Source organism: Haliotis rubra, unplaced genomic scaffold, assembly GCF_003918875.1.
Source record: "Haliotis rubra isolate DU_JTF1 unplaced genomic scaffold, ASM391887v1 Scf17, whole genome shotgun sequence".
Lineage (NCBI taxonomy): Eukaryota > Metazoa > Mollusca > Gastropoda > Lepetellida > Haliotidae > Haliotis > Haliotis rubra.
In genome coordinates this window covers 1,917,586-1,971,209 of record NW_025765669.1, presented here as the reverse complement: position 1 = coordinate 1,971,209, position 53,624 = coordinate 1,917,586, and the positions used below count along the sequence as shown (strand labels likewise).

The window sequence follows — 53,624 nt, the reverse complement described above, 5'->3', positions numbered from 1 at the left end:
GATGTGATCTGGTTTTCTGAATCAGTTACTTCTTTGATGACAAAGTACCCCAACGAGTAGATAGTTGTCCATAATATCAATGACTAGATTTTCATAATATGGTTGGGAAACTGAGTGTAAGCACACATGCATACACATACACATTCATAGACATTTAAAAATGCGCACACACACAAACACACACACACACACACACACATGCATAACTCATTAAGACCCATGGTAGGATCGGCCTTCAGCAACCCATGCTTGTTGTAAAATGTAAAAATTGACTAATGAGATCAGGTGTCAGACTCGCAGTCTTGGTTGACACAAGTTATCGTATCCCAATTATGTTAATCGATGTTCATGTTGTTGATCACTGGATCGTCTGGTCCAGACTCGATTGATTACACAGACCGCCACAATATAGCTTGAATATTGTTGAGTGCAGCGTCAAACAAAATCAATCATACTGTTGATCACTGGATTGTCAGATTCAGACTCGAGTATTTACAGACCTCCACCATATAGCTGGAATATTGCTAAATGCGGTGTTAAACAACAAACAAACAGCATATACAGATCAACAACAACATGCTTTGAGACAGAGAAATCACTATGTTATTCAGGGCTTATTTTCCATTCATTATTCAGTAATATATGCGATCATATGTTGATATGCACTGATGAGCATATCGTTTATGCATCTTTCACATTTATTACAGACAGACACACATGCACTCAGACATACACACGAACAGACACACCCATACCCTCACCACCCAAAATGTGGAACATATGTTATTCAGGGCTTATTTTCCATTTATTATTCAGTAATACATGTAATGATATGTGATATGCACTGATGAGCATATCGTTTATGCATCTTTCACATTTATTGCAGGATAGGTTCACAGTCGATTTCCTTACAAAATGTATCAGCTGTTGATCATTTTATAATATACTGATGTGATCATGTGACCTATTTTTCACTCCAAGTGTGTAAAATAATATTGCAGCATGCCAAGTGAAGCGTTATCTGGATTGATGTAAAGAATTAGTAATGTGAACATGTAAAAATGTATTTGATATTTTTTATAATGATAATGTCCTTCATATGAACAGCAGGGGTATGTTACAACATTATTGGAGAACAGTGATGCAGAACATTTTATAGTCCAGATCAAAACAAATGAAACAATCCAGACCAGAATATTGGCATTGTCACACCATTCAAGATTTTATATTACCTGATATTGTGCTTGTGTTCCCTTGTCATTTTATAGATAAGTGCATTTTTAATAAATATCTTTGATAATTGATTCATTGTTTATTTATTGAATACAATAGCGTTCTGCAAGTTGCAGATGAATATTTATTGAACTATTGTAACAGTAGAGAAAAGGTATGTCCACCTTTAATTCACCTCCTTATCAACGTGATAACAGAATGTGATACGGAATCTGATACGTGAAAAATACTGTCACGTCAAAATAAAGCAATAAAACCCTGTCTATTATAAGAAATGTCTACTTCGATTCCAAATACCCCTGGTTATGTCTGCACTATCACCAGGGCGATTGGGTAGCCTATAGGTTAACGCCACATGGTTACAATGCGTGAAGCCCATTTCTGGTAATAGCAGCGTAAAGCCATGCTCATTCACTCACTGCTCTGGCACCGCGCCCGTAGGTTAATACAAAATTAGGAACTTCTTAGACCTGCATCACTTCGGACACTATGGAATAATCACCAAGCTTATACTTCGATACAACCGTACCTGCGACACACCAAACTTGGAGACAGCAATGTGTGACTGTATGGTGTTTCTATGGACGCTATTCTATACTCATATGTCAACATGCCATAATATTCTAGAGCGCATAAATACAATCGAATAAATGGAATGGAACTGATAGGGTTCTTTGTGCTCAGTATAATATTTCGTTATAAAAAGCACGGCTGGCAGGCAGACACATGTGCATCATGTAATCACACTGCGGAACAGGTACATAATCGTAGCGCCGGGAGTGTTTATAGTCGTCAATACCGCTACAGGGTGCTGTTGTACAAAGCAACCACAGCGCTAAGCCAGTCGTAAGTCTATGTTAAGGTATGGGAGTAACGATCACCTTAACGCTAAGATTGATTTGTACAACGGCACCGAGGTATCTAGGAAATATCTGAAATGGAAGTCAACCGTTACACGTCAAAAGCAAAGTTGTGAGTGAATAAAATACATTATATGGACCTACAGCTTGCCAGTAGAAAATGATAGTGAGATCACTAATGATTTGTGCTCTGATGTTTTTAAGTTGTATCATTATAATATTTCGATTATATATTTACAACATGAAACAGGTCTGTAGTCACTACTATCAAACCAGACCCGTGAAGGTCCGGGGGCGGTGGGGTAGCCTAGTGGTTAAAGCGTTGGCTCGTCACGCCGAAGACCCGGGTTCGAATCCCCACATGGGTACAATGTGTGAAGCCCATTTCTGGTGTCCCCCGCCGTGATATTGCTGGAATATTGCTAAAAGTGGCGTAAAACCAAACTCAGTCAGTCAGTCGTGAAGGTCCGGGCTAGAATTGGTCTTCAGTAACCCATGCTTGCCGTAAGAGGCGACTGACAGGATCGGGTGGTCAGACTCCCTGACTTGGTTGACACATGTCATCGTATCCCAGTTGTGTACATTGATGCTCATGCTGTAGATCGCTGGATTGATTGGCCGACACTCGATTATTTACAGACTGCCGCCATATTTTATAACAACATTACCAAGGAACAATATATACGCGAAAAGACAATAAAAATGTTTTATTGCTCCTCAAATGCTGAATGCATGTTTCGTTCGTCAGACAGCAGTGTGAAGTAAGGCTATACATGACAATGACGTCATCTGTCGAGTGAGTTTATAAATAGTTTTCTGCCGTGTAATTTCCAGGCCAACGTATTCCTCGAGAAAACATTACATGAAACACACTCCCTTGTCTGGCCCATACTCGATCACTGACAAGCTGCGGTCATACATATTTCTGAATGAGACGTAAATAACAACAAAGACACGACTGCATTTCAGCCAATACAATTACAGCGTATGCTGACTATACAGAGAAAAATACTATTTTTGTAAATACATAGAATTCCATGTATATTAATAATGTTAATTAAATTAATTAAAGTCATGGTGCTGCGCACATAAGGTTCGTTTATTGATTTATCGCTATCAGTTATGCGGCAAGAAATATAAATACAATTTGTCATTTGAATATGCAAATATACCGTTTATGAACATAGAATGTTGTCCTATAAACGTAACACGACACGGATAGTGTGTCCAAAGTTAACGCCATTATGTTAAGTCTAAATACCTTATAACTATCAACGAACTATAGTTATCTAGAACCAAATATAAATACGTAATAAATAGTAACATTTGACATAAAATACACAATGCCATTTTAGAAAGTGGTCAAATGTAACATATGTTATATTTGGGAAATATAATATTATATAATATAAGATGTTTAGAGGTCGACTGTCCTCACAGACCATTCGAAATCGGTTGCGGGCTGCCAATCTCCATTCTCGACGTCCCTATCGTGGGCCAATATTGACGCCGTTTCATCAACGTCAACGTCTGCTGTGGGCCCAACGTCACCTCCGATGGACCCAGAGACTGGAATCGAGTCGTCTTTAGCGATGAATCCAGGTTTACCCTCAGATTCGCGGACGGCAGGCATAGAGTCTGGAGACGACGTCGTGAACGGTATGCCCAATGTTGTGTACAGGAAGTCGACAGATTCGGGGGCGGAAGTTGCATGGTGTGGGGTGCTTTCTGTGGGAACAACCGTTCCCGACTTCTGGTCATCCGTGGAAACCTCACAGCTGCTGCTTACCGCGACCAGGTGCTCACCCCTGAACTCGTTCCTTTCATGGCGGCTCATGGCCCAGGTCCACAGTTCCAGCATGATAATGCTCGGCCGCATACCGCGACGTTGACACGAAATTTCCTTCAAAATACATATGTTACATGTGACATAAGATCTCCAATTACATTTTACAGAACATGTGACGTTTACCATGCTCGGCTTTATCTTTGTATCGATCATGCAGATATAATTGAACACAGTGTTTTAAATTTAGTCTATGCATTTATATTTTGGTTGTTGTAAAGAGTATATATTTAATGCATAGTAAAATATATGTTGATATTCTTATGTCTTCATCATTTTAGTTTCCCAACTGTCACTATCTTTTTGGAGACAGTATATCAGTTCTATAAACCAAGACCCCCTACATGTATTTATATAACTAAAACCAGGGTGTGCGGTACATGTAACAAATTAATGCTTGATATTTTGAAATCATACCATTTCTGAAAGCCGTAACAATATCTTCTGTGTTGTTTTCCATGATTCGTGTCATATACAGAATACCCTACACACCTTAAATGTTGGTTTGTTGTTTATCGCAGCACTCATCAATATTCCAGCTATATGACGGCGGTCAGTGAATGATAGAGTTTAGATCAAACAATCCAGTGATCAACAGCATAAGCATCGATCTACACAACTGGGATACGACATTTGTCAACCAAATCAGCTAGTCTAACCACCTGATCCCGTTAGTCGCCTCTTACGACAAGCAGGGGTTGCTGAAGACCAATTCTAATCCGGATCTTTACGGGTTCATAAATGCACATTTATGAGAATCAAACAATGTTATAAAGAATCAAGTAGGTTAGATATCAACAAGAAGGCCAGTTTAAGTTTATTTCAAACAATTCTCTTTTCTACGTGCCATGTTTATATATATACAGCAGCAACTATACAAAACAAAATATAGAGTATATTAAGAATTACATAAATGTTTGATCTCATTGTAGTGTCTCAGTTCATTAGTGGTACGTATACAAGTGTCTGAAACCACTAAGACATTTATTCCTCAAATAATATTTGAAGCAAATGCTAAAAAACTTTCTCAGTTTGGTTGATTAAGAAAGAAGTCATCCAGAAATGTAATAATGTCTTTGATTTTGCTTGGGTCCCACTGCGCTATTTTCACAATGTAAGACATATTTTGCTCTGTTCTCCAACGAACATGATCGGAGAGGTTCCTGATCCTTTGAAGCACTTTGACATCGTTGAAAAAGCTTTGATGATTTGCCGTAGGATGAAAACCGTTTGGGATTTCAATCATTTTGTTTCTCAGAAACCTGTCAATATATATCACTTGGGCAACGTCTCCTTTTTCTGCCACTGCTAACAACGACAGTAATGCTCCTTCAGTGAAGGAACCCCAAGGTTCTTGTATTGTGTTCACTGCAGCAAGCAAACGTTCAAGATGGAAGTAGTCATTAGGCTCAGTGTGAGGGTGTAGGCTTTTAATATTGCCTAGATGGTCAGATCCAGGTCTTACTTTGTTGGAATGTTCTTTAGCTGCAGACTCAGCAGTCACATTGGTGTCTTCTTGAAGTAATGTGATTGGTATTTGGTTTTCATGGTTTTGAGATGGATTTGCCACCAGGTTTCCGCCATTGGAGCCATTCGCATCCTCTTGGTGTATGAAAGCTCTTTTTGAATTGGTCGGGTGCAAATCTTTACCGTCGGTGATGTCGTGAGAGGAGATCTTAACCTTCCCCTGAAGAGTGATGTCTGACGGGGACACAAGGATAAAGTCATCGACTTCTTCGCAGCTGTAACTGCCTTCATCAGTGTCAGGTTCAGATGTGCCAGGGTTTGAAGAAAAGCTGTCTTTAAGCCACTCCCAGAGGCCGATATCAGGCAATGCCTGACAAAATAAGAAGATGCTATTTTAGGCAGTATTTGAGGACGGCCATCGAGGTATTTTTCGATAATATCGAGATCAAGAAAGTACTAATGCTTATAATGGTGTATGACGTTATAACGAAATGTGACGTTATGTAATATATAGAAAGTATATTGTTGTATTTATGAAAGAATACTTACCACGCCAATTGTAGGTCGGTATGAAGATGATGAACGGTCTTCCTGAATACCTGCTGATAGAAAGGTAAGCATGATTAATGTCCTTTCTTGATGTGATCATTTGCTACAGAGATTGTAACATGGCTTTGTGCATATCAATACGTACCATCTTCTGTTGTCACTAGACAGACCCTGTTAGTCAACAGCCTGCTGTGCATTTAAGAAGTGATGGATATATGGATGGAGTAGAACACATATGGTATGCAGACTGTGTAAAGCACTTACTTGATTTCGTCCCTTTGGGAACTGACGTTTCGGATCCATCACATGGCGTTCCCGTGCCACCAATCTTAAGGACAGAATTCGAATTGTCCTCTGTCAGCTGTGAGGGCATATTTGGGTCATTTCCATCTGGGCAGCCCAGTTTGATGTCCACACCCTGACTTGTCACTGGAAGAGGATTTTGTCATACTTGTTTCCGAAGCTTATCATGTCATATGTGTTTTGTTTGTTTGTTGTTTAACGCCGCACTCAGCAATATTCCATCTCTATGTGACAGCAGTTTGTAAATAATCAAGTCTGGACTAGACAATCCGGTGATCAACAACATGAACATCGTTCTACGCAATTGCAATACGATGTCATGTGTCAACCTAGTCAGCGAGCCTCACCACCCGATCCCGTTAGTCGCCTCTCTCGACAAGCATTGGCTGCTAAAGAATATGATATATGCATATCAACACATTTCGACGGTGGATTTTAAATTACAAATTGTCGCTTTTTAATCTACCCCGGCACCGAACTGGTATGTTGACAATCAGTTACTTACAGCTAATTTCAATGGTGCCAACTGAAGCCTTTCGACCAGAATGGTTTCCTTTTTCTGTATCTGAAACCAGAACATATTCATGTCTCAAGTCGTTGTTTAATGTTAAGTGTGTGAGTAATTTATATTTTACGATATTTATTAATCAGTATTCTGGGTGAGTGATGTAGGAGATAAACATACTGTGTTGGAAAATCAGACGTATATAACGTGATTATATCTCTGAATGACTTTCATTACCCAATCACAATCCAGTATTCGCAGAAGTCATGGTAGAATTTGGGCTAATGTGTTAAAGAGTTACATCAATGACATCTTAATATAGGAGGAATGCACGTTTGGTGAGACACCAGTAACCCTGGAACATCTTAAACATGGTCTGCAAATCAAGATGCCTGTAATACCTTAATATAACTGGGATACAGTTCAAAACGGTGTTAATCTCTAGTCACTCACTCACTTTACTATAAAACATATTTCATGATTAAACCAAATCGCGAGATTAATATGGTCCTTACCATTGTCACATATTCTGGTTTCTTTGGCACCCGAGGAGTTGATGTAAAAATCTGTGGAAGAAAGTTTCGGTTTAGATACGTATACCGTTTTCAAGCATGAAACGTGGCAATTGTACAATAAAGAAGTTGATCATCCATAAAGACTTGTCATTCCTAGCCATATTCTTGTCATAATATTCTCACTGCATGGTTTTACAACACGCACTAAAACATACCAACAAAGCCCTGTTCCCGATCTTAGTGCTGAGGTGATCGTGATTCTCATACTTTAACATAGACTTAGGGTAGTCTTAGTGAAGGATACCTTAGTGTAACGGTGCCCAGGTCGATGCATTTTGACTGCTACATAAAAGTGAGTTTGGATTGTTTACAAAATATTTAATTATTATTGACTGTGTAAATAATGATACAACCATTGATTATGATGGTAATACCTTGAACAATGGCTTACATTTGAGGATTGTATGTTTGAAAGAATTACATAAATTTCCTCAGATCCTCTATGAGATCTCCAGGGAGCAGATATCTGGATGACACTTGTAGGAGGAAGGAAAGAAATGAACGTTCTTACTGCATGTTGCGGCATGAGTCGTGTTGATACCCCCGTGTACGATGCCGGCGGCGTTGCAGTAAGACAAGCTGCTGTTGCATGCCCCTGTAGCCGACAAGAGTTCAAGATGATCACTGCATTGCTTCCCAGTGTGGCTGTCAGCTGGAAGACAGTATGTGTGAAAGGACACTTACATAGTGAGTGCGTTTGGTTTTACGCCGCACTCAGCAATCATCCAGCTATATGGCGGCGGTCTGTAAATATTCGAGTGTGGACCAGACAGTCCAGTGATCAACAGCTAAAGCATTGATCTGCTCAATTGAAAAAGTATCAAGATCATTTGTAATACATGAGCATTGTCATATAGAAAGTTGAAAAACGTTGATGTGTAATGAAAAATAACCATATCTATCTATATCTATATGTATGTATGTATGTATGTATGTATGTATGTATGTATGTATGTATGTATGTATGTATGTATGTATGTATGTATGTATGTATATATATATATATATATATATATATATATCTCTCTCTGTGTCTCTCTCTCTCTATATATATATATATAGCTTTAGGTTACAGAAGTAGGTCATATGATATTGTGTTGTCTCGTCTCGACAAAGTCCAATGACATGCGCCAAGGCTATAGTGATCGGGACTAGGTCATCGATAATAGATTACCTCTGAGACATGACTGTGCACATGAAGTCACCATTACAAAGTGTTATTATTGTATGGACGTGTTGCACAATGGATTCAGTTTGGTATTAGGTAGTAACATACTTAGTTTCACAGGTCAACACTATACTGTATAGCTGCGACATCCATGGCTTAATACTAATATTTTATCTTCCTCCGTGGTTAGATTTCTGGGTTATCAGCGTAACCATTATCAGCAGTTTGTATGAAGATCCGGGTCAGAATTGGTCTCATGCTTGTCGTAAGAGGCGACTAACGGGACCGGGTGGTCAGGCTCGTTGACACATGCCATCGTATCCCAATTACGTAGATGGATGCTCATGCTGTTGATCACTGGACTGTCTGGTCCAGACTCGATTATTTACAGACCGACGCCACATAGCTGGAATATTGCTGAGTGTGGCTCGCACTAAAAACTAAAACTCTTTCTTTGAATACATTTGGTATACTTGCTAATAAAGAAAGGTAAGTGTCCCGTTTTATGAAGAAACAAACTGTGTTGATCATTGACGGGCGCTGTGGTATGAATCAGTTTTATAATAGACATTTGCGAACATATTACCTTTGTAATTGGAGCTCTCGTTACATCCTTTGTCATCATCAGTATTGGCCCCTACGGGGGCACATATGACTGAGGGTTGATATGTTCTATCCATTCTGAAAGGAATATCACACTACCAATTAACGTATGACGATCCATATGAAAATGGATCAAATAGTCCTTGAAAATAAGTCACAAAAGTGGAGTTTCTCATATATAAACTACGGTTATCACGAACTCAAATGACTGCTATTGTTATGACAATAACTACAACATACAGAAAGCAGCCGGGACTACAGTGAGTAATGAGCGTGTTCCTTGTTAATGTGTATTCATCTGTCTGTAAGTTGAGCCTCGCTTGGGATCCCTGTTCCTTGGTTGGTGCTGTGAAAGTTATACAAGAACGAAGTTCTGTTTACTTATAATATAACGTCCATTGAAGAATACGCCATTTAATAACGAAAAGTCAACCCACCTTCATGTATTATTCTGTAGTCGTCCTGGTCGGCAATAGGGATGTCGATAGTCATCTGTACCTTTCGCCTTTCACAGACAACACTGACAATGTGCACGGGTGTATATGTTTATACTCACCATGCTGTCATTGCTATTATTATAGAGGGACTTTTGGGTGTTGTCTCTATATAGGGGATAACATCCGATATGACATAATAGTTGTGTATGAGGTATGCATCTACATGCAGGCACGTATTTGCGTCGTTTTTTTTGTTCTCTGCTTCCTTGTATCGATGCGATGTTTTGAAGGATCGTTTCATTCACGGCTTACCGTCATGGCTCATGGTTACACTATAGTGTCACTCGGGGTTGCGAGAATATGATAGTACTTTTTCTGTGCTTCCGCACTGGCTTTGTTGTGAAACGTTAAAAATATTATAGTTTACCAATTGGCTTGCTCCCTTTTTATGTAACTATAGGTGAGTGAGTGAGTTTAGTTTTACGCCGCTCTCAGAAATATTACAGCTATATGGCAGCGGTCTGTAAATGATCGAATCTGGACCAGACAATCCAGTGATTAACAGCATGGACATCGTTCTAGGTAATGGGGATACGATGACCTGTGTCAACCAAGACAGCGAGCCTGACCACCCGATCCCGTTAGTCGCCTCTTACGACAAGCATGAGACCAATTCTGACCCGGATCTTCATACGAACTGCTGATAATGTTGATAATGGTGATTCATTCTAACCCGGCCCTTCACGGATCTTCCTGTTATGAGACCGCGGTCTGTAAATAATTATGATCATAAGCATTATTATCAGTTGGGATATAGTTAGTCGTGTCTTTAGTAACTTTAGTACGTTATGGTGGGGTTCACCTGTTCATGAAAGCCTCGTGTCAAACTGTTTCATCGTGATTCCTAAACACATACTTATGATGCACGTGGAATAATACAATCGTGTTCAACTTCCATGTACAGAGCGGTGGGGTAGCCTAGTGGTTAAAGTGATCGCTCCTCACGCCGAAGACCCGGGTTCGATTCCCCACATGGGTAAAATCTGTGAAGCACATAAACTCACTCACTCAACGCACATATTCAAGACGTGATGTTCATGTGGACATGTTTATTAACGGTTTCAAACGTTATAAACTGACGGTAATGTTTATGCATTGAATCATAACCGTAAGAATGAAGAACAAAGGACTGGATATTCGTAAGATGAGCCTGATTTTAACCAATGAAGCAGAAATGATATACATGTATAAAGCCTCAAGTGATTTCATGTTGAGCGCACATGCTTTGTATATATTTTACATCGCTTGACATTACACAAATATGTTTAATATACGTAAGTGTGAAGACTGAGATTTTTTAGTTTGTGAAAAGTGATATTTTCACTACTGTGACAATTTCTAGTTTCACTGCAGTGTAAAATATCACTTTGCTGAAACTACTTCAAGACTCAACAAAGCTTTCTGTCCAGTATCTTTTCACACAACACAATAAATGGCGATATAAACATATACATTTCTCCAAATGCATTTGGTCAGCTTACTCTGTCAAAAAAGAAACGCAACCCCTGTCCTCAGATATGAAAAAATTCGTTTGAATGAAGTTATTGCTTCCAAACTAAATTTTATTCGAATGTATTGAAATGATACACGTAATTAATGAAGATTACCATCCAAACAACTGCATTTGTACGCATAAGTGTATTTTATTGCTTATTCCGTCACAACGCATGAAATGACCCTCATGGTGACTTCTGCACAAAAACACATGCAAATCATGAAAAAAATGGCAGTTAATGTAGGTGTATAAAAGCCCATGTGCTTCCGTATTATATTCATTCATTTGTCGCCGAAAAGCTGTGTTAAAATGCCACGATTGAGTGCTGCCGACCGAAATATCGCCATTGGTCGTGTTCAAGCCGGAGAAAGTTTTGGAACTGTTGCACGGCACCTAAATGTTCACAAAACAACGATATCCCGACTTTGGAGCCGCTACAACAACTTCAATTTGACCAACGATCGCCCGAGAAGTGGAAGGCCAAGAATCACGACCCCCCTTCAAGATCGGTACATCCGGGTCCATCACCTGCGTAATCGGCATGCCCTACCAACCGTGACTGCCACACAAATACCAGGTTTGAGGAGAGTGTCAGCTCAAACGATTAGGAACCGTCTGAAAGAAGCGGGTTTACGTGCCTGTAGACCAGTTGTTGGACCTGTACTACGCCCCCTACATCGACGCCGACGACTCAGGTGGTGCAACAACGTAAGGATACGGACTTTACAAAACTGGAGGCGAATCTGGTTTTCTGATGAATCACGTTTTCTTTGCAACGTCACGACGGAAGACAGCGTCTGTATAGGAGACGTCATAAACGTTTAGCGCCCATCTGCGTCCGACAGGTGGACAGATTTGGCGGAGAAAGCGTCATGGTTTGGGGAACCATCTCATACAACCAGAAATCTGACTTGGTGATCGTTCCAGGAACCTGACAGCCCAACGTTACATCAACCACGTGTTAGAGCTTCACCTTCTCCCGATTATTGACCAACAGACACAGATTTTTCAACGGGACAACGCCCGGCCTCATACTGCACGTGCAACAATGAACTTTCTGCAGAATTCCAACGTCAATGTCTTGCCATGACCCTCTAAATCACCAGACCTCAACCCTATTGAACACCTGTGGATACTCTGATCGACGCGTACGTCAACGTCAGCCGCCGCCACAGACGCTGCAACAGCTCGCCGTTGCACTGCAGGAGGAGGGAGAGCCATTCCCAGGAAAGAATCCGGCGTCTTATCCGTTCTTGTCCAAGGAGATGCCGTGCAGTGATTGCAGCGCGTGGTGCTCATACGAGATACTGAGACAGACGCCCCCTGGTGACAAACTGGTGTCTGTGAGATGACTTTGAAATGACAATTTTAAACATGCCCATCTGGGTTATTATTCTGCCAAATTTCAGACTTCTGTCTTAAATAATAAAATGCCGTGTCGTCCTAAAACTTCAGATCAAAATCTCTAAAATACAGGGTTGCGTTTCTTTTTGACAGAGTTTAACACCACAAAACGGTCCTTTTCAGGTCCACGCATCTCTCAAAAGAATGTTGCGGCCAAGCCAACAACAACAATAACAACGACAGGTTGACATTTTTTTCAAACGTTTATTTTCCCCGCTAACAAGAACACTTTGACAAAAGATGCAGCATTAGGGGCGTCCCTGATCTTTTGTTTACAAACAGTATGAACTGTAACATCAGAACATCCTAACATCAGAACGATAAGGTTGTAGATCATGGTTGTTGTTGTCTGTCAGGCGTGCCGGTTGAAACCAGCGTCTTACACGTTCTTCATTGACGAGGGTATCGTAGGGATCAAACTGCTCCACAGGAGTGATCCATCGCAATATATTCACCTAATGATCTTAGCAACGTTATGATTTCATTGTATCTACCACTACATGGTTCAAGTGGCTGTAAAGTATGCAGCACAATGCCCAGTAACGGTGCTCACACACGTTGTTTTCATTCAATGGGCTTTTCCTGTCTACCATACTCTTGATCCATTTGTTTTGGGGAATTGCTTGCAGTCCTTCGTAATCCAGTGTCACGATCGTGACTATCACTAAGGAGATCCCGAGATTTAACTGTGAAGAGTGGGCATAAGACTATTCTTTTGAAAGTGACGGTCTCATGGCAAATGGCTACCGCTGTTGTGTTTACGTTAGACATTGCATAACTGTGACGTCATCGATGACTTCACAGTTCATGTGGAATATTCTCAGAACTGGATATTTTCCGAGAACGGCTCATTCAAATAGTCTTTAACGTAGGATTGTGTCCCACAGACACACGAACTTCTCGAAAGAGGGAATGCATCACCGTGGACATGATGAGTGGCTCATTGCCATCATAAGTCGCATCCGTGCCATTAGACATCTGTATTCTTGATTTGAGCCAGGTGCAGCGCCAACACTGACTCAAATCGATGTAAGCGCTGACAGGGCTAGCAATGTTAAATTGGAGGAGACTGTGACCTAAGGGGGTGCAGGTCTTCCTGTCTACGCCAGTGGTACAACAGCCTATAATGTCACATTTCAGCGTATCTATTGTGCTACAGTATTGAAGGACACTCACACCAGGCGTTTGACTGAGTGAGCGGGTGCTTGAGCTTAGTTTTACGCCGCACTCGGCAATATTCCAGCTATATGGCGGAAGTCTGTAAATAATCGAGTCTGGACCAGGCAATCCAGTGATCAACAGCATGAGCATCAATCTAAGCCATTGGGATACGATGGAATGTGTCAATCAAATTCAGCGAGCCTGACCACCCGATCCCGTGAGTCGCCTCTTACGACAAGTATAGGTTACTGAGAAAAGGATAAAGGCCAATTGCAACCATTCATTTGGAAGATTTGTTGCCTCATCTTTAGGAACCTTTGTGACGGCATTAAAAACGATCGAAGGCATTACCCTGTGCAGTTTCGGCAAAAGTCATAAACCTATTAGACAACTCACACACTAGTTATAAGGTAATGGTGTCATAATGTTTACAGGTAGCTTGTAAACATTATGAACGGCCCTTGATGAATGATGTCTTGATGACGTAAGATCCGGGTTAGGATTGGTCTTCAGTATCCCATGCTTGTCGTAAGAGGCGACTAACGGGATCGGGTGGTCAGGCTCGCTGACTTGGTTGACACATGTCATCGTATCCCAATTGCTTAGATCGATGCTCATGCTGTTGATCACTGGATTGTATAGTCCAAACTCGATTATTTACAGACCGTCGCCATATAGCTGGAATATTGCTGAGTCACCTCTTGCGACAAGCATGGGTTGCAGTAGACAACCCAACCCTGATCTTCACGGGTGAGTAGATAGATGAGACGATACAGAAAGTGCAAAGTTATCTTGATGAATGTATAAACAACAAAATAAATGCTTGATGATACGTTTAATTTTCATCATCATCATCACAACCATCATCATCATCATCATCATCATCTGTTTCAGTAGGTGAAAGTCACAGGTGTTTATGTTAATACACATGACAATGTACAAACGAGAGTGAATACACGCACGTGAAACATAACAGATGGATATAAATTTCATATTGATAATTATACTTCACATATCTTTCCATAATAAAAACAACATTGTTTTGCTGCGAAACATATTTTGAATTATTGAAAATGTCAATCAGTCAAACCTCTGTACATTTGGTCATGGACAGTATTTTGATTTGAGGTACACCTAAGAGGTGAACATAGGTAAGAAATGTTTGCACAAAAGTAGTAATGACTTTTAACATAATCAGAGTTACGTTTTCTAAATTACCCAAATATTCAATTGCCATTCAGGCCAATTTCTAAACAGTGACATCTCGCCGAACCCGGGAAGGAAAAGTACTATGGTTCAAATAATGACTAGGAATTAATATAATATGGCATCATTTGACTGTTCAAAATGCCGCCAGAACTGAAGAAAACTGCCTTTCAGAGACCCACTAAACAAATGTTAGAAAATACATTTATTGTCATAAACTTTCAAAATACATCTTTAAAACCTTAACTTAAACTTATGGTTTCATACTTTATCACCACGTTTAGATAACGTTGTTGAACACACAAACACGTTATAACATTTCCTTGGTAAACTACTGTCACGGCGTCAACTACCGTCCAGGGAGACTGGACGGAAAATGATCCAGAATAGTAAGCAAATACACATTCAACCAGATTGTTGATACAACCATTATTAATGCTAAGTACCCGCTCAAGCATGAATGAACTTGCACCTCAAGCACAACAAGAAGCCGCTAAAACAACACAGAGTTAGGTAATTAAACTCGCCTTAATAGACTAGCTCAGGGATCAGACCATTCATTGAGTGGTGACACCTAATGTGTGTGTGTGTGTGTGTGTGTGTGTGTGTGTGTGTGTGTGTGTGTGTGTGTGTGTGTGTGTGTGTGTGTGTGTGTGTGACCTAACTACTGCCACTTACAGGTTACAGGGAGAGTATCGGGCCAATAAACATTTAACACCCAAGTGATCAATAGGTCAAACAGACCAGAACAAGATATACCATCACAAAAAATAATAATGTCTTGAGCTCCCAAGTTCGGTCCTCAGGTCGTCCCACGATGCGGCGATTGACAACTGGTAGCAGGCCGACACGCACACAGCAGTCTAGAATTTCCCAACTGGGTTGGATAACTGGCCACGTCCAGATATAACGTAACCGCGCGGACGCATCCAAGCTTGCATCCAGCCTCTGTCCAGCAAAGAAGTGTGCTAATACTTGGGTACGACTATAACTAACTTGTAAGCGTATGTACAGTAAAGGTGAACACATGTATAAGAAGAGCCTGACCTCTACTACAATTAGATATAGGTGCATATTGAGACAATAATTTGTACAATTTTGAAGTTAGCAAAAAACCTGATAAAATAAGAGGTAAACATAAAGGTTGGAGTGGCATAAACGCTTATATCTCCCTTATAAAAACAGATACAGTGACGGGAGACACATATACAAAAAGCTAGTAAACTCCTCTACAAGAGGGTACATACATAGGTCGTAAAAGATGTTAATTACAATGCATAACGGGGCGGTGGCCCATGGGGTAGCCTAGTGGTTAAAGCGTTGGCTCGTCACGCCGAAGACCCGGGTTCGAATCCCCACATGGGTACAATGTGTGAAGCCCATTTCTGGTGTCCCCCGCCGTGATGTTGCTGGAATATTGCTAAAAGCGGCGTAAAACCAAACTCAGTCAGTACAATACATAACAAACAAAAAAGTAGCAACAGGGGACGCACGGCTCAACTTGATGAGCTGAATAAACAAATGCGCAGGCACTGACGGCCATGTTGCAAGACACACCTGCCAGTCGCGTGAGAACTACATTCAGACATAGTGATCATGAGCACCTTTAACCAATATTTACAGGGTATGCGCCACATTCACCATTCTCACCAATAGTTCAGTATAGTTCACATAACTATTTTCTAGTTATTTTGTTTCCCCCAAGGTCCCAAATCTCTGAACGCAAAAATATACAGGTAATAGCCATCTACATTTAGTCCATTTTCTGATTAAAGATTCACAATCAGTTCGAACTCGGAGTCAGCTGACTGTGATACCACTAAGGGCCGCAACTCTGAGCTGGATAGACAATTCCGGCTTCATCGACGGGTGGACCACTCCGTCCCCAACTAAATGGAAAAGGAACAAAATTGTAAGCCACCTTTTGTTTAATAAACAACTAATTGAACGACACATTTGACGAGTATTAACTCCCTAACACTGTGCATTGCTTATATCCGACCAGTGTTATGACATATTATGGGTACTTTATGTGTATTTTCCGAACAGACTGGTAGCCATCCGAGTGGAGCCTTTTGTAAATAACCAGGGGCAGCATTCTCTTGCCACTGTAGAACCTCTCGCCGTTCAGCACTCCCTGTTAAAACAAGCATAATGAGATAAACATCCTTCTGGTGAATGGAGTGAGTGTTTGTTGTTTAACGCCGCACTCAGCAATATTCCAACTATATGTCGGAGGTCTGAAAATAATCGAGTCTGGACCAGACACTCCAGTGATCAACAGCTTGAGCATCGATACGATGACATGTGTCAGCGAAGTTAGCGAGCCTGGCCACCCGATCTCGTTAGTCGTCTTTTACGACAAGCTTGGGTTGTTTGATTCACGGATCTTCACGGGTTTATTCACTCGAGAGATCCATCAACCGTAGAACATGAGCAGTACAGTTCATTAACAATATAACGTCCACAGCAAGGTAACAAGTCCCTGAACACAACTGATCTACCGTGAACTAAAATGAGCTTTGAGAAATGCAAAGAATATGGTTGATAATAGAAAACCCGTTTCATATTTCAATATTTCAACGTAAAGACGTATTTCACTTCTACCCCGGATCTTCACGGGTCAGGGAGTGAGTGAGGTGGGTTTAACTCAGCTTGAACTGTATGTCATAACGTGTCAGCTTGATATGGGGTGAAGGGCTGAGATCATACAGTAATCAAATGGACTCCACCATATGGACAGAAACACGGTCGTGATTAATACCCAGGATCAGACGTGTTTGGCAGAGGGACGCAACTCTGCACAGAAAACCGCGGCGCTTCAGACCCCCGCTCCAAACTGATCAATTACCTGTACAAGACATACATGCCAATCGCCATGGCAACTGTAATGATGTTTATAATCACCCTCATTCATTTGTTTTCCGAGAATACCTGTAAAATTTCTGATGAGGCGTTAAGTAATACTCACTCACTCACTCACTCACTCACTCACTCACTCACTCACTCACTCACTCACTCACTCACTCACTCACTCACTCACTCACTCACTCACTCACTCACTCACTCACTCACTCACTCACTCACTCACTCACTTACCCATATCAGAGTTATTACCATCCTGTTCCTTTCTCTCGTCAAAAAGAGAGTACGTACGTAAATGGACCATAATGTAAGCAAAGGTTTTATCTACCTCAAAAGTGTCGGCGTTGATGGTGACAACCAAAGTGAATTCCTCACCACTGCCCACTGAGAAAGGCCGATTGTCATCTTCAATAGACTCTCCATCTACATACACAGAGAAGCCTCCCCAGGTACGGCTCGTCCATAACAAGCTCGCCACCTTTGACCCACCATCATCTTTTAACATGAGGTAGATTCTGCAACGTAAACAACATCTGGAACTATAGGGTTTTCAAAGCCACGAGAATACTAGAGTTAAAGTCCTTAGTCAAAACACACAAGCATGTATTACAGAAAGAGTTTCATAATTACATTACTTGGTCAATGTCGAATGTCTTGCTAACCAATTTTGTCCCAGCCTGGTTCCCTGGGTCTGTTGCGCCTGCGCTAACGCTCCGACACTGATCAGTATCGGAGCGTTAACGCAGGCGCAACAGACCCAGGGAACCAGGCTGATTTTGTCCCAAACGTATCCGTACATAAGAATGATTACATTTGTACATATACATTCCCCAAAAAGAAACGCATATGTGTATTTTCACGAATTTAATCTGTCAACTATAAAGTGATAAAACACGTATAATTCTGGATGACAGTGTTTCGATCTACAGCAGTGAATCGCGTCACAGCGATCTACTTTCATTTTGCTAAAAAATGCCCAACACTGTTCAAAAGCAAAACAACGTTATATAGGCAACTCCCTGCTCACCATTCCATAGAACTGCACGTGTATATTGCGAACCACTTTTAAAACAGTATAATGGTTAAGTCATAACGATGAACCACTTATTAAAAATGTTTGAACATTTCATATAACAATATCACCAATGCGTTTCTTTTTTGTCAGAGTATATATCTCTAATTCAATATTGTACACATATTAGCCTCAAACAGAAAGTTTGCACATAGAAAACTAACACGTATATTTGAACAACATATGTATACAAAAACAGATTAAACACAGCTAAAAGGGAATTGAATTAAACACATATGCATGTGCTTCGTTTCGTTAATTCAGTGCTTGCGTCATGTCTTTCCGCCATAGGACCTACCCTGACGCAACGTCATAGAGAAAACCGTCGACCATCAACCTCCATTGTGGTGAGGATTATTGTTTTACAGACGAGTCCAGCGCCCCGTTCTTCAAAGCGATCGTAGCGCTACGACTGTCGTAAGCCTATGTTAAAGTATGGGAGTTACGACCATCTTACCGCTACGATCGCTTTCAGGAGCGGGGCCCAGATTTAGCATTTCCCGACGCCGTCTCTACTGACATCTTGTAGAGCGTTATGCTCAAGCTTGCGTCATGGGGAGGAACCCCTTTGTACTTACGGTATGTCTTCATGTCGCGATCCGATGACTTCAATGATTACCCCAGTAACCAATGGCGATGGTATCTTGAAAACTGTTTCTGTCTGAAAAAAGGTGAGAGCTTTTAATGCTTAGTTTATTGTCAACTGATGAAACACATCGACTAACGGGATCAGGTGGTCAGGCTCGATGAATTTGTTGACACATGTCATCGTATCCCATGAATTTGGACCAGACAAGCTAGTGATTGACATAATGAGCAATGACCCATGCTGTTGGGGAAAATGGCATATACATGCAGTCAACAATTTCACAAAGCTTTTATTCCTCATTCCTAATGTTGACTGTGTGCCAGTGATAAGTTAATGGGGACATATTCCATCTACCCGTGAAGATGGCACATGCCATCGTATCCCAAATGCGTAGGACCGCCTTCGTGGTGTAGTGGTTGGAGCGTCCGCCCGGAGAGCGGAAGGTCGCGGGTTCGATCCCCGGCCGCGTCATACCAAACAACGCTGAAATATGGTACTTGTTGGTCCCTCGGAGTCAGTATAATGTGTCTGGGTGGGGTATTCATGCTTAACTGTGGCATGGTACCTCTGTGAACTAGCACTATAAAACTAGCTTAAGTCTGGGCTAGTACAAACAGCCACAGATACACACGGCATGCACGTCGTCATATGAGCGAAATATTCTCAAGTACGACGTTAAACACCATTTCACCTCACTTCACCCAAACGCGTAGATCGATGCTCACGATGTTTATCACTGGATTGCCTGATCCAGATTCAATTATTTACAGACCGCCGCCAAATAGCTGTAATATTGCCTCATGGATCAGTGACAACCTATTCTGACCCGAATCTTCACGGGTTGGAACTTACCGGTTCCACCCACAGATTCTGCCCACACTTTCTCGTCGGGATCCAGCTGCCGCCGGAGTAACATACGCTGTTGATGAAGTCAGGGTCCGTTACAGGTATCGTCGTGCTAGAGCATCCGGTCGCTGTCGTATTATCTGTGTTGGGTACCTTGTAGAACTCACAGTCAGCTGGCAAACGATATTGAATACATTTGATTTAGTCAAACCTCGTAAATATGGAAGATCGGCCATCTAGAAGTTGGTGAGTCAGCAATAAAGCATACAAATTTATACAACTTTATTTATACTCAAACAAGCTATAACGGTGTAAGAATCTACACCAAAACGTCGATCTATGGAATAAAGACGATGCTGCCATCTATAAAGTTGTATCCATCATTACTTGTCTCTCCTTTTTTAATTATTCACAAATAAAAAATGACAGTTGGCTAAGAATATTATTCAACCTTATATTGTATTGGAACATTACATAAAACTTTATAACTTTAACTCTTATCGTATAATTACACATAGCGTTTCTTTATTTGCGTGCAATCTTAACATCTGAATAATAATAATAATGCTAACAGTTCACTTGATGCAAAGACAAGGACCCGGATGTTGAATATTCCACACCCTGGGAGATAACGGCAAGTAGAAGACATGCGAGAATTATATCTATATATTTTCCCATCATATTATACATTTCAATGTGTGTTTAGAACAGTTCTATTAAAGATTATTTCATACCCTGGTCTAAACAGCGTTTCTAAATAACAGAAAGGCATGCAACCATCATAATTTATATTTGCACCATGCGAGAGATTGCTACTATCATTGTATTTTTAGCTACAGATCCATACACTCCGTGTAATAAACGTTTCAAGGAAAATTCGACAGTATTTTATGCTTCCACGTTCACACTTCATGTGAGGTGTTTTATCCGATGAAGATGGAACAAATACCCCCACCCCCCAAACGTCCGAACAGTATAAACAATAATAAGATCAAGTTTTGTTGCTTCGTTACTGTCAGTAAAGATTTAAAATTGAAATTCAAAACATTCTTGATTCATAATCCTAACATATGTATGTAGTAATTTTCACATTCAAATTCTAATACAATAACACTTTTTAAGTACTGTACAATATATCTCTTATTCAATCTCCGCAATAAATGTGTTTCTGATGAAACACGTCAAATTATTTACTTGTTATTACGGGCACTTCCTCGGGTCTCAACAAAAAGATCTCTCAATAGTATTACTCAATTATTAATAGTATTTGTATATGTCAGTATCAGTGTATTAGTAAATTCATTTGCAATAGAAATAAATATATCTTGGTGAATACATCTCCATTAAAACTTGGGCAAGGCATTCGATGACATGACAGTTTCTACAGACCATGAGTACAGTGTTATTTGATATTTCAACAGTATAAGATTCTCTAATAAACAACCAACTTTGATAAAAAACCCATTTACATTAATATTTTAACATATTTGTTGAAGTTGTGCATGGTTACGTTTTTAACATACGCCCAAAGTATTTTGACAAACGTCTAACATCCATTTTTATACTTCAACCATATATAGAATAAGAACTTGATGTTTACAAACGTTAATGTTTCTCAATATCTAGGGCTTTGCTATGTTATTTTTGTGGATGTTTTACCAAAGTAGATATATAAAGCGTGGGTGTTCAGATAGACAATGTTTCGAAGTATGACGTGACTTTGTGACTTTTTCATTGTTCGTATACATTTGATTGTTTGCTTATTTCCATCAATACTGATAAATAGAACTGAACGCTTCGAACAGTGAAACAACAAATGTGATAGATGTCTGTTTATTCAACTGTATTTATTTAGTCGATTGGCTGGTTTGTTGTTGAACGCCGCACTAAGCAATATTCCAGCGGCGGTCTGTAAATAATCGCAATAGTTTTCATTAAAGCAAGATAAGTATGTAGTTAAATTCGTCATTAAGGGCGGTTGTATTTCAAATAATGAGCACCGACAGCCTTCACGAGGTATACCTACCCATCTACTCGCCTCCATGGTATGGTTGCACATGCGGAAGAAAAGTAAAGGATCGGAAATATTTCGAAGCAGTAGTCAGAAATTTTCAAATGACGGATAGTCCATAAAACACTTGAAGTCATTCCCTTCTTAAGACCAGTTATCAACACTCCTCCTTCACCTGATAAACTGAAGATATTGGCACCGACTATGGTATAAGTGTCCTTTGTTTTCAAAATATCCTTCCAGTTTTATTCTGAATGTAGCCTCAATGAGGCCTTGTGTGAAGTGAGTGCATGTTCTACAGCCGACTGTATTTGTACAATTCTTATGGGAAACAGATTCAGAGCAATCCTATCCTGCAGGGTGGGCTACAAATTTAAAATCAATAGTCTAACTCTTCTAAAATGGATGAAGGCATGTATATGTATTTTACTTTTAAGATGTTCTCTTTGGTTTAGTTGAAAAATACTCGTTGGTCAGTTATTCAAATGTGTCCCAAAATATCGTGAACACTTTCCTGCAGTTCATTACTTTAAGATCATTATGGATGTCGCAAGAGAATACAAAGAAAGTATGACCCATGGCCAGTTGAATGCCATGTTATTATTTTGGTTTGGTACCTTTCCTAATGACTGTGAGTACAGATACTCCGTAGACCAAGTGTCTTGTATTGTTAGGACGTTTGGGAGGTCCTTGTCTTAGAGACTGACATTTTTAGTCATTAAGATTAGTTTGCTATTCATGCTTTCCCGGTCTATTTAATTGCTCAAGACATTTGTATTAGGGATAGGGTTCACACCCATAACCCCTACATGCCACTACCCCTACACTCCAGTACCCCTACAGCTAGTTAAAACAACACCTAGCATTTACCTGTCTGATATAATAGACTAATCCTAAAGAGGGATTAGTGCATGGAGCATAGATGAGATCAAGGGATGCATAAATGTGATTAGTCTTTTGTGGCAAGGAAATTAGTGGTCTCATGATGAAAACAAACCTCAACCCTGAGTAGAAGAAACATACAATTGGAAAAGTGTTGTGATTGCTAAATGTTGTTAAGAAAAGTTGTTATAGTGCACTTTAATGTTACATATATTACAATGTTGAGAAGTTGAGAGAAATAAAACGTGGAGATGATACAGGAAATTGAGATTGTTCCATACAGTATATAAGTGCTGACATGAAACAAACATGGCATCAACATGGCTGGTCTTCGCAATGTTGAGTTTGTTATGTCACGGAGAGGTAGCCGTCAAGTTCTGTTGGGTGGATATCTTCACACTAAGAATGTTGAGCGACAGACCTGTGTGCTCAAGGATGAAGTTCAGCAGAGACTCAACAGACCGCTTGATCCTGCCTGCATCCAGACCGATTTTGAGCTAGCAGCAATCCACGCCATAGAAACAGAATTTCCCACTGCTGACGTGAAGGGCTGTTTCTTCCATTTCTGTCAAGCCATCTGGAGGAAGGTTCAGGATCTTGGACTAGCTGTTGCCTACAAGGAAAACCCCGAAGTCACCAAGTGGATCAGGAGAGCAGCTGGACTACCTCTACTTCCTCAAGCCGCGGTCCAAGACACTTGGATTGAAGCCATGGATGACACTCCTGACGTCCCAAGAGCTGGCGACTTCAACGACTACATCGTGACAACATGGGTCGACGACGACGACACTGCCAGATTTTTTTCTTCACCTGTGGAACCACAACTTGACAGCTGGGCCGAGGACAAACAACAACCTGGAAGGATTCCACAACCGTCTGAATCGAGAAATTCCACACAGGCACCCGAACATCTACAGATTTGTAGAAGTCATCAGGAGAGTCGAACACGCCGAGAGAGTGAGGATTGCTCAGATTGACTTTGGTGCTGCGCCAACAAACAGAAAACGAGTGTACAGAGAGATCGACAACCGTCTGTGCAGACTCAAGGAACAGCTTCAGCGTGGACAGAAATCCCTCTTCAGTTTCTTGACGCCGTCGGCTACCTGCTCAAGCTTGATAGACTGTAACACTGACACTTGAACACTTGTGATAATGTAATAATGTGGTCTTTCTCTCATCCTGATATGTTGATATGAAACACTTGTGATAATGTGATCTTTGTTCATCCTTATATGATGATATGAAAACACTGAATGTAAATAGACTGAAAACTTGACAATTATTGATCTCAATGTGTGATGTATTAAGGTCACACTTTTGATAATGTAATAATTTGGTTTTTCTCTTATCCTGATGTGATATGAGATGAGATGATTAAAACACTGAATGTAAATAGACTGAAAAACTTGACAATTGATCTCAATGATGTGGTACTTTGTGATAACACATGTATTAAAGTCACTTTTAAAATCTGTCTTGTGTCATGTTGTGCATCTTAAGTGGACCAGTCCACTGTATGGAATAGGTAACAGGCAGGAGATTAGTTATGCAACAGACCATAAACTATGTTGTTATAAGCTGTAGGGGTAGTGGCATGTAGGGGTAATGGGAGGTTACCAGGGATAGAGGCCCTCAGTGTTTATTACCCGCTATTTCACCCAGCCGAGCTCGAGGTTATACCCTCATTAGAGTGTTGGATCAATTGACTGTTTATTGGTCGCAGCAGACTTAATTGGTTGTCTATGAATCATATCAGTGTCTTGTCATGTGTTGTCATGGCGTCTCTTTGTTTATTGCTGTTACACGTTTGCTTAGCATATATATATACATGTATTTCTTTTGTTGCCTTTGATACAATAAGTGGGTAGTTATCAAGCAATCAACATTTACCTCGTGCACGTTTCAATGATACTTTGTCTTGTGTATTGACTGGACGAACGCTCCATGACAGGACACAGTTGGCTGCAACTCATTTATTCCTCAGAGAAACCACTTTAATAACGTTGTGATACATATTCTGAACCGGGGCGAGATACCTCCCTCTCTATATTTTAAAGATTATGCCACAGGCCAACTCTCCATAATTTATAGAAAGCTTCAGCAAAATGTATTAAAAAAAATGCATACAATTTCTATTATAAGACTTACAGTATGCATTTAAAAATGTCAACACAAGTAAAATCCCTGATTTCTAGACCCTGATTGCGCGTTATTTAGAATGTTATCAACATCAACAAATTTAGAAAGTCTGTTATTTAGTATTTGGGAGGAAAGTTTGCCAAGGCAGCTCAGTGTAACACTATTGGTCTGTATGAAGTAGGCACTTGCTTGTATAGATTGGCTTCACAATCTTGTAAGCCATGTATGGTAACAAGCCAGATGATAGTATGGAATTAAATAGAGAATCTCACCCACGTGTCTTCTGATATCAAATATATCAACACGAGTTGATTAAAGTTATATATCCTAGGCTAAAATGTAGATATCGCTTGCAGATATCGCTTTATATCACACAAGCGATATCTACTGTGGGAGCCAGTTTGGGATGATAAAGTAATTTGTAAGAAATGGGACAAGGTTGCCTGAAGCATCTTTCAAGTAATCATTCCCTATCAAGCCCTGCCCAGTACTTGTTATTTGTTATTTCTCGACTAGTGCATGTCTTATATCGATGGCCATGTCATTGATCATCAACCCACATCAATTTGAGTTTCACGTGCTGCATGTGCTCGCTTCTCTCAGTTTTCATTTTATGACAATTTTGTGCATATTTGGACAAAGCATGGTGAATACATTTACATCATTTGTCTCCAAATGAGAACGATGAATTAAAACATAACTCAACATCTGGCATAGTCTATTAAATGGCGCAACGGTAGGGGGAATAGTAAAACCTCTCACTTATACTTAATTCTCAAACGGTTTTGGCTGTAGGTTTTGCGTAACGAAACCAAATATATAGTTCACTCAGTAAGCGTTCTGTCTAATCACGATGATGATCATTGGATTGTCTGGTCAGGACTCGATTATTCACAGACCGCCGCCAGCTGGAATATTGCTGAGTTCGGCGTTGAACAACAACCAAGCAAATCTTATCAAGATGTTGTGCTGCTGACGTTTGTAGAAAGATAATAATAATAAGTATATTTCTAAAGCGCCAAAATTCCACGCCGGGAGCATGCTCATAGCGCATACAGAGAGTTCTAGTTGCAGTGATATGATACTGAGAAAAGGTGAGTCTTGAGGTGAGATCTAAATAGAGTCAGAGTTTGACATGTTCGCAGATGGTCGGGCAATTCGTTCCATTTCTTGGCCGCTGCCACCTGAAAAGAACGGAAACCATATGATTTCAGATGCCAAATTTAGGGGTTTGGTGACAAACCGTGCTGCAGTATTCTGAATTTTCTGGAGTCGAATAATGAGTTCCTGTAAGATATGGAGCAGAAGGCTGTTGCAGTAGTCAATACGGGAAAGTATCAGAGATCGAACAAGTGCTGCAGTAGAATCCTCAGTCAGAAGATGGCGGATACTGCCAATGGTTCGGATGTGGTAGTAACAAGATTTACATAACTCCGAGACTTGCTTCTCCATCGACAGATCACATTCAAAGTAGACACCAAGATCTTTGACTGTTGATGAGGGGGGAATGGGTGTGTCACCAATGTGAAAAGAAGCAGTATTGATCTTCGACAGGCGGGAGGCTGGGCCAACTAACATCACCTCTGTCTTGTCCTCATTTAGCTTGAGGAGATTGGTGTTCATTCAAGCCTTGACAGATGCACAGCAATTCTCCATTTTCGTCAGTGGAGAGTTGGTGTTCAACTTGAAGCTATCGGTCATCTGAGTGTCATCTGCATATAGATGTGTGGCTCATAGTTACCTCCTCCAAGTGCTTGGTGTACATGGTAAACAACAGAGGTCCCAAAACAGAACCTTGAGGGGCACAGTAGTCCACGGAGACTAGATGAGTGTGAGTTCTTCATCACAACCGTTTGTTGCCGCCCTGATACATATGAAAGAAACCATGACAAAACCTTGACACTGATTCCGTAATCAATCTTCAGCCTTGCATCAACATACCATGGTCAACCGTATCGAAAGCTCACGAGAGGTCCAGGAGAACTAACACAACAACTTGTCCAGCACCCACAGCCTGTTGGAGGTCATTTAGTACTCTGAGGAGAGCAGTCTCAGTGCTAAGGGCCTTCCTATATGCGGACTGGAACTTGGCCATGAGATTGTGTTCTTCTAAGTGATGCAAAAGTTGCTTGTTCACTGCCTTTTCGAGTATCTTTGACATAAAAGGCAGATTAGAAACAGGTCGATAGTGTTTCATTATGTTTTTGTCCAAGTTGGATTTTTTAATAAGTGGTTTGACAGATGCTTTCTTAAAAGACTGTGGTACTGATCCGCTTGCCAGACTGGTGTTGATAATCCTGGTTATGGTAGGAAGAATGATGTCCACTACAAGGAGCAGCAGATCAGTGGGTATTGGGTCCAGTTCACAGGTGGTGGGCTTAGAGTCCTTGATCAAATGTACGACCTGTTCATCTGTCAAAGGTTGAAATTCACTGAACTCAGGACAGGACTTGCTCGTTGGTTGATTGAGTGTCAGTAGTCGGTGTAACGCTTCTCATGATAGATGCTACCTTGTCTGTGAAAAAAGTGTTGAACTCATTAGCAAAGGCGGCATCCCTTTCAGCATCAGGAAGTGTATAGGCTTTCTCTCGTCCCAGAAGTTTGAACATGTGAGACCATAGAGACTTGGGGTTGTTTAGATTAAACAAGATAGTTTCATTGTGAAACGTTTTCTTAGCAGAACGAATAATTTTCCTGACATTGTTGCGCTCCTGCTTGTAGAGTTCTCTGTGAACGTGAAGCCTTGATTTGCGCCATCTTCGTTCAGCAATTCGTCGAGATTGTTTAGCAGTTCGAATTTCGTCACAATACCAAGGATTGCTTGGCCTACAACGCACTGTCTTGGCAACAGCAGGTGCATGTTTCTCCAGGAGATCAGACAGTGTAGAGTTGTAGAGGTCAGTTAACATCTGTAGATCAGCGGGAGGGTTTGTCAGTAGCTCACTTTCCAGGAGATCCTTTTTGAAAGTGTCCAGACAAATGCCTTTGATATTTCGACACAATACAGTTTTATGTTGTGGTTGAGGTTGAGTCAAGCAGAGTGAGAAGGTAATCCAACAATAATCAGACATCATGCGATCTTCAACACTGACATTCTCAATCATAGTGTCAGAGTCTCTAGTAACTATCCAGTCAATGATATGACCACTTTTGTGAGTGGACTGAAGTACATGTTGTGTCAAGCCATTGGCCCTCAGAACAGATATGCACTTCTTGAGACCAGGCTTCACTGATTGATCAAAGTGGATATTAAAGTCACCTGAGAGGACAAATGAACCCTTATGGCTGTGTACTGTCTCAATGAGATGTGAAAAGTCAGTATGGAACTGTGAAATACTTAGCTTAATAGCTCTTGAAGGTGGGGGCCTGTATATGCACACCATCCTTGTCGATCTAGTGTCTGTGGTTATGACCATCTGAATCACTTCAAAAGAACTTAAAACAGCAGAGACAGAGCAACTCCTCCTCCTACGCCAGTTGTTCGTGGAACATGTTTGGAGCTGTAACCATCCGGAACTAACGCCGCTAGGGTGGGCTCATCACCAGTTGATTTCAGCCAAGTTTCAGTTAAACACAAAAGGTCCAAATTATCATCCAGAACGGAATCATAAATGTCCACTGCCTTATTCCTAACAGACTGGACATTCCATAATGCAGGTTTTAGGTAGTTGGTTTTAGGTTTGGGATGAACAATTTTGATGTTTTCAAAATTAATGTCCTTTGTAGGGTTGTGCCCCTGTTGGCCCTGACATGTTGAACATACTCCAGTGATAACCTTGATTGGTCTTTGTTTCCTCCTTCCTGCTCGCTTGCCCCGTTTGGTAGACTTTGTTGTACATATACCTGCTTGACGAATCTTACGCAACAACTGTGGTGGTATCTTGGCAGAGACAATAGGCCTGGCCAAGTAGAGCAGCTTCTCCCTTGAATAGGTAATTGTCATAGTTGATTGGACACACTCAGTCAATGTCCGAGGAGTGAGGACAAGCTCACTTTTTACATGCAGAAATATATAGATCACCAAGTATACACAGTTTATGAATGAAAAGAATTGCATTTTCAAATGAACGTTCAAGCATCAAAATTTCACATAACGATGATGACACACTGATGAAATTCCACGACAAATTGTGGCTATTTATCACTGAAATTTAGATGAAAACAGACAAGTTTTGTCAGAGCCCTGTTACATGCAGCCTGTCAGGCGCAGACCCAAGCTCCCAAAGATAATTTCTTTGGGAAATATCACGTCCACACTTTGCCGGAAATTCCCGTATTTGAGCCTCGGGCGTAATAATGAAAACTTTCCCTTGTAGTAATCTAATTATTAAACCATAATTTCCATGTTTTAGATTCGAGAATTGCATATATTGAATGCTACGGTTCTCTCGACATAATCATAGATTATTCAATCATAGATCAACCGTGATGTCACAAAACAAATGAGTTAATGTCATGACGTCATTTTGGCTCCCAACAAAGACAAAACCTGTCCCTATTTCAAGACCACCTCGTGGAAGACGTGGACCACTACAGTTAACTTGAACTTGAATGACAGATTCGGTTCTGTTCTTGTGAAATATGTCCGAATACAATTTTCCAGCTTGATAGAAACTGCGTGTGAGTCATATGCATCAAAGTGGTTCCGTGTCAATTATCTTTCCTGTTTCTGGAGTGCAGCGAGTCCTGTACACTGGGAATCCCCTGACTGCACAATAAATACTGACCAAGGGACATCGCTCTCAACAATAAATTTAAAGATCTTACTTCAGGACCTATTTAGCACCAAAATCCCGATTTTAGGCCAATGGGCTAAATTTAGCATTGGCTTAAATACAGAATTTTTTTATCATTTTAGTATGATTCAATGGCAAAGTGACCTGTTTCATCTCATGCTTACCTGCCCAGTACTGAGCACCTGGATCCGGAGTGGCACTGGAAAGGTCCTTGTCGTTGTTGTCAAACAGCCTACACTGGCCATTGTTTCTGTTCAGCACAACCACATTGCAGTTAGAGTGATAGAAACACTTCGTGAAGCATTCAGTCCACTTGAACTCCACCTCAGGGTAAAGGATCCCCAAAGATCCATTGTCGAGACGGTAGTTATCAAACTCTGGTCTGTGATGGTAAAATGATCCACATGCATCTGGTGATGGTATTTTTCCCTTGATAAGGTAAACACCGAGGGTTAGTGTCATATATAACAACGAAACAACCTCCATTTGGGATTCTTTTAAAAACTGACAAAAACTGTTTTACTCAGTTTGGAGACGCCTTCTAGTCTCATATGACGTCTTCATCGACTGGGGATGGGAATCGTAGAGCTGCTTCATGGCTTTTGTCGTCTTAGCAGGTGATGTAATTGATCGGAGACACATGGTTGCCTCCACTGGATTGCATGAACAAGCCACTCTATTTATATCTATATTTATAGCTCCTAGCACCTACGCAATGGGACGGGGTGTAGGCAGGTTCTATCACGTATTGTTAAATAAGATTCAGCTTTGCGTACCTATTGACGAACTCACTGGCTTACTTATGAATAATTGTTAAGGTTTTATCGCTGGAATATTATTGAGTGCTGCGTAAAACAACAAACAAACAAACAAAACTGAACTATACTGAGTCAAAAAAGAAACTTCACAAAATGTAATTTGAAAAATAATGAATAATTTTTCTCTGATGATACGTCTATGTATCCGAAATGGGATCCCTATCTTTCGACTCTAGAAAAACGTTAGCAAAATCCACTCAAACCCATCCATTCCTCGTGCAAATGACATTAGTGCCAAATCAGGTTTTGCACGTGCAGTCGATCACGTGATCTTCGCATCGAAGTTTTCTTCATATGCACGTGTTTGCATTGGCCTCAAGAATTGAAAAAACACTTTTAAACACAGTTCTAACGGTACTTGAAATACTTGTCAAATGTGCAACGTGAAGGTGCCGTTGGCATGTCTACAACAAACTGGCACCACTTCTGATCGCCCAAGGTCGGGTCGTCCACGTGTGACGTCACGAGCAGAAGACAAATCGTCCTACGTCACCTACGTGACAGATTTCTGCCGGCTACACGAACCAGGGCTGAGATGTTTAGAGGTCGACTGTCACAGACCATTCGAAATCGGTTGCGGGCTGCCAATCTCCATTCTCGACGTCCATATCGTGGGCCAATATAGACGCCGTTTCATCAACGTCAACGTCTGCTGTGGGCCCAACGTCACGTCCGATGGACCCAGAGAGACTGGAATCGAGTCGTCTTTAGCGATGAATCCAGGTTTACCCTCAGATTCGCGGACGGCAGGTATAGAGTCTGGAGACGACGTCGTGAACGGTATGCCCAATGCTGTGTACAGGAAGTCGACAGATTCGGGGGCGAAAGTTACTTGGTGTTGGGTGCTTTCCCTGGGAACAACCGTTCCCGACTTCTGGTCATCCGTGGAAACCTCACAGCTGCTGCTTACCGCGACCAGGTGCTCACCCCTGAACTCGTTCCTTTCATGGCGGCTCATGGCCCAGGTCTACAGTTCCAGCATGATAATGCTCGGCCGCATACCGCGATGTTGACACGAAATTTCCTTCAAAACGCTGGAATCAACGTCATGGACTGGCCATCGAGGTCCCCTGACCTTAATCCAATAGAGCACGTTTGGGATGCACTTGGGAGGAGGCTTCGTGGTCTTAGGAACCAACCTCAGAATTTGCAGGAACTTGGCGCTGCCTTGCAAGAGCAATGGCGCAGAATCCCCAACCACGTGTTCACAAACATCGGGCAGTCGATGAGGAGACGGTGTTTGGCAGTGGTGAATGCGCGGGGCGGCCATACACGATATTGAACTGAGAAATTTCGCATTTTTATTCTTGTGACTTGACATTCTTTATACCCATGTTTTGGAACGGCGGTGTAGCCTAATGGAACTGATTATGGCACTGTCAGTGTATCGAGTACATCACACAGATCTCAGCAATGAAATAATAACAGTTTCACCATCTTACCATCTCTTGTTCTTTTATAGTGCCCTGAAGAAAGAATGTGAAGTTTCTTTTTTGACTCAGTATATATTAACAGAAAAAACTCAATACCAGAGACAGTTGTTATTCACTCACTCACTCAAGGTACTCGTCCACAGTACAGTTCAATTTTAAAAATAGATGAACGTATGGTATGGATTAAAAACTTCCTTATAGTTTAGAACACGACGTTTCTGGGCTACTTCTTGCCCCTTCATCAGGTGAATGACAAAATATGATTTACAAGCAAAATATATAGAATGTACAGGAGGCCAGTGAGATGGAATTAAAGATTGAGATGTACCGAGATCAAGGAGATAAAGTGATATGTTTAGACTGAGATGTACAGACTTCAAAGCGATTAAGTGGTATGTTTATGCAATAGATATTATAGATTTGTATATACAGAGTGTTTATACAACCAAAAAGATATACATTGATTGGGTATACATCGACTTGAAGCCACTTATGAAAACAGAGATGGAAGACGCACATCAAAACATGAACAGTGGGAGCAACATGGGAAAACATGCACAGTGAATTGGAAGTTTCATTGGAAAATGTACAATGATAGAATGCCAGTAAAGTCTATATTTCTATGCACCAAGCATCCGGCAAGAAAATACCCTGATCCCTGTTGATTTCAAGTTTCGCGTGGTGGATCCAGACAGCCTCCATCAATTTTCCTTTCCGCCAATCGCTGATGGTGACGGCCAAAATGTCGTCCCAATTTATGGTATGGCTGGGATTTCTGATCACGTGTTCTGATAAGGCTGATTTCATGTCAGAATTCTTCACCGATGCTTTCTGTTCCTCCTATGCTGCCACATGTACATTTCAATTTGTATTCACCCTCTTGGGTTAGGGGTAGTTTCGCTGCTTCCTTTACCACTGGCTTTTAACAAAGATTTTAGGGTTTTGCCAGATGAGAAAGTAGTGTCAATGCTGGCAGTTTTCTTAAGAAGTCTACTGATGTGATGACTGAGGGAATATTTATGCGGATTGGGGATGGTTCAGGCTTAGTTGGAGGTTCAGCTCGTTATTCTAAGGTGGTCTTGATGGTGGTTTCTACAAGGTGTCTCGGGTAGCCACTGACGGTGATAAGGGTTGATTTGAGGTGGCCTAATTCTTGTTGAAGCTTGGCAGGACTGCATGTGTTTTGGGCACGTCTTAAAGGCGTTGAAACGGTGGCTCGCTTGATCTGGGGATGATGGTTGGAGTGATGATGGATATATTGGTCAGTATGGGTTGGCTTACGGTAGACGGAAGTGATGAGCTGGTTGTCGGAGTTCTGGATGGTGATGTCTAGGAAAGGGAGTTGGTGTTCTATATCAGTCTTCATAGTGAACTGGATACGTTGGTGGTGTTTGTATATAGTTCACGTGCCTGTCCTGGGTCAGTGATTGTGATTTACACAGGGTGACACAAGAGTAAATCTGACCAGGGGTCATGCACGTGAAACACATGCTTACGTCACCTGTCAGACATTACATCAATTGAACCCACGCCCTGAATGAGGTGATCAAAACAATCACGAAAAAAAATGATAGTTATATAGGTAACATTTTTAATAGGCGATCACCGTGACATTAAAATAGGTTCCAGTTAAATCCCAGAGAAACATGAAGGTAAATGTAAACACTTTTACACTGAAACGAATAACTAAAAAGATATTTGCAAAAAATGCAGTCCCAAAAGTTAGGTTGACAGACTATAGAGGGTATTACAACAACAGGTATAACAGAAACACCCAGAGGTAACTTGGCAACTAACGGAATTTGTTGCTGTATACTGAATGGGTGCCAACAACCAACAAAGACTGCAAGGGTGATTAGAAGATTGATTCGGGCCTGGCTCCCCGAATGAACGCATACATTGCCAGTCATGGGGGCATGACCCGTTATTGATTAAGTTATCTCAAACCATCATCTTTCGACTACAGTGAGTGAGTTTATTTGTACGAATCCTTCAGCAATATTCCAGCAATATCACGTCGGGGACACTAATAATGGGCTTCACACATTGTACACGTGTGGGGAATCGAACACAGGTCTTCCACATGACGAGCGAACACTTGAACCACTCAGCTACCTTTTTCGACTGCAGACCCTTCTTAATCACTGGACTGTCTGGTCCAGACTCGATTTATTTACAAACAACATTGTACAGCTGTAATACTGCTGAGACAAATATATTCTCATGATAGAGTCACACTTTTACAATCGACTCTGCTTTTAGCAGAGATTTCTTATTGATTTGGAAAGGTTTTGTCGCTTCTATTAACACACCTGTACCATGGCCCGTTTATTGTAATGGTGCACCTTGCCCTTTCTGGGCTTTCTGTAATTCTAATTTGCATGGAGGAGATATATGTTTTGTATCATATGGAAATGACCTTAAGGTTTAATTGATGTCATTTTAGAAAGAGGTCAAATGTAACACATGCTATGTTTTGGATGACACTTTCTCAGTAAGAACAGATTCTAGTACTTTTGTTGAGTCCCACCTACACACTCAGAGTCAGGCAATTAATCGCCAGCACGCAGTCTACCCCACTCAGCCATCGCGGCTTCCCAAAAAATGGAAGTCAGAGAACTGGTAGTCTAGACCAGCGACTTTGTGTACCCCATGGCCGAAAGCTATGAATACACAAATGCCAATTAGAAAGTGATTTAATGTAACACTCTGAGTGTGTGGTTCGAATCCCGGATGGGACCCAACCCAAGAAAAAAATTAGAATCTGTACTTTACTGAGAAAGTGGAATCCCAAATGTATGGTCTTTGGTTAATAACATCTATTTCGAAATATATATCAAATGTGAAAGTTTTTTTCACCTTTTGCCCTGTATTTGAATAGCATATATGCTGAAAGAACCGATTTCATTACAAGTGTCTCGCTAATGGATCTATGCTATGAACACAAATGATAATGGCACAAAAGTAGGGATCTTTTGTTCCAAGATAATGTAGCCAATGTAATCTCACAGAACTCGAGACTGTTTTAGCAATAGATTTTTTCTCGTGTTCGTTTCATATATTTTAGAAGAATAGTTGTTTATACTTCAGCAGACCTTGTCACATAACCCTATTTCCACTTTGCAATAAATCTTTCTACCATAAGAAACATATAAAAAGAGTTCTGTGACAACATTTGTTTACTTCCATTGTGTGTACAAACATGTACATTACATGTGTTAAGAGGATTGCTATTACAACATGTCAAGCCATTCAGATTTGCAGAGATACAACATGAAAACTGCTGATGAAGATCCGGCTTAGAATTGGTCTTCAGCAACCAATTTGTGTCCCTAGCGGCGACTAAAAGCATTCGGTGGTGAGAATTCTGACTTGTGTGATTGATGTTACCTAATGCCATTTGTGTCGACCGATGCTCGTGATATCAATGGTTACATTGTAGTTGTTGTTGTTGTTGTGTCACCGAAAACCGCAATATAGTTGGAATATTGCTGCATGCGGTGTTAAACAACAAATAAACACAACAATATTCCAGCTATATGGAGGCGGTCTGTAAATAATCGAATCTGGACCAGACAATCTAGTGATCAACATCATGAGCATCGCATTAGGGCTTCGATGACATGCATCAACCAAGTCAGCGAATCTGACCACTCGATCCCGTTAGTCACCACTTTGTGTGTTGCTAACCCGGGTCTACACGGCCAACTAAGGCTCTCAGGTGTGTTTATTAAGAAATGCTTCAGATTAGCATTTTAACAAACAAAGGCATTACCAATAAGACCACCATGATAAGGTGACGAGTTTACACCTTACGAACACGTTAATGGCTCAAGTGGCTATTTTGTTACCGTCTAAAAAGGTTACCCGAAACCCAAAGGAATTCAAGATTTAATAAACGAAAGTAGTAATAATAATAGAAAGCGATGGTCTCCCATGCCTGACGTCACAATTTCTTGTAACTTTGTTCCCAACCTGAAGCACAAAGGTTGTAAAATAAGTAAATAACCACACAAGATTAACATTTTATAATGAAACACTAGAGGTTTACGGTCATAAACAGCCATACAATGGATCAAGGAATCTGAAAAAATGAGTCAAAATATTTGTCAGCAGTAATAAATTTTAGTCCCTTTGTCAAAAGTCAGGTCAGTCAGTGTTTGTTGTGGTTGTTTTTAACATGGCACTGAAGAAACCTTGATTAAGATTGATTATATATACTCAGTCTGTAAATATTTTAATACCCATTTCAAGTTGAGCTCTCTTTCACAAAACCCGAGCGTTTCAAAACATTAACCCATCGACAGCCAAGGTGTCGATCAATATGGCAATTGCTCTAGATAACTATTAGAATGTTGTATACGTTAGCTATCAGGACAACAGCTGGGGTAGCCTAGTGGTTAAAGCGTTCGCTCGTCACACCGAAGACCCGGGTTCGATTCCCCACATGGGTACAATGTGTGAACCCATTTCTGGTGTCCCCTGCCGTGATGTTGCTGGAATATTGCTGAAAGGCTAAAAGAGGCTAAAAGAGGCAAGAGGCGAAAATCTAAACTCACTCGTTCGTCGTCTGCAGCTGAAATCAGTGTGATCGCCATAGTAGGTGTTTTTGTACACAGGTGATATAGGGGCGTTGGGGAATATCAGGTGTACCCTGATAGTTAAAGCGATTACTTGTAGTATGTGAAGCCCGTCTTTACTGTCACTCATTGGAATAGTGTTTGAATCGGCTCACTCACTCACTCATTATGGGTACTCATTATATATAGTCAAAGACTTAAAGATTATTTAATTTGGTTACTATAATTTAACAATATTTTCCGTGGTATTGATTTAACATCAGCAAAGAGAGGATTAAGTGAAGGAATTGTAAAAGAGTAATGAAATCACTGAGTGAGTGAGTTAGGTTTTACGTCGCTTTTAGCAATATTCATTCGGCGTGACGAACGAACACTTTAACCACTAGACCACGAGTCCGTGTATAACTTGTTGAATGTTTACATACATTTTACCCTGATAAACAAACCTTAAAAACAAATGTACAGGACTCGAAACATGTTTCTATATTCAGCCAGAGAGAGATAACCTGTGCAACAGTGTAAATGTCAGATAACTGACACATGTCTATTTCCCATACTTGTTTGTTCACGAAGAACATCCAGAAACACTGCCGTTGTCACTGTCGTCACGGTAGACGCAGCATGCTTCAGTTCCTGGCGTTCCTGCTGGCGGTGTACACAGGTAGGTCTATCTTGAACGTGTAATGACCAAATCCACATTTTGACACTTATTTCAAAAGACGCTAGTGAATGCAACTGTTAAACTAGCCCATAGTTTGATAATCACAGAGTGTCACTTTCAATAGTCACCAACATCCGATTCTGCCAGATTCTTACACACTGCTTTATTCCGTGATAGTGTTGCGTAGTACAATTAAAAAAATATTACACATGAAGCAGGTTCAAGCTGAAACCATACAAAATATAACCTTATTAAAATACCCTTATGTCCAAAACAACGCTTTATACAATACAAATTCACTTATTATCTTAATATTCCTTATCATTCAAGATACGGTAGTGTCACGCATGCGTCACAACACCATTGTGGTAACTATCAAAACGATTTAGGCTACTAAGTGAACTTTTATAAATCATACATTCATAAAAGCATATACCATACATGCATATACAAACATATTACTCACAAATTTCATGGCAGAATCAATACATCTGAAGTAGCCGTACTCGTACATCATTTTCTCCCCCACAGCGATGCACACTGTCCTCTCACGCCATACTGCATGCTTTTTGTGCCTTATGCCCTCCACCCGCAGTTACCACCCCTGTTCAAAACTAAGCCATTTAACCGCATACCGCTAAATAAACAAAAGTGACTGTCTGTCTGTTAGCGTAACAGGACCATCAATCCTGTGATAAAGAAAACTAATTACCCATATTTTTGTCATTTACACAGAGAAACAAACATTTGCCGGATTGGGGATGATGGGGGCCCTTGGCGAGGAGGTTTCGAATTTAGACTGTACATAAGATTCGATTTTTTGCAATATAGATAGTTCTTTTCCCTTATAAACCGAAACATGAGTCTCATTAACCAGTTCAGACAATGACATAGTTTTCAGCCAATCCGAAGTTTCTCGTGTGAAAGTGAAAAGAGTCACTACAAACAACTATGGTTACACTGAATTCCAATCCCTTGTTCCATAGGAAAATGGTATTTATAAATTGATTTTAATTTTAAAGTTTAAAAATATCGTATTTCTATATCTTATGTCGAGGTTTAGGCAGCATGTCGTTAACTAAGACTTGACAGACTGCCCCTGTTTGAAGAGGTCGTACAATCATTCACAATCCATCTGGCTCACTGGTTACACCTGTTATGTGTTCTTTGCACTAATTAAGTATATTTTAGTAACGTACAATATGATTGATATGATATCAAGTCCGTACCAGACCGTCAAACCTTTCTAGCGGCAGAGCCTCGTTTTGAGAATTCCACTATTTCCAGATTTCCGTTTGTCAGAGCACGCTGTACGACAGAGCACGCTGCACGGCCTGTTTGCAAGGATTAGAAGGAGCGTAGTGGTGCAATATACAAGTTATTAGATGTATCAAATCATATTGATTAATATTTATATATCCAGTTGAATGAGTTGTTCTCCAAATTCACTCTGGTTATTGTACTAAGTTGCGCAATAGGACGGAACCCAGTCAGCAGAAAACGAGACTGTTGTGTAATTAGTGTTTTGACTTGAGGTGCGTTCGCTCGTCACGCCGAAGACCTGGGTTTGAATCCCCACATTGGTACAATGTATGAATCCCATTTCTTGTGTCCATCCTATTTCTGACATCCAATGCCAAAGATATTCCAGAAAACAACTATTGTTTGTAAAGTTCAGGGAGATCTTGACTGATATGAATGATGTACTTCTTCAAATAGTGGCTTACCACAAGTAAAGTGGACCCAAACGATTTTAAAAAAGTCAATGATAAACAGTGATAAAAGTTAATGATAAAGTCACTGCGTCTCTTTGAAGTTTCCTCTAAGCTGTCATATCATGATATGAAAGAACATGTTCAAAGCGGCGTTTGTATTCACTCACGATCATTCCGTAAATAGTCTGCAAGTATGTTTGAGCGTTCCACGATACTGGACGGTTGTTCCGGACCAAAGCCTCGTTACGCCCACTCCGTTGACCTCAACACTACTTAATCTTACACAGTTTAATCATAGTCTGTCACGCGTGATTATAAATGTAGGTGTATATAGAGAGTTGAGCTTGACGATGAAGTGAAACATGGGTTTCAAATCACGATAATCACCTAAGATTGCACACTCTTGTGCAGTGATGACTGAGCATTGCACCATTGCCACTTATTACTTGAATGTGACCGGACATTTCTCGTATTTGTAAACAAACGCGTATATTTTGAACTCAGAACGGAATGGTTTAATAGAAGCCTTTCTGCGTGATTTACAGATTGTTTATTCTGAAATAATACGCCTAAAATTGTGACATTAATAGAGGGTAATGATATTACTTTTGGCATCAACGTTTTCTCTATCCATCCAAGAGGCGTCTTTGTGCCCACATGGAACCGTAACCATTGAGATTGGAATTGAAAACTTTGGTGGAAGGGAGTGGAGAGAGTGGGGGAGGTAAAATTGAACACCACATCGGTCATATTTCAGCCATATCGTGACAAGTGAAAATGAAGACAAGGACACATTTTCAGTATAGAGCTACAGTCCGTTTGAGACAAAATGATACCGATGAATTGCAATCTAACACAAAAACAAAAGGACATAAAAGTATCAAACCAACGCGGACTGCAATAAAAACAACAGACCAACTCTAGAAAAAAAAGGTGCATAATTTGTGTCACAAAAATAACAATGTTGTTAAGAAACTGTCATCATTTATTTGTGCGTTTTCCAAGTTTGTTACAAGGACGCATTGGCAACTAAAGGAACTGCGCGAAAAGCGAGATGCACACGTGCATTAGTGACGTCAGAGACATGCGATTACTGTTGATTGACAAAGTGAGAGAAAATGAAAGTCTATGATTTACAAAGTCTATGATTTTTTTCAAGGATGAAAAAGAGAGGGGGTGACTCAAGTATGCAAATACTAAGTACATACAGCGCACTGCCTGTGCAGCTGGGGTACGTGTCATCTCGCCAGCTCAACAATTTGTTGAGAACCCGTTAACGCACGTGCATCTCGCTTTTCGCGCTGTTTCTTTAGTTGCCAGTGCGCCCTTGTAACAAACTTGGAAAACGCACAAATAAATCAGATATGAAACGAAGGAATGTAACAGTATTTGTCAGTATTATTGTTTAACTGTTTCTGATTTCATTAGTATGCATCAGCATGGATACCAGCGAAGACCCAGGTTAGAATTAGTCTTCAGCAACCCATGCTGGCGAAAGAGGCAACTAACGGGATCTGGTGGTCAGGGTCGCTGACTTGGATGACACATGTCATCGTATCCCAATTGTGTAGATCGATGAACGTGATTGTCTGGTCTAGACTTTATAACTTATAGATCGTCGCCATATATCTGGAAAATAGTTGCGTTAAACAACAAGCCATCCAACCAACCATCAGAGATCGAGATACAGCGTTGATACCTACGATATATGCATTCCCGATTACAATGGCAACAATTTGATGATTTACATTTTCTCATTACGTCACTTCCGCCGTTTGTTTCAGTGGGAGCTGTGTGTCCATTTGGATTTGTTCACTATGGTGACTCCTGCTACGCTTTCATTGCAGAAGAAAAGGCGTGGGACAAAGCTCAGGTTTGTACAACACTGAAGTTTGAGTGATGAATATGTACAAAGCATCTCATATTTTCACTGGGGACCAGGTTCCTGTACTTCAACTCCCACAGTTAACACAGACTTAGGACAATCGTAGTGTTGAGACCGCTTTGTGAGTGAGTGAGTGAGTGAGTTTATTTTCACGCCGCACTCAGCAATATTCCAGCTATATGCCTGCTGTCTGTAAATAATTGATATTCAGGAACCCGTGTCGTAAGAAGCAACTAACGGCGATAAACAGTTATGCTCGCTGACCTGCTTGATATATGTTTTTGTATCCCATTTGCGCCGATCGATGACCATAGTGTTGATCACTGGATTGTCTGGTCCAGACGTGATTATTTACAGACCGCCGTCACACAGCAGGAACCTTGCTGAGTACAGCTTTAAACTAAAAATTCATATGTTAACACACTTCTAGACAACACGATTCTGCATTTATTGGCACTGTGCCCAAGCTGGTGGATTTAACCAAACATATACAATCACGTAAAGTTACAAAGACTTTTCACTCATTCACACACCCGCTAACTGTTACCCCTTACGTGTTTGTCGTTGTAGGACTTCTGCCTGAGGAAATATGGAGCCCATCTGGCCGAGGTCGAAACAGCTGGCGAAAATACGTTCATAGTGGACTACCTAAATAACAATACGCGTACGTCAACGTCATTATTTAGCTAGAAGCATCCCTCGTGCCTTGACGGCATATCATTGTGACATGACCGACAAATGACGTCACACAGTACTATTTTAACAATAATCAGGCAGTTGTGTGTCGCCACAGTGCTGATTCCTAAGTTTGCAATCCAGGTAATGGCATCTTCTGTTCGGAAGACCCGTGAAGATCCGAGTTAGAATTGATCTTCAGTAACCCATGTTTATCGTAAGAGGCGACGAAACGGGATCGGGTGGTCAGGCTCTCTGTCTTGGTGAACACATGTCATCGTATCCCAATTGCATAGAACGATGCTCATGCTGTTGATCACTGGGTTGTCTGGTCCAAACTCGATTATTTACAGATCGCCGCCATGTAGCTGGAATATTTCTGAGTGCGGTGTAAAACTCATTCAAGCATTCACTGTTCGGAAGAGCTGTGATATATTGCAGATACATTCTATGGTCATATGAAGATTCTGTGACTATGGATATAGTTTGTAGATATATTCTATGGCTACGAGCTATGATATACATTGCAGATATATTCTGTTCATAGTCTACGAGTTGTACGCTGTAGATACATTATAGGGCTATGAGCTGTAATATCCATTGCAGATATATTGAATGTCTACGAACTATGATAAATGTTGCAGATATATTGAATGTCTACGAACTATGATAAACGTTGCAGATATATTGAATGGCTACGAGCTATAATATACGTTGTAGATGTAATCTATGGTTTCGAGCTATGATGTACGTTGAAGAATGATACATTCTTTGGCTGCAAGCTATGATAAACGTTGCAGATACATTCTATGACTATGAAATGTGGTATACGTTGTTAATATATTATATGGCTACGAGCTATGATATACATTGAACATACATTTTATGGCTATGAACTATGATAAACGTTGCAGATACGTTCTATGGCTATGAACTGTGATACACGTTGTTAATATGTTATATGGCTATGAGCTATAATGATATACGTTGCAGATACATTGAATGGCTGCGACCTCTGATATAATTTGTTTATACACGTTACAGATACACGGTCTTATATACGTTGTAGATACGATCTACGTTACAGATACGTTCTACGGCTACGATATATGATATACGTTGTAGATACGTTCAACATCTACGAGATATGATATACGTCGTAGATACGTTTTACAGATACGTGCCTACGGCTACGATATGATATACGTACAGATACGTCGTAGATACGTTCTACGGCTACGAGATATGATATACGTTCTACGGCTACAGATATGATATACGTTGTAGATACGTTCTACGGCTATGAGATATGATATACGTGGCTACGAGATATGATATACGTTGTAGATACGTTCTACGGCTGAGATATGATATATGATATACGTTACAGATACGTTCTCCGGCTACGAGATATGATATACGTTACAGACACGTTCTACGGCTACGAGATGTGACATACATTAAAGATATGTTCTACGGCTACAAGATATGATATACGTTACAGATACGTTCTACGGCTACGAGATATGATATACGTTACAGATACGTTCTACGGCTACGAGATATGATATACGTTACAGATACGTTCTACGGCTACGAGATATGATATACGTTACAGATACGTTCTACGGCTACGAGATATGATATACGTTGCAGATACGTTCTACGACTACGAGATATGATATACGTTGCAGATACGTTCTACGGCTACGAGATATTATATACGTTACAGATACGTTCTACGGCTACGACCTGTGGTTGGGAGGAACTGACAATACCTTCGATAAGTCTTGGCGCTGGGCTGTGCTCTCCAACACAACCTTGACGTTCACAGACTGGTCACCAGGGCAACCAGACGGTAGTTTCCAAGGATTAGAACGTTGTCTGGAACTGGAATCCACGTACAAGTTGAAATGGAACGACGACGACTGTTACGACCACAACCTGTTCATTTGTGAACGACCGTAAGTGTAATTCACCCATACGTCCTCCTGCCTGCAACAAGCTACCTTTTATCACAGGATACTGAGCAAAGACCGTATGTGAATCATTGTGTTACATGGTAACTGATTTTTGTTACGTACAATGTTCAGAATGATGATCTTATGTTATTTTGTTATCTTTCCTTCGGGTATGTACGGAATCTTTACATCACACTATTTTTAGTACATGCGTTAGTTGCTAAAAAGTGTCAGACAAATTAGACGACCCCTCATAGACACTTTTATTTTATAATACGATACTAGATAATGAGAAAAATATATTAGTTATGTTGCTTTCAAAAGTGCAAAAATGTGATACAGATGTAACTTCACGGAAAGTATGAACATTAAAGGCATCGTCTCAGAACACTACTATCATGAAGCGAATATGTGGAGAATATTTATACTCATAGATTCTTAATTGCTTTTCAGATTTAATCCTCCTATCCCTCCTTTACCGGATGTTGGACGCTGATCAGATTATCGATTTCTTCCTTGAGGGGCGGCCATGAGGGGCGGTCACTCTTTAACCATTCAGTAAAATGGTTAGCAGTTTACTGTTTAATGTCATCTTTTCAAATTACCTCACCCGTGAAAATCCGGGTTAGAATTGGTCTCAAGCAAGTCATGCTTGTTGTAAGAGGCCACTAACGGGATCGGGTAATCAGACGTTGTTGACATCGTATCCAAAATGCGTATATCGATGCTCATGATGTCAGTCACTGGATTGTCTGGTCGAGACTCGATTGTTTACAGACCGCCGTCATATGGCTGGAAGGTTGCTGAGTGCAGCGTTAAACAACAAACAAACAAACAAAACAAACACAAATCACTGATACATTATTAGAGCTTAGTGACGATTGATTATTAGGAGGCAATCTTCAACACATTAACAAAGTCAGCTATCACGGCCAGAATCTACACATCGTAGTGTCAGGTCACCACGAACTTCCACCACACTGTGACATATCCGTGTTCCGTTGTATGGTACATGTAAAACTCGATCGATATGATCTAACATCTGTAAATATTTCACCCAGTGCCACGGAGCATGTGTTATGTCGCTGGGTTTGTATTCTGGCAAATGCGCCGTACTCTGAGAGTGTTGATTAAAATTCCGGATGGTACCTATCAAATAGAAGTGACAAAACTCTTTCCACATCCATAAGAAATATCTGCTAGAGACAGTGATTGAGTGAGTGAGTGAGTGAGTATGCTTTTTAGCAGTATTCCAGCAATATCACGATGGGGTACACCAGGAATGGGCTTCACACACTGTATCCATGTGGGGAATCGAACCCGGGTCTTCAGCGTGACGAGCTAACGCTTTAACCACTAGGCTACCCCACCGCCCCAAATATCCGCTAGAAGCAGAGTCGATTGTGCCAGTGTGTCCATATCATGAGTATATATTTGTTTCATTACAGCTATAAGATGTTGTTTGTATACAAATCGAGTCTGGGTCAGACAATCCACTGATTGTCGCCATGCGATACGATGACAATGCATGAATGAATGAATGAATGAATGAATGAATGAATTGTCTTTATTTCCTCCAATAATGTCGGAGAGTACAATGAGTTATGACATGAATACAAAATACATGATTATGTACAAATCATATTAAAATGGGAAAGAAAGTTAAGCATATGTATATATAATACACTGGGGCGTCACTGAATGGAATACAAATCATAGGTAGATCCTGCTCTGTAGGTTCCAGGAACTAATGTTCCTGGCTACAATGTCAATGAACTGGGCCCACATGTGGATGTCCATGTTATCCACGATAGGGGTGATGCCACCAAGTAGAGTGATAACTCTCGTGTCATCAGAGCTACTCTCCAGATTGATATATGTTTCTAGAGGCAAGATATCGAACAATCGTTCATACATGTTATTTCTTTGGCTAAACAGTTCACTGCAGCACAACAACTGGTGCTGCACAATATCATCTGTCTCCTCACGACATATAAGACAGAGTCCAGCACTGACCGGTAGTATCCCAAGCTTTACCAGGGCGTACACAGGCCTACTGTACAGGTCAAACAGTAATCACATGTTCCACAGTCTATGGGACGAGAGGCCCGTGTGTATAGCAGTAAACCGTTGTAAGTCGGGCCGCATGGATAACTGCTTTCTCCATACTGACTTCTCTCTGGTAAACACTGCTTTATTACATATAGTTTTCCACTCATATTTTGATGGAAAGAATCCCTTATCTATGTAATGAAGCAGATATTGATACAGTTCATACTTCGCACATATAGTAATCAAGTCATGAATAACAGAGTTTTTGTTGAAGTTACCACTTAAGAACTGTCCACATCTGAAATAAAACAGTAGCTTGATCATTTGGGTTGAGCTCGCGCGACATATTCTGCCGAGGTAGCTCAATTTCTTTTTGTCAATCGTGGCCTCCATACTGCAGAGTCCGAGAGTCTGTGTGGTAGCAGCAGTTGGAGACCGCACATGGAATCCTTGAATGATTCGTGCAAAGTATCTCTGCAACCTCTCTAATTCTTCTATTTCTGGTCTTGTGATGTTAGCCCACAGTTCACATGAATACAGGGCACTTGCTAAGATAATACGCTGCCAGATCTTAGCACAGATTACTGGGTTCAACCCTCCTGCTCGAAGACCAACGTCTTTGAGAGATGCTATTATCCGTCTAGCAGAAGAACAGGCTCGACTCGTTCTCTCACTTTGGCTTTTGGTATGAACCAGAGATCCTGCGTATATTGTACTATTTTTTTACAGGCACGTGAATGTTATTCAGTTTAAAGTTAGGTTCCTTGATATCCTTCTCTCCGCCCTTGAACACAAGAACGCAACTCTTGGCTGGATTGTAGCACAACCTCCACAGGCACGAGTAATAATGTACAATGTTGAGTGAAGCCTGCAGTCCATGATTAGTTGTACTGATCAGGGTCGTGTCGTCTGCTAGCACCACTGAAGGTATATGATGTTGTCCAATCAACGCTCACCGTTTAAGGTTGTCGAGCTGTGTGATCAGATCATTGATGTAAAGGAGGAACATCCATGCAGACAACACTCTTCCTTGCCCCACTTCTTGTCTGATTGGGAAAGTACGACTCGTGATGCCGTTGTATTGAACACATGCAGACGCTTCTTTGTACGAGTGTCTAATCAAGTGCACCACCTCCACATGTCTACCATAAAACTTCTTGAAAGCTTTACTGAGGCATTGAAAATGTTGTAACCTTGATCAAACAACTTCTGAGCCAGAGTGGCATGACGCTCTTTGAAATCCTGGTAAAAAAAGACCACGCTCGATTGTACCTCAAATGTTGTGAAATGTAAACACTAAAGGCTGGAGCTGTGGGAAATATTGCTCGACATGAAAGGGAAGCTGACTATTGGAAAGCTGTCATACAGCATTGTGGAGCGTTTCTTGTTACTCTGAATCTTTATGCATAGATCTAAATATGATCTTTAATTGTCTCCTTTATTTCAAGTTCAGTTGGATAAATCAGTGGAATGCAATTGGCTATTTGATGGTTACTGAAGGATATAAGTTAAACTTCTTGGCTAAATTACCTGGTTTTGATTTTGCCAACCCAAGCACAAATTCTGATACATATGCATAAAGAAACAGATGCGCAAGTAGGGGAGCACAGTTGCTGCCCGTGGGGTTGCTTACTTCTTGTTTTACACCCAAATATAAAAAAAAGGTTATCAATGAGAAAATCCAGCATATCACATATTGTTTTCTCGGTAAACTTCATATGACAAGTATTATACTTAACTAAGATCCTGTAATCACAAATGTGAATTATGTTTTAAGTTTGACCACTTTCAAAAGGCACTGTCTGCTTTTAACTCTGGGCCGTGGGGACCGTGCCAGTTTACATTCATGAGAAGGGTAGGCAATACGTGATCTGAACTACCTGTTGTGGGCGCTCCATGGTTTGGGTGAAACTTCGGTGGCTGAAGGGGTTAGATCGCTACTTTGAAAGGATTAGGTTCTTTACAGTGTGAGTGGTGGATCAAATCACGGTTGCAGATCTACACTCTTCAAAAAAGAAACGCATAGGCGTTTTCAGCAGATCATTTCGACATTTTTGACAGCAATCGTCATTAAGGCATGTCGTGGTTGTTGTGTATTGCGGTCAAATGCATCCCAAAATGTGTTTGTAAACGTTTGTCGTAAAAAATGAAACGATACATTAAAAGTGCATGCAGAAAAGGTTTTCCACGTAATGCCCGTGCAATGTGTCGTAAACATGAGTAGAAACATCGACATTAAAAGGCCAAACCAAATTCATCATTACATTACGAAATTTACGACGTAAACGAAGACTAAAAGTGCTACTGACCGAAATATCGCCATTGGACGTTTGGAAGCAGGGGAGTCCCAGTCTGCCACTGAAGGACACTTCAACGTTCACTACAGCACCATGTCATGACATCGATATACCCACTTCAGTTCGACCCACTCCTGTGCAGGACCGATTAATCCGGGTGTTTCACCTACGTCACTGTTTTGTTACAGCAACGGACACTGCAGGACAGGTGCCTGGTCTTCGAAGAATATCCGACCAAACCATCAGAAATCATCTGAGAGAAGTGGGAATTCGAAAATATCGACCAAAAATTGGACCCGTCCTGACACGATTACACCGACAACGACCTGTCCAGTGGTGCAGCAGGGTACAGGCATGGGACTTGGGGAACGCAAGGACCGCGTTTGGATCCTCCTGCAACGACGGGATGGAAGACAACGTGTCTATCGGCGTCAACACGAACGTTTTGTGCCAAACTGCGTTCGACAGGTCGACAGATTTGGTGGAGTAAGCGTCATGGTGTGTGTGTGGTGGGTGGGGGTGGGGTCTTTTTTTGTGTGTGTTCATGTCCAACACGGGTAGATCAGACCTCACCTCCTGCCACTTTTAACCGCCAGAGGGAGCTGTTTCAACTCGACAACGCTTGACCCCACACAGCTCGTGTAACAAGCGCCTATCTCGCCAATGCAAAATAAATGTCCTTCCCTGGCGCCCGATCGAGCATCTTTAGGACGAACGTGGTCGACGCGTCCGTAAACGTCACCATCGTCCTCAGACACTTTGCAGGAGAAATGGCGAAGAGTTCCCCAAGCAAAAATCCGACGTGCAATCCCTTCCAATGCGGTGTCGAGCAGTGAAGGCAGCAAGGGGTGGTGTCACCAGGCACTGACGTGAACGCCCCCTTGTGTCCACAAATGTGCAGTGAGTGAACTGAATGAATGCTGACAATGACAACGATACATATGTTCATCCATATATCGATTTTCCTTCATCTATGTTCAAGCTTAATCGACTTATGTACACTTACATACGTTTAATACATTTCCTTATTTTGGGCCTATGCGTTTCTTTTTTGAAGAGTGTATCCAGAAAAGTACAACAAGAGTGCAATCCCAAACTAATATCAAATAATTACCTGGTTCCTACTGGTAGACTGAAAGTGAAGACCATGATAGTTGTCTGTAGGATATCGGTGTTGAGAATGCTCTCAGCAAACGTTAAACCATACCATTTATTCATGTTAATTATGGTTACAATTCAGGTCTCGTCATTTCAGGTGAAGTTATTTAACCTGGTTATATCGATACACAACATAGGCCTTAAGGCAAACGTTATAGTGACGTGCGACAGTCAGCGATCTGACCCACTCGCTACCACTGACTGACTGACTGACTGAGTTTGGTTTTACGCCGCTTTTAGTAATATTCTATCAACATCACGGCGGGGGACACCACAAATGGGCTTCACTCATTGTGCCCATGTGGGGATTCGAACCCGGGTCTTCGGCGTGACGAGCCAACGCTTTAACCATTAGGCTACCCCACCGCCCCGCACTCGCTACCACAACATGGAAGTGGGACAACCGGTTGTCTAGACGACGTGCTTTGTGTACCCTCTAACAAATGTAGTGGAAACCGTGGTGGTTGAGTGGGTTAAATCGCTCAGTTTCTGTTCTGGCGATAGGGTGCCTGACTCAGAGAGTTTTGGTTCAAATCCCGGACTCAACCTAATAATATTACAATCTGTACTTTACTGCGAAAATGTAATCCCAAATGTAACATATGTTACATCTGACAATTTTCTAAATGGCCTTGTGTATTCCTATATATCGGCCGTGGGTTCCGTGCCAGTTTAGCCCTCTGGTGGAGCTGGTCACTCGTCCTCTACCAACAGTAGCCATACAAGCGTTAACAAAGGGAGCAAGCAGTTGAATGAGCGGTGGGTAGGTTCTGAGTTCCAGTCGACAGATATGTAGAACAACTTGCTTATATTTTCGGGTCGGCGGCCAAATTACAGTCGGTCGGGTAAAGAGGAACACAGAAAAAACAAATGTTGTCCTTAAATCTGCAAACGATATGTAAAAATGGTAAGTATACGAGCGACAAGAACACAACGTCTATTGGTGTTTCTAAATTGAAGCGAGCGTAAAATCCTTCAGACCAGTGCAACAGTTCAGCACACATTACCAGCAAATGACAACATCTGTCACCCGCTGTCTTCTGTCGTAAGTTGTGTCATCACATGTGTACCTAGAACTAGTGTTTTAGTCGTATCTTCTTTTCTTGCGAGTTTTAACTATAATATACTTTCAGTCTCTCATGAACGTTCTTATTGTATATATTAGAAACTCAATGCCCGCCGAACCAAATTCGCCCTTCTTTACTGAATTGAATCTAATAGCATCGTTGATCACCATACCAATTACTGAATTGTCTTCAGTGGTCTTGTTCTGATTAGAATTACGTGGTGCCTGGAATACTGCTGAGTGCGACGTTAACCAACATGCACGCGCGCGCGCATGCACACGGACGCACACACACACACACCTACAAAAGATCTATCTTTTTCTTTATATCATAAATTTCCTTTACATCATTTGACCCGTAAAGATCCGGTTAGAACTGGTATTCAGCAACCCAAGCTGAATAGGAGGCGACTAACGGTATTAGCCTAAATACATTCGTGAACAAATAAGACATCAGAATATATATCTAACTATCTATCTATCTACCTACCTATCTCTTTGTTAGGGATATTGGTATTTTTATGGTTATATTTAATCAGTATGTCAATGAATAAATATATCATTATTCATAATTTCAAAATTTGTATATATCCCTAACCCTGATAGATATTCAGATAGATATCATATTTGTATACATCATCATGTGAAAATACATCAATATATACTCATGCCAATAAAGACATTGTCACCCACCCACCCACCCCACACCCACAAAATACCTTTCGTTAACCTAAATACCACATACCCAAATTAAAAATTTTATCCCTTTCCATTATTGGCATGAGTATATATTGATGTTTTTTTCACATGAAACAAAGATATTTCACATAAGCACAATCATCAATGACGTGTTAATGGCAAAATACCTTTCGTTGACTTTTCAGTCATGTATTATCCCTTTTGAGCTTTATTGAGAGCAATCAGCTGTATATTTCTTTGTTTAGATATTGACATATCTGTCTGCATTCACTTGACATTTGATGTGGAAAATTATATTCACTGAGCGAATAAGATTCTACGCCGCTTTTAGCAATATTCAAGCACCCACGGAGGGGACACCAGAAATTGTCTTCAAACATTGTACTACGCCGCTTCTAGCAATATTCAATCAATATCACGGAGGGGGACACCAGAAATTGTCTTCAAACATTGTACCCTAGTTGGGAATCGAACCCGGTCTTTAGCGTGATGAGCGAACTAGACTACCCCACCGCCCGTGTTCATTACAGAATAAAATACGAGTTCATGCCTCGGCAATTGTTTAGCCATACAGCGAAATGAAACATGAAACGTGTGGCACAACATGTGGTATATGTCAGTGTGTTTCTACTGTCAGGTTGTAACTGCTGGTGCTTTTTATATAAGCATGTCATGTTCACATCGACTCACCAACCACACTCGATGTCTAACTCCCGTCCTGCTAGAGAATCATGCTGGAGGCAAAGGTACAGTAAGCCCCCACCTAATAAGGTGGTCTAAACATTGGTTATTGGTGTCTATAGCCTATTTATATTTGATGAGTCTGAATCTGATGTCTATATATGTGTTTTAATGTTGATCAGGACCCGCTTGCACAAAACGATCTTATCCCAAAGACACTCCTAGCTCCTTTAACATAGGTTAACGATAGTCTTAGCGCTATGATCGCTTTGTGCAAGTGGTCCCAGGTTTGTTTTATTGTGAAACTGCGCTACACTTTTCTTCTGTGTTACTGTCCTTTATTGACACATACTTTAAAATGAATATTGTTTGTATCCACATATGGCTGTAATATTGCCTCAGCGATGTAAAAATTAAACTGACTCACTCCAACGCCCCAGGCTATCATCATACATGTGCTCTGCGTGTACAATATGTTATTGACCATATAAGGAATGACATGTAAATATGAAAAGGAATCGGGATCGTGGTTTCTAATCGAATATGTACTTTTTGAGAATCAATTTAGCGACGGGCTGTTTATAGAAAGTGTGCAATCCGTACATAATTGAAAACCTACATTCCATTTAGCAATTCACATAAACGAGAAAAAGGTACGAGAAATCAATATTGTACATGTATGCGACAGTGATCATATGTTTAGGGTCAGGCTGAACAGTAATCGTGTTACAACATAGCGGCTCGAAGTGAACTAACGCGAAGAGATACGAGGGTCGATCAAACAGTATGTAGCCTAACTATATTCTCGATGTCCAATGTTTGAAAAGCTTCCATTTTATTTTGAAGGAATCATTAGCAAAGCCATATCCCAAATTTCACATGTGTCAGTAATGTGGTTAACCAGATATTTGTCATCACAACACATTGGGGTATAATATTTCTAACAAAATTGCAGAAAATGAAATACGATCTGTCATTTGGTACCTCTTGGATAATGGTATGCCCTCAGATAATGTCATATAAAATATGTTCAGTATAGTACTGGATGACTTCCCGTCATAATCAACATTCAAAATTTGGACTGCCTGATTTATATTTAGTCGGGGGCTATTTTTTAAGGACACCCCCATTTCAATCTTCCTAAAACATTGTGTCCAGATATTCAAGCTGGTACTGTTAACAATATATTGTGAGCTGACACTTGTGTGACCATTCAGTATTCAGTTTGAACCCTTGGCATCATGTATGCATAAGTGAAAACATTAGAATAAGCGATGTCCTTATGATTACGTCATCTGAAAGGGGGATGGGTAGTGTCTCCAAAACAAGCTCTTTCAGTCAACATGAAGGGGGGAGTCACTTTAACAAGCGATTGTAATTTCAAATTACTTTTTTATGAATGTAAATACCTTAGTGTGATTCTAGGGGACTTCTATCAATCTCAAACACACAAAATATTTCTTGCATATTTTGTTTCCTGAAGTATTTTATGCATTTGTTGTAGCTTTTGCGTTCTTTGAGGATACCAAGATAAAAGGTCAAACAAAATGGGGATCTTGAGACTGGAACATAGCAAAACCAAATTGCTTGAGCTTGACAGATATTTGTAGAAAAATAAAACATAAAAATAACTGCATTTGTATCGTTTTCTTGGTGATTCCAAATACATTTTGATCGCCCCTCGTAGATAAAGTGAAGCGAACTTTAATGAAGGGTAATTAGAATAACTTGGTGAGAACCACCGTGGGGCGTACTAACCGTGGGGCGTGGGGCGTGCATTTATTAATATGTAGTGAATTATGGTGTTGATGGCTTAAGAAGAACTAATGAGTGAGTGAGTTTAGCTTTACGCCGCACTCGGCAATATTCCAACTATATGGCATCGGTCTGTAAATAATCCAGTTTGGACCAGACAATCCAGTGATCAACAG

General features: G+C 40.8%; 3 protein-coding genes across 4 annotated transcripts; 1 reads left to right on the top strand and 2 right to left on the bottom strand.

Annotated features, from left to right (window-relative positions):
- Positions 1-4,731: 4,731 nt before the first annotated feature.
- On the bottom strand, positions 4,732-9,645 carry LOC124272464. Of its 2 annotated transcripts, none has more exons than XM_046707639.1 (8): positions 9,547-9,645; positions 9,093-9,187; positions 7,850-7,990; positions 7,279-7,329; positions 6,764-6,823; positions 6,220-6,384; positions 5,956-6,008; positions 4,732-5,776 (listed from the first exon to the last, which is right to left on the bottom strand). In XM_046707639.1, exons 2-8 carry the CDS (start codon positions 9,184-9,186, stop codon positions 4,967-4,969), a joined length of 1,374 nt encoding a protein of 457 aa, XP_046563595.1. In that variant the 5' UTR covers position 9,187; positions 9,547-9,645; the 3' UTR covers positions 4,732-4,966. The 2 variants fall into 2 exon arrangements, with proteins under 2 accessions (XP_046563595.1, XP_046563596.1); XM_046707640.1 differs by having other exon boundaries at positions 5,956-6,005.
- A 6,617-nt stretch (positions 9,646-16,262) lies between these two features.
- On the bottom strand, positions 16,263-30,624 carry LOC124272428. Its single transcript, XM_046707596.1, has 5 exons — positions 30,177-30,624; positions 20,251-20,417; positions 19,388-19,470; positions 18,066-18,252; positions 16,263-17,009 (listed from the first exon to the last, which is right to left on the bottom strand). Exons 1-5 carry the CDS (start codon positions 30,496-30,498, stop codon positions 16,890-16,892), a joined length of 879 nt encoding a protein of 292 aa, XP_046563552.1. The 5' UTR covers positions 30,499-30,624; the 3' UTR covers positions 16,263-16,889.
- A 6,726-nt stretch (positions 30,625-37,350) lies between these two features.
- On the top strand, positions 37,351-44,316 carry LOC124272463 (C-type lectin APL-like). Its single transcript, XM_046707638.1, has 5 exons — positions 37,351-37,504; positions 41,004-41,092; positions 41,675-41,768; positions 43,512-43,743; positions 44,194-44,316. The coding sequence occupies exons 1-5, from the start codon at positions 37,384-37,386 to the stop codon at positions 44,234-44,236; spliced, it is 579 nt and encodes a 192-aa protein (XP_046563594.1). The 5' UTR covers positions 37,351-37,383; the 3' UTR covers positions 44,237-44,316.
- Positions 44,317-53,624: the final 9,308 nt, after the last annotated feature.

Coding starts and splice junctions, on each gene's coding strand:
- LOC124272464 (XM_046707639.1), bottom strand. CDS start 9,186: ATGGATAGAACATATCAACCCTCAGTCATATGTGCCCCCGTAGGGGCC. Junction 7,991..9,092: donor CGAGAGCTCCAATTACAAAG/GTAATATGTTCG, acceptor ACTGTCTTCCAG/CTGACAGCCACACTGGGAAG. Junction 7,330..7,849: donor GACTCATGCCGCAACATGCA/GTAAGAACGTTC, acceptor TTTCTTCCACAG/ATTTTTACATCAACTCCTCG.
- LOC124272428 (XM_046707596.1), bottom strand. CDS start 30,498: ATGGAGGTTGTTTCGTTGTTATATATGACACTAACCCTCGGTGTTTAC. Junction 18,253..19,387: donor TCGCGACATGAAGACATACC/GTAAGTACAAAG, acceptor TTTACGTTGCAG/AATCTACCTCATGTTAAAAG. Junction 17,010..18,065: donor TCAACGCCGACACTTTTGAG/GTAGATAAAACC, acceptor TTGTTTTAACAG/GGAGTGCTGAACGGCGAGAG.
- LOC124272463 (XM_046707638.1), top strand. CDS start 37,384: ATGTCTATTTCCCATACTTGTTTGTTCACGAAGAACATCCAGAAACAC. Junction 41,093..41,674: donor AGGCGTGGGACAAAGCTCAG/GTTTGTACAACA, acceptor TTGTCGTTGTAG/GACTTCTGCCTGAGGAAATA. Junction 43,744..44,193: donor CTGTTCATTTGTGAACGACC/GTAAGTGTAATT, acceptor ATTGCTTTTCAG/ATTTAATCCTCCTATCCCTC.